At 40.6% G+C, this 71,352-nt stretch overlaps 6 protein-coding genes across 6 annotated transcripts; all 6 read left to right on the top strand.

The window, feature by feature from the left end:
- Window positions 1-11,008: 11,008 nt before the first annotated feature.
- ip6k2b (inositol hexakisphosphate kinase 2b) lies at window positions 11,009-16,691 on the top strand. The gene is made up of 5 exons (XM_080026329.1): window positions 11,009-11,373; window positions 13,945-14,176; window positions 14,517-14,683; window positions 14,819-14,994; window positions 15,098-16,691. Exons 1-5 carry the CDS (start codon window positions 11,160-11,162, stop codon window positions 15,686-15,688), a joined length of 1,380 nt encoding a protein of 459 aa, XP_079882455.1. The 5' UTR covers window positions 11,009-11,159; the 3' UTR covers window positions 15,689-16,691.
- A 17,907-nt stretch (window positions 16,692-34,598) lies between these two features.
- sec61a1a (SEC61 translocon subunit alpha 1a) lies at window positions 34,599-42,028 on the top strand. The gene is made up of 12 exons (XM_080026322.1): window positions 34,599-34,726; window positions 35,369-35,436; window positions 35,554-35,619; window positions 36,321-36,399; window positions 36,491-36,622; window positions 36,709-36,818; window positions 37,221-37,374; window positions 37,468-37,628; window positions 37,752-37,949; window positions 38,110-38,301; window positions 39,793-39,869; window positions 40,756-42,028. Exons 1-12 carry the CDS (start codon window positions 34,720-34,722, stop codon window positions 40,940-40,942), a joined length of 1,431 nt encoding a protein of 476 aa, XP_079882448.1. The 5' UTR covers window positions 34,599-34,719; the 3' UTR covers window positions 40,943-42,028.
- A 1,161-nt stretch (window positions 42,029-43,189) lies between these two features.
- Window positions 43,190-46,337, top strand: chchd4b (coiled-coil-helix-coiled-coil-helix domain containing 4b). Its single transcript, XM_080026331.1, has 3 exons — window positions 43,190-43,366; window positions 44,411-44,509; window positions 44,890-46,337. Exons 1-3 carry the CDS (start codon window positions 43,345-43,347, stop codon window positions 45,249-45,251), a joined length of 483 nt encoding a protein of 160 aa, XP_079882457.1. The 5' UTR covers window positions 43,190-43,344; the 3' UTR covers window positions 45,252-46,337.
- Window positions 46,338-46,884: 547 nt separating this feature from the next.
- Window positions 46,885-55,195, top strand: uroc1 (urocanate hydratase 1; the record flags this gene model as incomplete). Its single annotated transcript, XM_080026321.1, has 19 exons — window positions 46,885-47,010; window positions 47,428-47,558; window positions 49,666-49,759; window positions 49,915-49,974; window positions 50,379-50,507; window positions 50,624-50,685; window positions 50,817-50,883; window positions 51,093-51,236; window positions 51,340-51,428; window positions 51,797-51,859; window positions 52,159-52,338; window positions 52,939-53,036; window positions 53,150-53,222; window positions 53,350-53,539; window positions 53,665-53,763; window positions 53,882-53,981; window positions 54,631-54,712; window positions 54,831-54,930; window positions 55,055-55,195. The coding sequence occupies 19 exons, from the start codon at window positions 46,885-46,887 to the stop codon at window positions 55,193-55,195; spliced, it is 2,028 nt and encodes a 675-aa protein (XP_079882447.1).
- A 1,895-nt stretch (window positions 55,196-57,090) lies between these two features.
- Window positions 57,091-63,498, top strand: LOC307249551 (MAP kinase-activated protein kinase 2-like). Its single transcript, XM_080026330.1, has 10 exons — window positions 57,091-57,714; window positions 59,278-59,417; window positions 60,506-60,570; window positions 60,678-60,757; window positions 60,865-60,991; window positions 61,196-61,271; window positions 61,692-61,816; window positions 62,418-62,503; window positions 62,609-62,689; window positions 63,082-63,498. The coding sequence occupies exons 1-10, from the start codon at window positions 57,466-57,468 to the stop codon at window positions 63,307-63,309; spliced, it is 1,257 nt and encodes a 418-aa protein (XP_079882456.1). The 5' UTR covers window positions 57,091-57,465; the 3' UTR covers window positions 63,310-63,498.
- Window positions 63,499-64,353: 855 nt separating this feature from the next.
- LOC307249793 (actin nucleation-promoting factor WAS) lies at window positions 64,354-69,318 on the top strand (the record flags this gene model as incomplete). Its single annotated transcript, XM_080026645.1, has 5 exons — window positions 64,354-64,464; window positions 67,769-67,915; window positions 68,187-68,273; window positions 68,360-68,444; window positions 69,287-69,318. Exons 1-5 carry the CDS (start codon window positions 64,366-64,368, stop codon window positions 69,316-69,318), a joined length of 450 nt encoding a protein of 149 aa, XP_079882771.1. The 5' UTR covers window positions 64,354-64,365.
- Window positions 69,319-71,352: the final 2,034 nt, after the last annotated feature.

Genomic DNA, 71,352 nt, shown 5'->3' with positions numbered 1-71,352 from the left:
AATCATAACCGTTTTAAACATTTTTGTAAACCTTCACACCCCCTCTCTTCCTGCAAACTCACACCAGAAAACTCTGGGATGGCATTTTTTTGATAGAATGCTGATGTGAGGGATTTTGGCAGTGAGTGTCTCAAAGTCAACAAACCCATGTGAACAGTGTATTAGGCAACTCATTAAGGACTCAGCAAAGGCAATGTATTTATAACATGGGAGCAGGTTTTCCATGCTGCAAGTTGAGAAAAAAAACTATTGACCCCGGTGCTGTAGCATTGACCTGTGTCATGAACACCCATTAGGACAGGAAGGGAATGCAGCTGCAGGGACAACAATGACTGGTCTGTGGTGTGCTACTGACGTGAGTGAGATATTGATGGTTTCTCACCATGATAGCACTAATTAAGGGTATTAGATTATTGACTGTCGAGGGCACTAATTAAAAACAAATGAAACTGGTCGGGCTGGCAGGATCCACATGTCATAGCAGCCCGAGCAAAGTTTAACATTTGGTGAGATTCTCTGAAAGCCGGAGACTGCACTCATTTTCCAAAAAAACAATCCAACAATTTTCCAAAATTCCTAAGTTCCTAATGTTTGTAATGGGCATAGCTAATATGCTTAGATTTTACTTTTCATTGCTTGCATACATCATTCATCACGCACATGGCTTACAATTGTTATTTTCATAAACTGTACTGTGTGTTCTCGGCAGCAGTTTAAAAATAAAAAATAGGAACTACTACGGTCCCCCTTAAGTTGTTGGTCAGTGTGGAAGTGGTTGTGAAAGCATGTTGGTGTGTGTTTTTGCAGGGTCCAGCACCTCTGAACAGCATGTCCTCCATGACAGTATGAAGCCATGTGGTATAGATAAAGTCTGATTGGAGTCACTGGACTGTTACATAACACAGTTGGAACACACAGGACATATATTCCCTCCTTCGTCTCACGGGCATGCACATTTCCCGCCCAGGCCACACAGACACACACACACATGCACACACACGCACATGCACACACACACACACACACACACACACACTGAGACGCTAATGATATGTGAGGGAATTCCGAAAGCCCTCACATCTGCAGACTGAAAACAAAAACACGCTCTCTATGGCCAAGCCAAGTGGGGAGGAGTCTTGAGTCTGACTTGTAACAGATGATGTTTACTCCACTTTTCCTGGAAAAAGAGAACTGGTTTTCAGTTAAATGCAATTAACTGTCAAACTGGGACACGCTGCAGAGGAGAGTTTGTTTATGACGGGTTGCACTTTTCACCAACAGTCAATCAGCAAATTATGTCAGGTAAAAAAAACAAAAACAACAAAAAAAAACAAGACAGCTTGCATCCCTCTCGTTTATTCTGAATTGCAAGGACAAGCATGTGTAGTCTTCAATTTAGTGTTTATTCTTAGTCTTCCCCTAAATTGGGGAATAGCTCCCTGTCAGCAGATGAACATTGGTTTCATGGAAGTCCTTTAATGGTAAATAGGTCCCTGTTTCTCTGTTTGTTTTTGGGCTTAATCTTCAGTGCGCATGACTTTGGAGCTCAGACTGAATGTATATTTTGTGTGCAGCATGTGAATGAAAAAGCTAAATATTATGGTTCTATATTTTGGCGCTCCTATAGGCCACGTGAACTCCCATGCAACACGTGCAGAGCAGGAAGGAGTGGTTTGTTTATATAAATCTGACTCCCTTTTTTTGCTCTCTCTCTCTTGCACGTTTGGGGTCATATGGAACTCATTTTAGTACATTGGTCTGCAGGGAGGATTGAGCTGCAAGGCCTGCACTGCACACACATAGTAAACAACTCGGATCATGTCATTTATCAAAATGTGTTCTATTGGCAAAGCTCACTTAGGTTCACTGTAAACCCAGTGGCATGCATACAACTGGATTTGTGCATCTGAGTTCAAAGCTGACAGCTTCTCCATTTCGGCCTATTAACAGGTTTTTGCAAAAAAGCAGCGGGCAGGATAGCAGAGATAGAGCTACTCGTGTTTCTCTCTGATAAAAAGAGATGAGGTTAGAAAGTGTGTTTTCCATCTCATTTCTGAGTGCCCACCCCACTGTACTGTATGTATGCTCTGTCAGTTTTGGCCTGGATCCAAACTCAAATCCACTGAGTTGCATCTCGTGAAAAGCAAATTTTTCCAATTCATTTGTTAAAAAGCTGAACCAGCGTGTATTAACCACCACATAACCACATTTAGTTTGTAATGTGTTCTGCTGATTTGTTCTGTACGAAGCCTGTTGAGTTTGGCAATGTTGACAGGGTTAAGAGGTTCAGGGGCTGTTGCCACAGAGCTAGTACTGAATGTTAATTTGCATCGTTGATTCCCACATTAATAATGGGGAAAAGACGTTGAATTAGGGAATCGGGGAACTGCACTTTTTTTCATGTGTGAGAAGGATGGAAATCATGAGTTCACGTCTTGCCTTGATTTATCCCTGTGTCTGTATGTGTGTGCATCCCTTAATCTGAAGAAACTATATGAGTGCTGCAGCTGGTTCCTGAATAGTGGAGTTGTTGACAGTTTGTTGGGGTGTGTGCACAGTGAGAAGTCACAGAACAAGAAATACTGGGGTGAAAGCGAACATTGTTAGATCAATTGAAGATCAATGTGTGTGTAGCAAAACCAATGCACAATGGCTATCTTCCACTATGAAATATCCAGGGAAAATCGTTTTAATTGAAAAGTACTTGGGTTATTTAAAAGTTTTTGTAAAAAAATAAATAATAATAATTTAAAAAAAGAAGCAAACAAAGAAATCATAAAACTGCACTTTTCCTTCAGAAAATGCTTTTCCAAGATTGTGTAAGTTATTTGCAGCAAGTTCTATGAAATAAGGGCATATGAAAAACAAGAGTTTTTCCCAAAAAACATGATTTCAGAAAGGCTGTCATTGTAAAAATGGACATTTGCAGCAGCAGCAGTAGACGGCATGTGTGAGTGTGTGAAGGGTGGCACTTGCTATAGATATGCTCTGTAATTCACCTCCACTTGTCAGAGTCATGATATGGAGCCGAAGTGGTCAGTGTCTGTCTGATGTCGCCACCACCTGGACCAGACTTTATGTTTTGACTTTGGAAAGTACCCAAAGGTCACATGCAGACACAACCAGATTTTGGGTAAGGAACATGACCCAATTTTACCTCCAAGTCCAGGTGAAACCAGAGAACGGGTGCCACTATCGTTGCGCAGCACCCTACTTTTAGCATGTAGCCTACTAGACGTCAGGAGTAAAGGGTATGGTCGGGGAGGGGGGGTCGCTAATTTGGCAGGCTGTAGGTGTGTAAAAATGTGTCAGCAGAGCTATAACAGACAACCGGACGGGAGCCAGAGGGAATATATATGAATCAAATCTTTAAGAGGACCTGCAATATGTATCACATTCATGTTTACGATAACAAAAATGCAATAAAGGACGGAGAAGAATTTATAGGCTGCGTTGAATGACTTATTGTTAGGTGGCACACCAACATCTTACAGTTAGGTGCATATTGTATCGAAGCATTGACCCATTTTTTGGGGAAATGTAAACCCTGACTAAGCCTTGAATATCCCATCCCACACTGCTTGTCATGTTCTGTCTTTGTCTTGTCAAGTTTCCCTCCTGTTTGATTACTGCTCCCTTAATGTGTTACACCTGTCCCTCGTTGTCTACCCTGTCTTGTGTGTGTATATAACTCCCTGTGTTTCTCTGTTCCCTGTCCGAGCATTGTTCCTGTTGGTGAGTCTGTCCCTGTATGTTCCTGTTTTCCTGTGCGTTGCCTTTTTGTGCCTTTTTGGACTTACATGTTTGGATAATAAATTACCCTCACTTGAAACTGTCTGCATCTGGGTCCTACTTGCCTGCCTGTCTGCCACTTACCGTAACACTGCTCACATATTAGCTCTCCTCTCTCTCTATGGAGACTGTTCCCATGGTGATGTGCTAGTGCAGAATTGGCATTGATCTTCTGGGTGCAGAAACTGGGCCACGCCAATGAGGCAGTGAAACATGTCTCATTATTTTCAGCACAAGCATCTAAGTTATGGCCCCCACAATACACAGATACATAAACTGTGACACTCCGAGCGATTTGTTTACATACAGTCTACCCTCCCTCAATCATTTCTTGGCTAATAAAATTCCATGTCTCATGTTGTGTTTATGTTTACAAACAATTAAAGGTCCACAACTTGAGCAAGACACACAGGGTCTAGCTGGGGGATTAAAAGTCTGAATGCGTGTGATTGAAGGGTATTATCACCAACAACATAGGAAGGCTGCAGCCATTTCAAACACTGCAGTCATCTGATATCAATGCATCTATTGACTGCACATGTTCATCTAACCTCTTGTTGGGGTTATTCCTGTCAATACTTCTAAGTCTATGATGGCACAATGCCATAACATTATGCGGGTTCTAAACTTTCTCTCGTATCTACATGATATACTTTAGATTTAACAGCTCTTCTCTGCATCACTAAAATGTAATTTGTTTCTAATTGGAAAGTTAATTTCAGCCGGTTTTGGGGGAATAGATTGCCTGGTTTGTGCAACAATTTATTGGGCTGTGGGAATGCACTTGAGGAATGTGTCAATTCCATTTAAAAACGGTTAGTTTGCTTAGGTGCCCCCCCCTCCCCCTCCCCCCCCCCCACACACACACACACACACACACACACACACACACACACACCAAGTATATAAAGTTCTGTGTAAAGTCTATTTAACTCCTTGCCTTTTGCTTTTCATTTTCATTTTGAGAACTCCCTGACTCAATCCATGTGTAAACAATACATAATATGTCACTTTCTTTCTCTTGGCTGTAAGAGGGTTTTGGTGCCAAGCCTCACGTTTGGATATTTATGAGAAAATACAGTATGACGTATCAATAGAGGAACTCTTTTTCCCTGCAGTGGTTAAATGACCTATTGTATATATCGGCCTGACTCACGTTTTATGGTTTTATTTACTCTTCAATCAAACATCCTCCATGACTGTCCAGGAAGTTAGAATCTCTAATGTTTGTCAATACTGATTTGAAAAATAAGCTGTTGATAAAGAAAATGTTCTGTTGAATTTATTGACATGTACAGCAATCTGCCATTTTCTGTCTTTTATTTAAAGAACGTTCAGCAACCAAGTCACATTGCATAGAGAGAGTCTCTCTTCTCTACGTAATTTCACTTGCAAAAAAACAAGTATGGAGGCTCCAGAAAGACTAAATAAGTTGATAATACAAATAGTTTAGCAGGGTATGAATGGTGTGTCTGTATGAGTTCTTCTGAGTATGTTTTTATGTCTTATCAGCCCTTTTTTATTATCAGGCTTAAGTGCCTTGTCATCAGATTAACCTATTTCCATCACAGGATGAGTGTGGGTGAATGCAAGCGTCAACAAGTCCTGTCCTTGAGGTGGCATTGGGAGTCACACAGTGCCAGCAAATATCGTCACTATCAACACACTTTATATTTACAAGAGTGGCATGTCGCCTGTAAATGAAGGAGCATATGGGCCCAGCTCCATGTGACAGGCTCTCATACTAACCCACGTTTAGCGCACGTGTCTGGGATTGAAAGGGGCTGGGCTTAAGGGAACACATGTGCAAAAATGGGATATGAAGTCCGGGGAAAAGCACATGTGAGTACCCCCACACAGGAATTCCAAGGCACTCCTTGCCCCCACAGTACACATTTTACACCAGAATGTCAACTGTGCTTCACTGTGAATGCACTGTGGTCTCCTATACGGTGGAGGGAGCTTGCACAGGAAGAGTATTACAAAAGTACATGATTAAGCTAAATACACCAGTCTGCATCATTGTGTCTTTTCTTTGGCCAAAAAACGAAGAAAAAAGGAGTGGAAATTAGTTTCTGACTATGAAATAGGCTCTTTTGTTGCCATTGGAAAATGAGCCGCAACTGTGGTTCGCACCAAGGTGAAAAGGTGGACGACTTGGATAGAATACAGTAGAAAACTTACTTGGACAAGCAATATAAAGGTGAGAAAGACTTTCAATAAGGATGAAACCTCCCCACTTGATTTGGACCGATGGTGGGACCATGCATTATTTCAATAGGCAAACTGGGACAAACAGCAGACACGTGATTGATCAAATATAGTGATGGTGAAACTCCTGGGGGGTATAGAGGCAGAGCGAGTCACATGCTCTATGGTCACACTAGTACAGTACAGAATCATTTATTCTCTATATGAATGAACAAAAAGCCAAACCAAGCACATACGGGCTTGATTTGTGACACTTCAAGTTTCAAATGTTCATACAGGTGTATCAACCTAAACTCTCTAAAGTTGTGACAGTAGTATTTGATATCAGACAGAAAAAGGCAAGAACAATTAACAGCCGCAGAACTAAACATAAAAACATTTAAATAAATTAAGAAGTAGGGATATACTCATCCAACTTTTTCTTTCTCAGTTCAATGTTATTTCTGTAAATGCTGATTTGTTGGAATTTCTAGAGAGTTTGGCTGCTTCTCTGGTAGGTGGAGTCTTCAAAAGAGACTACTGTGTTTGTAGAAGGCCAAACATTGTACACTGTGCACGGAGGAGGAGGCAGTTGGACGTTGCATCACTGCCCTGTTTCAGAGCTGGATTGAGGCTCCTCTGGCACAGTCTGGTCCTATTGTCCTGGAGCATGGACGCATGACATTAGGGGGAAGCCGTGCGAGGGTTATATAACACTGGCGCACCAGTAAGGCCGGGGTGACTAGGCTAGAAAGACGGTTACTCACACACATGAACACACACTTTCTTGCCTCCTTCATACGGTATATATAACATCAGGAATTTTGTCAGATTTGCCAAGTCATGGTTTGTGCGACTAAACAAAGTTTGATGTTTTATTTCAGTCTCAATATAAGTTAAACAATCAGTGTAAGTGGTATGTTACATTATTTCTAATTCTGAAAATATTGGAGAAAATGTAACAAGAATTAAATCACGTGCTTATTTAAATTTGACTTGAGGGCCCACGTTTTTACGGCACATACACACACACAGAAAAAAACACAAGTTAATCCCTGGCCTACTGTGTTGAGGCCCATTCTTCACCTTTTGCAATCACACAAGTAATCCTTCACACAGTAACACGAGACAGCCCAAGTTCTCTTTACCGAAAGATGGACTGGCGTGATTTAATCAGTATTGTTCTGTTGATCCCAGGATCAGAATGCCGGGAAAGCCCAGTGTGTACCTCATAACACACACACACACACACACACACACACACACACACACACACACACACACTCTGCATATTATTTTCTATTGTCCTTTTATCAACATATCACACCAGACCACCAGGGAGTCCATGTGAGGCAAATGGACAGAGAAGAGTGGGTGCTCTGGTCAAGTATACTGATCATTTAATCCCTTCCCGGAGCTGGGATCCTTTATTTTCCCATTAGTAATCCCAGTATAGAACTGGAACATCTGAGATTAGTGTGTTCTTAGGCTGCAGCCATCCACTGAACTACATTACATCATGGCCCCTGCACACCCAACAGACTTATTAGGTCGAATGCCACTCACAAAGAAATTTTCCCGGTATGTCTGAAGCAAATCAAATCAAATCAGTATTATTTGTATAGCCCAATATCACAAATAGACATTTGCCTCAGTGGGCTTTACATTCCATACAGTACAACACCCTCTGCCCTTAGACCCTTAGCTCGGCTGAGAAAAAACTCCCAGTAAAAAACCCTTCATCAGGATTTTAAAAATTGAGAAACCTCAGGGAGAGTTGACAGAGTAAGGGAAAGTAGATAATCATAAAGGAGTCTTGAGCAAAGATATTTTACTTCACATAAAGCCAAAGTGAAGCCACTAAAGGTGAACACATCAAGCCCCAACCTCAGAGATTTTTACCAGCATCCAATAAGGAAGTGACCACAACTGTAGTAACCGGAAGTGCCACTGGGGGTGGTGCCAAGACCGAGCAGTTTTTCTTTGACTCACTTGTTAGACAGGCCGTTTTCAAAGTCTTATTAAACCTATTTACAGCCTGGGCCACGAAAACATTTTAGTCTGTATGTTTAGGTCATATCTCCATGACAACACTGAGGGGGGTGAATTTTTTTGGACCACGCTAGTTTTTATTCTTTTGGAGGTTAAAATGTATTGGCGCGATCTCTTGAGTGACAGCTCTCCGCCCGTTGTCCCTCACTTTGCCTCGGAGGTATACATCAGCTATCTCCCTCCCCCTCACAAAATGGCGACGCGCACAAACCAGGATTATTGGATGCCGTGTGAATAACTGAGGTCAGCCCGGATGCTACATCCATATTATTTACTATCTATGGTCCCCATACACACTAACCTGCATTTTGACTTGCAGCTTAAATCATTGCTATTCGTACAGTATTTTTGCAGGTATTACCCACAGCCAACACAAGAGATGTCGTCCCCACCCTTAATACAGTAGTGTTATCAGCATTGTTATCTTGCAGTGGCTTCCTTCAAACAAAGTTTGAATCCAAAACAATTCCAACCACTGGAAAGCATTTAAAATAGGGCTGTCGATTGGCTGAAATCATACCTATCCGGTAGAACTCAGTGCGTCCATATTCACTGACGTGAAATACGGAGTACCTCAAGGATCTGTTCTTGGACCTCTGCTTTTCTCTTTGTATATTTCTCCGATTGGTCAAATTATTCGTAGCTTCGGGGTCAATTTTCACTGCTATGCGGGTGATACTCAGCTCTATGTCCCGGTCAAAGTTAATGATGTTACTCAAATCGCTAATTTAGAGGCCTGCCTATCCGCTGTTAAAAGCTGAATGTCGCAAAACTTTCTGCTCTTAAATTCAGAAAAAACGGAATTGTTATTCATCGGTGCCGCACACGTTAGAAATCAGCTTGAGCAACTGACAATTAATTCCGACAATTGCGTTTATGTTCAAAAAACCCATTCGTTTCGCCCATCGCCTTTTCCGTTTCCAACACACCATACAGTTTCACCGTCTGTTTTTCACACAGGGGCTGTCACGGCAGGACTAACGTGAGCTCATAAAAGAGCCAAAGAACAGTCACTGCCAAAGACTCACAGCTCTAACCGTTAGCATAAAGCTAACGGTAAAGCTAGCGGACACTAACGATAGCTACTAAACCCCGCGGCATTCTCTCATTTCAGTCGGTGTTGGTTATTATAGGAGGGATAAAATAAAGCACATTACAGACATTGAACTAATAAACGTCCAGAATTATTTTTTAAATAGGACTACTTACATTTTGGACGGATGGTGTCTCTCAGTCTTCCTGGCACAGTCTCCTCCACACTCCAGTAAAAAGGCTTTGATCACACTAACAGATTGCAAACCTTTGCTGGACATAGCCTAACAAAAAATGAAGTAAATTCATTCAGCCCTAGTGTGCTTCGAGGCTGGGGTGTGATGGTAGCTTGAGGATGAGCTAACACTGCAGCTTGCTTCTTCTCTGTTGTTGCATTAGCGAGTGGCGGCTCAGGTGTGTGTGGTTACCAACGGGGGCGTCTTGATTTGCCAATCAACTGCCGAGTTTAATATGTTAATGAAAACTGACCAATTTCGTCATCAGTCGGTGTATTTTGGAACAGACCATCAAATCCCCCCTTTTTCAAAATAAGCATCCCAGAAGAAACTGACATATTTGTCTTTTTGAAGCTTGTGTGTGCTGGTAGGGACCCCATTAACCTAAAAAGTGTGCCCAAACACCGGAAAACTCAGTTTTTCATAATATGTCCCCTTTAAAAAAATGATAATTCCTTCCTCATAGAAGAATAAACTGTTGTGCAGTCTATTGGCATCAGATAAGTCTTCAAATAATATGCAGGCCCTATAGAGAGTTGGATACTACACGTGAAGTCATCAATGTGGCAAATTCTTGCAACATGGTCACACTACTGTTGTAGCACATGTGTTGTTTTATGGCCGAGCTATTATGAGTCTCAACATGGCCTCATGTCACGTTTCTTAAATGGCAGGTGTCCAACAATGTTCACGTTTATATCCAAGTCGACCCCCAGATTTCATTGGTGCAACCTTTTTTCCACCTTGACATGACTAACCCTGCCTGAGTGGCTGCTGACACGTAGGCTTCCAAGGCGTAAACATGAGAATCTTTCCCATCTCTGCCACCCATCCCAAGTGATGGGAACACAGCATTAGCAGTCTGCCTTTTTGTGCCACTGGAATAAAACAAAGGATAGGCCTTCCTCTTGACCATGTTATTTAAATTATACAAGATGTATTAGGCTAGCCTACATTGATATTTTCTAAACAGGTAATGACACACTTTGATATTGACATCCACTGCAAGCACTCCCCCTTCAGCTTTGTCCCCCTAATTTGAAACCACAAGTCAAAATTGTAGAAGGAAACCGAAATGGCTGGCTAATGTCCCATGTTTGTTTCCTTCTGTTCTTGCCATCATTTTACATTCCCTGTTGCAGTTTGCTTCAATGGGTGACGTTAAAAGATCGTGTTGAAATGCCGCGATAATGTAATAAGTAAACGATGAAACCAGCTGGTAGAATGAAGAAAAATACCGTCAGTGTTGTGTTTTTGTGTCTAGTGTTTTTTTCTTTATATGTCCATGGTTTTTCCTGATCTCCCCTCCCCCCCTGTTTTCTCTCCTTCCTCTTTTGTTTGCTAGATCTGCTTCATCCTCTTCTAGGTGCCTTGTCTCCGCCCAGCGACAGCTCGGGCTCTGTGATTGGCTGCTTGCGGGTATGGGCGGGTTTTAGAGACTGAATCTGCTGTTTTTCTCGCTGGAGGGTCAGCTCTGTCGTCAGTTTCTGTAACAGCCCTACGACGAGGACTACGGAAACGGACGTTGCTTGGAAAGCGTCTTTAAAGGCGTCTTTAAAAGGCTGCTTACGTAGCATTTTATTACACATTCAAAACACGGTGAATATCCAGCCCCCAAGCAGGAGTTTTATCATTTATCCTCCTCACACGGGGGGAATTAAGGATTTAGTCGCCGCTTGTGCCCTTCCTGTTCGGCCCTTTGTTTTTCCACTGCTGTGCTCGCGCAGGCGTTCAGTAGCGCCCCCGTGCGAGCCATCGGAGAACAGCTCAAGGATAGGGAGCATAACCAGCGGGCGAGCTTGGAGCCTTCCGAGCGACTTGGGTCTAACCAACGCAGTTATCCGATGCGGAGTGAGGATGAGTCCCGCTCTGGAAGCCCTCATGCAGGCAGACGGGACTCCATTTCCCGGTAAAGGGGTGATGCTTGAACCCTTCGTGCACCAGGTAGGGGGGCACTCCTGTGTGCTACGGTTTGGGGAACAAACCATCTGCAAGCCCCTGATCCCCCGCGAGCACCAGTTCTACAAGAGCCTCCCTCCAGAGATGAGGAAGTTCACTCCCCAGTATAAAGGTAAGACGACACTTTACAAATGTGGGCTAGGTAGGTAGGTTGCGTGTCAATCTTTGCATGTGTGATGTTGGTTTGGCAGGCTACCTAGCTTTAACCCTTTCTCTCTTTATTTTTCTCTTATCTTTGGGCAAACAGCTTGTATTATGTGATGCTATCTTCGATGCATTTTACATTGCATTGCCAAAAATGCTGTTTAGATCATAAGGACATTATTTTGCCATGGTAAAGTGTGGTTGTAATGAATGGAGGGATTGCAGGGCCTCAAAGAACACGGTGTGCACAACAACACATTGCAAGATGTATTTTCATATGGATAGATTGGACTACATTTGTGATTCTCGTACACACTGTACAGTACCCTACCACTGGTGCTGTAACAATTGGCTGGCACCACATCCAGTTGTCTTGATGTGAGCCCTTATGTTCAAGAGAAGGGGGTGGGGGTTTATTAACATCCAGGCTGATAGCCTTCCTGCCAGGAGGACGTAACAAGATGTATTCTCAGTGCTGTGCTGGCTTGGGATTAGATGGTGTTCTGTGGTGAATAAATAAATGTATCAGGCCACCAGGAGCCTCATTAAGCCAGTTGAGATATCCAGTTCTGGTTTCTAATGTCGCCCAAAGAAGAACCTAGACACAAATACACATCTCCATCCACAAATGATATCATGTTTTCTGGTTTATTAAAGGTCCATGGTTTCTCACGATTTCACTCATACAGACAATGACACCAAGTAGGCCTACATGCTGTCTTAAGGCTCACATGACGGGGGTAAGACACACACGTGGTATAAATACCTCCTCAGTAAGGCAGCGTGGGACTATTAAAATACCCCGGAAGAGACTGTGATATGGAAAGCACTAATAGTAAAGGACTTTGAATGCTGCTCAACATTTATACTAATTTGTCTCCTAGGTTTCACACAGTAGTAAGACAAAAAGGGTTGTTGCTTGGCGATTTAAAGAGCATGTAGTAATTTCCTAGTGGTGATTAACTTTGCTTAGAGCCAAAGAAATCTTAGCTTTTCAGGTCAACCTTCATTCTTGTACAACCAGAACTTTTGACCATAAAACATGTTTTACAAGGGTCATTAGGGCAATTATTCCTACTACCAGAGCAGTATCTTATCATATATTAAAGCTATTGGCCTGGAAAACTCTTACTATATCACCCCGTTTTCAAAAAAATCACTACTACTTGTGTGAGTCCCACTTGTGAAAAAAAGAGTGATTCATTAGTTCCCACACTCACTGAGGTGGTGAGATGACATGGCATTCTTCTGTAAAGACAGACCTAAGAGACTGGTGATGTCACTGTGCACATGGCATGAAGCCAGCCTTGGGCTGCGGAAAGAAACATGGATGCTGGGTCCTTAGTAGGTGTGGGAATCTCTTTGCACCTCACGATCAGAGGTCAACGATTCGATTCATAATCGATTATCAATGCATCTCGATGCAATTTTTTTTGGTCAGGTTTTACCATAAGTCAATTCCTTTTCAGTGTTTGTTTTGTAGTGTGACTACTACTACTTATCTTCAATGCAAAGTGTGGCATGCATTGACTTGAAGGCTGTGTCCATTTCCCGGCCACTTTCTCTTTCTGTCAGTTTTGACCACATCCCTCCTTCCTGTCTGTGTGGTTTATCAGTATCAGCCGTATCAGCTGTGATGTTTATTCTCAGTGTGACACCTCCCCCCACCCTGCGCAGAGACAGGCAGGCCCTTCTAGGGACTGTTGGTGGGAGGGTGGGGGTCTACCAGAGAGTGCCTGCTTGTGGAATATGTCATACACTAGTTATGCATTAAATTACACTTTATCATTAAGATGATTCTAGAAACATCTGTAAACCCCCAGTGTTTGTTTTTGTGGAAAAAAACACACAACACCTATTTAAATGTTGCTTCTTGTTTCATGTAAGGCTTTATTATGAACTGTGTCCAAGGACTGATTGTCACTGAATCATATTATTGTACTGTTTATCTGTTAAGGTGGTTGAAAACCGGGTTTTGCTTTTTTTTAGCAGTTGTTTTTTCATGTATGCAGGAGAAAAGAGAAAACTGTACTTCATTTTCCCATGTCACTGCGGACTTTCTCCAACTCTGTATTATGAGTTTTAATGTGTGTGTGTTTCGTGAAGATGTCTTACATTTGTTTGAATAAATGCTGTGCTTCGGTTTGACACATTTCAGCCTCGTGTGGTATTTTGTTTCTCCTTTCTTGAATATAAAGGCGTTTGAACACGGTTTGTGCTCTGAAATGCTCTTCTCTGCTTCCTATCTACAACTGTCTGTCTGTGAATGTCCTGCTTCCCCTCTTCCTGCCACATCCATAGCCTCAACCTCTCATATAACATGTCTGTGTGTGTTTGCTTGCGAAGATGTGAACATGTAAACGGCTGTATGAATGTGTCAGTATCTTTTTGAATACGTGTGATTTTAAAAGTGAATAAAAAAGGTCTGGTAAGGTGTTTAACTTATTATCTCATCATTCCAATTGTGATGAATTAGTAACACAATTAAAAATGATTGTCCAATAATTATAACCCCCTCTTTTCTTACCCTCTCTCTCAGGAGTAGTCTCGGTCAGTTTCGATGAGGATGATGAAGGCAACCTGTGCCTCCTGGCCTACCCCCTCCACAGTGAAGTGGGGGACCTGGAGAACAAAGATCCCTCCGCGGACTGTGAGCCCAAGAGCAAGATGCTAAAGAGGAGCAACAAGAAGCCGTCCACATTGCTACTGGATAATGACAACTACAGCAAAGACAGAGCGCGACACAGCCGCAAAGAAGACAAGATCATTAGGTGAGGAATGCTCGTCAATGCACCTTTTTATGTTTTCATAACCAGCAAGACACTTCCCCTGTGTTCCAATCCCCATACTTCCATACTATTTAGTGTGCCAGAAAAAGATTTAGGATGTCCCAATACATTCAAGTCAATTGTAGTATGCTGAAATATATAATGCCCCACTAACTCCAGTAGCATTTTGGAGTATTCGTCTTTTATGCTTGACATTTCCCTGTACTTTAGTATGTAGTGTAGTAAAAAGTAAGTGATTAGGAACGCAGGGTAAGAATGACTGAACTTCTGAAACACCTGACAGCTGACATTTTGCCTTTTTGTGTTTTTACCTTTTTTGCAGTTATAATCGTGATGACTTGCAGCAGCAGAATCAGGCAGAGGTTCTGTACTTGAGCCTGGACAAAGGCAACAGGAAGCCACAGATCAAACACAACCCCTGGAGCCTCAAATGCCACCAGCAGCACTTACAGAGGATGAAAGAGAACGCAAAGCACCGCAACCAATACAGTATCCTTTTCATGAATGAACAGCATACTACTGGATGTCCCAGTGAAGTAGAGGGATGGGTCTCATGTTTGTATATATGTTGCATTAGTCTATACGTGCTTCTGTTGCCGTTGGATCCTTGACCCACTTTCACAGAATTCATCCTTTTGGAGAACCTGACATGGCGCTACACAGTACCATGTGTCTTAGACCTGAAGATGGGAACTCGCCAACATGGGGACGATGCGTCGGAGGAGAAGAAAGCCAATCAGATTCGCAAGTGTCAACAGAGCACGTCTGCCTCCATCGGAGTGCGACTTTGTGGCATGCAGGTACGACAGCGATGAAACACAACTCCTCTGCACTGCACTCAAGGTCTTTCTGTATCTGTTTCATGTGGTTGCTGTAGCGCTCATGTTTCTGTGTGACCCGCAGGTGTACCAGTCGGACTCAGGCCAGCTGATGTTCATGAATAAGTACCACGGCCGCAAGCTGACCCTGGCCGGCTTCAAGGAGGCCCTCTACCAGTTCTTCCATGACGGCCGTCGTCTGCGGCGAGAGCTGCTGTCCCCGGTGCTGCGCAGACTGCGCGAGATGCAGGCTGCACTGGAGAGCTGCGAGTCCTACCGCTTCTACTCCAGCTCCCTGCTCATCATCTACGATGGAGACCCTCCCAGAGCGCCCAGCAGACCCCGACACCGCGGGGGGGAAGAGGGGGATGAGGACGAGCCCTCTGATGAAGAGGAGGAGGAAGGGGCCTTTGGTTTCCCTCGTTCCTCCTCAGCGGGCGGCGGTGCCGGTGTGGCCGGAGGCAGCAGCAACAGTGGCGGCGGTCGCTCGTCACACAGCACAGGAGAGGCCAGCAGCCCAGAGGTGGACGTGCGCATGATTGACTTTGCTCACACCACCTGTCGGCACTACGGGGAGGACAGTGTGGTGCACGAGGGCCAGGACAGTGGCTTCATATTCGGCCTGCAGAACTTGATCACCATCATCTCCCAGCTGGAGGATCACAGCACTGACTGAGGCTGCAGAGGAGCCGCTATGGTGCTACATTTTTACGCATGGGAAGAAGCTCTCTGAGCCCCAACCCTGCTACTCCAAGGTGCATCGTCGTCATGCCAACATGGGGGTCTGTCTGTCTGACCCTCCTCTGCTTGGAGGGAACCCTCAGACACCTCGGGGCCAGGGGAGAGTGTGTGGTGGCTACTGTGCTCTCCCCTGCCTGCAAGAGGACAGGGCTGCCTGGGCCCGCCCTGGCACTTTCCTCTATCTGAGACTGCTCCTTTTATTTGTTCTACGTGGTAGGAGAAATGTTTCTCAGAAAACACAGGGACTTTTGTAGCGTCCTCCTCCCCCCTCATGTCAGATGGATTTCTTTATTGTTAAGTTCTCTCTGAGAGAGAGAGAGTGAGGCAGAGAAACTTTAAGCTCAATTGTAGTTCTAGGAGCCTGCAGTTTGGACTGCTGGTCTCCAACAGCACAGCACATTATTAGTGGGGAAAGTTGACTGTACAAGCTGACCTTGGCTGGCTAGGTCAGCAGCCTTGTAAGCAATTGAGAAAGTTGAGCTTCTGAGAAAGACATTTTGTGTTTTTACATTGATGTGGATTGTCTATCCACTGGGCACTCACCGGGTTGAAGAACAAGATTATTTAGGTGTTGTTTTCCCCTGTACATTTTTTTTTTGCCTATAAACAAAATACTTTTTGCAAAGGGGATAATATCATTGTTTTGTCACTGTCTTTGTTTCTTATATTCTACTTTTCATTCCTGCAACTTTTACTAAACAGAGAGAATATATTGTTTAAAAACACTAGCTATAAAGACTATTTAGAGACTATTTATTTAAAAGGATTGTTTAAAAAAAAATGGAAAAAAGCTACATTCCGTATTACCACTCTAAATGTTCTGTTCTGATAACGTCTTTGATTTATTTTATTATTATTGCTAGAGCCGATACCTCTCTTGTATACGTGTGTTAACAGTGTCTTGGAAAATAAAGGCATTCATTTGTGTTTAAAAGCTACTGTCTGTCTTGTATTACTTTACAGAATATAGTGTTCTGTGAATGATTGTGCATTCACATGACAGGAACAAACTGATAACAATTCTGTGGAATACATCATGGTCATCATTTAGGTTGAACACTATAGAATATACCGACTTATAGCCATGATCTCATCCTCCTTCACCTTTTACACAGTGCAATTACCAACGTGTCAGACTGATAACCACTGTGATGTCACTTATACCACCCACTTAAAGGAATGCATGACCTATACCAGAGCCGGCCCAAGCCTTCAGGGGGCCCTAAGGGAAATATGATTAGGGGGCCCCTCTCCAATGTTAGCGCTTCTGAAACTATAGATCTTTGTTAAATATCATTCACACACCCAGTGTTTTCCGCTAGTGCCTCCACTGTGCAGCTGTGCGAAAATATTAGACAACTGAGATTCAGACCCTCCTAAGGGGGTCCGGGAGATTTGTTTTTAACCTTTTTAAAGTGAAATGCATGAATCTGGTGCCCTTTGAGAGGAAAAATTAAGAGGCTAAATCTGAGAAATTGTGTGAACAAATAATTTGGAGACACTGGGTCAGATGAATTAGAAGCTATTGAAGAAGGACACATGGATTTTCCATAAAAATATTAATATAAAATAAAATATTATGGAGGGTCCTCTGGGTTGGGCTTGGAGCTCTTTTTCTTTTACCATTTCCAATTGTTTTTAAATAAACTCAATACACACTGTGCATGGATGTGAACGTGACATGATCAGATAATTTTGGATTACCTCCCAGATGAACTGATTACATTTTTAGGCTATTAATTATCTAGACCAAAACATTGTATTCCTTTTTTTGTATGATAACTCACATTTGCATAATATGATGTTAATATCAAACACACAAACTAAAAAAAATTGAGGGGGCCCCCCTGGCGGTCGGGGGCCCTAATCGACCGCTTAGTTCGCGTATGCCTCGGGCCGGCTCTGACCTATACAGTCACCAAATGAAGGATTAGATGCTTGAAGTACTTGTCAATGGAGGCAAACAAATGTTAAGAACTTCCCCCTTTACATTTCTAGTTAACTTGTGTGCCTGCCAATGGATCAGATTAGATTAGGATATTTGTTTTTTCTCTGCAGTGAGCTAGATTCGGAAGGTTGAGATTTTGAATGCAGTTTACTTGCTGCAAAATATATCCTTTTTATTTTCATTAAAAGTCGTAAAACAGCAAAGTACTATAGCAACCCTCAGTTTGTATGCATCATCTTAGTTATAGTTTCTAAGCAGTTTTGGTTGATCTTTTTGGACTGGTCGTCACATTTCAAGGGGCGACATCGGCGACTGATCTGCACAGGGCTCAGATTATACACTTCAAACCAGAAACAACTTCTAAAGGAGCTTTTAAAGCTGAGCTGAGGAAGTATTACAAAGTGTTAGCCAGGAACCACATGGGACAAATAACCTATTTCTTTGACCATACTGCGCCCACACTGAACTCTATTGTGAAAGTTCATGCCAAAAACAGCGGCTTTGTAGTCAGGCCTATTCAGCTTTTTCCAGCACCGGAAAACACCTTGAGCTAAGGAGGGTAAGCCCACGGAAAGACTGACTGTGTGGAAGGAATGCTTACAATGCTATGCTGCGTCACATCCCCTCAGCAACTTGGCTCAGCTGGCCTCACATAAGAGGGAGGGGTCGTAGATACACATTAGCTAATGTTAATGTGATCTTAGGTGGTGTATTTAGTCTCTTAAGCTGTGTGTGCATGTGCATAGAACCATATTTGTCCACATTAGCAAACAAGACACGCCAGTCCGTCACAGATCATCACAGCCACACAATTCACGTAAACTAACTGGATCAAAATGACTCGGTATACCCTCAGATGACCCACATACCCACACTGTTATATTGAATTAGTTGATTCGTGCATAAACAGCTCTGGAAAAAATTAAGAGACCACTCCAAATGTTCAGTGTCTCCTGTTTTACTCTTTCGGGGCATATGTTGGAGTAAAATGAACATTTTGATTTCATAACATAAACAACTTACAACATTTCTACCAAATTCACAATAAAAAATATTGCAATTTAGAGCCTTTTTCATTAATAATGTAGAGATGAAGATTGAAGAAAAATACTGAATGGTCTCTTAATTTTTTACCGGGGCTGTATATATTTTCAAAAAAATAAGTGAACAAAAATGCAATGCCAAACACCTAGACATGCATGATGGATAAAGCAAAATGAAATCCAGCTACGGTTGCACAGGTTTATTGACAACATTATTTTGATATGTGTGACGCTTTATGTCAAATCAAATCAAATCAGTTGCATTTGTATAGCCCAATATCACAAAATAGACATTTGCCTCAGTGGGCTTCACATTCCATACAGAATTACACCCTCTGCCCTTAGACCCTTAGCTCAGCTGAGAAAAAAACTCCCAGTAAAAACCCTTTATCGGGATTAAAAAATTGAGAAACATCAGGGAGAGTTGACAGAGTAAGGGATCCCTCTCCCAGGACAGACATCATGCAATAGATGTCGTAAGTAGAGAAACAACTCAGTCTCCTATCTGTTGGGCTGTCCAGTAGCCTATGTCATGGGAGGCAATGTAGATGGAGGGGAGGGGGGGGCATCAGCATGAGGCATGGGACGGGAGGTATCATTTCCTCTTTTCAGATCTAAAAATAACCAAACATTCTCAGCTTATCTGCCGCTTGCGACAAAACAGATTTAGATGAGAGATGTGTTGCTCCACTGTGGCACAGACTCAAGCTTGTTCATGTGGTTTTAATGATGAAGACCCTAAATATATATTTGATTAACGACCGAGGTGTTCTTTTCAACCTGTGTACTGAGATACTTCTTCACTTGATTTGCACTGCTTCAAGTGGGCTTGTTTGTCTGTGTTGTGTCTGTGTTGTATAGGCTACGTGGGCGTGCTCAATGTGGGTCATTGATGGTTGCCTTGGTGACTGAACTGACTTCTTCTCTCTCTTTTTTTCCTCTTTTTTTTTATAAAAAAATAATGTTATACAATACAACGCTACAGAGATACATTACTAGTGGAGCTTTGCACCACAAGCCTGCAGAGGCGGCTTAGGCTTTCACTGATTGCTTCATACCAAAATATTCACATAATCTGAATAAATAAGACCTGGGATTGAATTTAATGTTTGGTCATATCAACAACAATCGATCAGTTTGCACAGCATTGCACCCACAGGTTCACTGATAAGACTGAATGATAGTCGGGTCACTGAGGTGGTGTTGCAATGTCCTGAAAGAATAATAAAACCTGATTGACCCCCGTGTGAGGAACGTGTGAATCGTTATGTAAGAGCCGATGTGATAATTTGTTCTCTGATGATAACAATTCAATTAACAAGTCTTACGTGGAGTAACGCAGGCAGGTATAGTGCATACATGGTGCTGTCTGAACACATGGTATGGTACAGTGATCGTAGTCCAAAGGTTGTTGGAATTCTTATCTGATTGTTTGATGGCCATTCTAGACTACTTGAGCCTCTCTGCCTGCATGGCTTTAAAAGGAAATCTGTGTAGCAGACATGATCTGAGAAAACATTGTGTGAAACCAACCACTGAAATAGGATGTGGGAAAAAAAACCTGTTTGAATCTGCAGGCCATCACATGCACTCTCACTGTCATCGTAGCAACAATAGAGGATTGAATGCGAGAAAAAAACTAGAGATTAATGAGTTTGTAAAATTGTTTTGACCAGGGCTACTGTATGTAAAGGCACAGTTATCCATGCTTTATGTATCATGTTTATGGTTTGGGTTTAACAAAGATGTCTTAGGTGACTTACAGAAGTTATCCAACATATACAGTGTATTGATGGTACTATTCAAATTATTGGGGCAAACTTCTGTCTTCTATGCCTTTTGTCTCAGCCAGGGCAAAGTGGTGAGAGCTCAACGCTGTACCGAACACTGCCCGTGCACCCAACGACCATATTGGAGGTTCTTCTGTTGCAGCCTGGAGGTCAACCAAACCCAAACCTTTCCTGGACGTGGCAGCCTGTTATATAATTTTCCTTGGACCCTGATCAGCAACTTTTATGAGTTAGCAACACAAGGCCGACTGGAGGAATGAAAATGACAGTTTGATCAGAGACAGAATTTATGACACAATAAATCTGAACACCCTGTACTCTGTCGTTAGAGCTGCTGGCCTATTTTAATGTCCCATCAGTTGTGTCCCAGCTTTACCTCCATATCAGTAGTAACCATGTTGGCACTGTCCTAATGTAGAGGAGTATGACCTCTTTAACTTTGTCCCTGAGATAGATAGATGGATGGATGGATGGATGGATGGATGGATGGATAGATACAGTCCCCTCCATAAATATCGGAACAGTGAGGCCAATTCCTTTATTTTTGCTGTAGACTGGAAACATTTGGGTTTGACACCAAAAGATGAATATGAGACAATAGCTCAACATTTCAGCTTTCATTTCCAGGTATTCACATCTGGATTTGATACACAATTGAGAAGATATCCTTATTTGTAAAGGAACACCACATTTTAGGCGAGCAGAAGTATTGGAACAGATAGACTTTAAATAAATTAAAGTGAATAAAACATACTATTTTGTTGCAAATACTTTGCTTTCAATAACCGCATCAAGCCTGTGACCCATTGACATCACCAAACGTTTGCATTCTTCTTTTGTGATGCTTTTACAGGCTTTCAACGCAGCCTCATTCAGTTGTTGTTTGTGTTAGGGGGTTACTCTCTTAAGTCTCCTCTTTAGCAGGTAAAATGCATGCTATATAGCGTTTAAGTCTGGAGATTGACTTGGCCAGTCTAAAACCTTCCACTTATTGCCCCTGATTAACTCCTTCGTTGTGTTTTGGGTCATTATCTTGCTGCATGATGGAGGATCTTCCAATCAGTTTGGTTGCATCTTTCCTTAAATTGTCAGACAAAATGTTTCTGTAAACTTCTGAGTTCATTTTGCTGTTGCCATCATGTGTTACATCATCAATGAAGAATAATGAGCCCGTCCCAGAAGAAGCCATGCAAGCCCAAGTCATGACATTGCCTCCAACGTGTTTCACAGATGAGCCTGTATGTTTGGGATCATGAGTAGATCCTTTCTTTCTCCAAACTTTAGCCTTTCCATCACTTTGGTAAAGGTTCATCTTGACAACAACACAGTAACACATGATGGCAACAGCAAAATGAACTTAGAAGTCTACAGAAACATTCGGTCTGCCAATTTAAAGAAAGATGCAACCAAACTGATTGGAAGATGCTCCATCATGCAGCAAGATAATGATCCAAAAAAACTGCAAAAACAACAAAGGAGTTCATCAGGGGCAAGAAATGGAAGGTTTTAGACTGGCCAAGTCAATCTCCAGACTTAAACGCTATAGAGCATGCATTTTACCTGCTAAAGAGGAGACCGAAGGGAGTAACCCCCCAAAACAAACAGCAACTGAATGAGGCTGCGGTGAAAGCCTGGAAAAGCATCACAAAAGAAGAATGCAAATGTTTGGTGATGTCAATGGGTCACAGGCTTGATGCAGTTATTGCAAGCAAAGTATTTGCGACAAAATATTACGGTTTATTCACTTTAATTTATTTAAAGTCTATCTGTTCCAATACTTTTGCTTGCCTAAAAATGTGGTGTTCCTTTTCAAATAATGATATCTTCTCAGTTGTGTATCAAATCCAGATGTGAATACCTGGAAATGAAAGCTGAAATGTTGAGCTATTGTCTCATATTCATATTTTGGTGTCAAACCCAAATGTTTCCAGTCTACAGCAAAAATAAAGGAATTGGCCTCACTGTTCCGATACTATTGGAGGGGACTGTAGATAGATAGATAGATAGATAGATAGATAGATAGATAGATAGATAGATAGATAGATAGATAGATAGATAGATAGATAGATAGATAGATAGATAGATAGATAGATAGATAGATAGATAGATAGATAGATAGATAGATAGATAGATAGATAGATAGATAGATAGATAGATAGATAGATAGATAGATAGATAGATAGATAGATAGATAGATAGATAGATAGATAGATAGATAGATAGATAGATAGATAGATAGATAGATAGATAGATAGATGGATAGATGGATAGATGGATGGATGGATGGATGGATGGATGGATGGATATAGATGAATGGATGGATGGATGGATGGATGGATGGATGGATGGATGGATGGATGGATGGATGGATGGATGGATGGATGGATGGATGGATGGATGGATGGATGGATGGATAGATAGATAGATAGATAGATAGATAGATAGATAGATAGATAGATAGATAGATAGATAGATAGATAGATAGATAGATAGATAGATAGATAGATAGATAGATAGATAGATAGATAGATAGATAGATAGATAGATAGATAGATAGATAGATAGATAGATAGATAGATAGATAGATAGATAGATAGATAGATAGATAGATAGATAGATAGGATAGGTGGTTGTGTAAGACTCAAAGTGTCATGCGCCCTCTCTTTATTTTGGGGTCAGCATTTGAGCTGAGGTGAGCCAAAGCCACACAACAACAGTATATCTTACTGACCTATCATATGACACGGGGTGAACAACATCAATAAGCCCTGCACGTTGAGGTTAGAGACAGGTCAGTGGATTTGCTTATTCTCAGTTTTCCAAACGAGGGCCCATGATTATATAACGTACCAGAGGTGACACAGACCCTTTTGCAGTGTTTGGGAAGCTATACTTTGAAATGAAGAAGTTGAACCACAGCAATGCTACCTTAGCAAAAAACTGTTTGGCAAAAAAAAGACAAAATTGCCAGCAAAAAATGCCACTGAGTTTATTACAAAAACTGAAAAGTGCCTATTTTGTTCATCAGAGGTCATACATAAACCAAAAAGAAAACATTAAAAACAATCGTGGTGTAGTGGTTAGAGCCCCAATGATGCTCAGTCCTCTTCGCAGAAGACCCCTGGTCGTTCTCTGCATGTCCTCCCCTCTTCGCCCAATAATCCTCAAAAAACTAATACATTACTACATTTTTCCACAGGTGAGCTGAGCAAACCAGCTTCCTGGAAGGTGAATAGCCAATGGGCATGCCTTCACAGCAGCTAGTATGGAAGAAAACGGGGAAAGGGCTTGTCAATTGGGGTATAAGAGAAGCAGTGGTAAAATTAAGTTTAAAAAAAAAGTAATTTAACTACATGAATCACTATGCAAATATGAATAGTTGAACTACAAGCTATTACAAGTTATTGCAAAAACTACTACACTACAAGTTTAATTGCATGCCCTTCTGTTTTATTTCCCAGCAGCTGCCATCAGGGCTTGTGTCTGGTCATAGACAGCTGTTATGAAAGTGTATTTATATTTATATTGGCAAATCCAAAATAGTCTGTTGTCTGTTGCCACATAGTCTATATCACATATGTATGCAGATGGGTCATACATTTAAAATAAGAAGGCAACATAAAGTGTAGAATTAATGTGTCATGTGCAACGCCTTCAATGCATCTCGGCTCTTTCTCCAATATCAAACTCAGCTCAGTCATTAGTGGAGAGCTGTTTTGGACCAAAATCTATTTCTTTCAAGGGAGAATTGGGCAAGTAAGTCCAAGTTCTTCATCATCAATGGTAAATCAAAATTTGGAGCACAAATGTGGCGGTAATAATAATAATAATGGATTGGATTTATATAGCGCTTTTCAAGGCACTCAAAGACGCTTTACAGGGTAGATCACTCCCACCCACCAGAGCTTTTGCTGTGGCTGCTCCCAGTCTCTGGAACAGTCTTCCCCTGAGTCTGAGAACCGCCCAGTCTATTGACCAGTTTAAAACGTTACTAAAGACACACTTTTTTGCTTTGGCTTTTAACACAAATTTATTTTTATTTAAATGTTTTTGCTCTGTTTCTTAGGCCTATTTGTTTAGTGTTGTATTTTTGTACAGCACTTTGGTCAACTTATGTTGTTTTTTAAATGGGCTATATAAATAAATCTGACTTTGACTTTGACCCACCAGCAAACCGAAACATTTCTTCATAGGGATCATATTCATATTTCTAAAGCGCTTCACATAATGAGAGTGAGTAAGCATGAGAGCATGAGAGCATGTGAAGTTTGTGCTGTGCTGTGACAAAGTGACTCCTGGTGCGCGTGGTTTCACCACAAGCCTGCAACCTGGAACAAGCTCCAGCAGAGGCTGAAGCTGTCCAGTTTTATTTCTTTAGGGGATGTTAGACTGCTAGTAGGAAGGCTGTTGAGACAGTCCGTGGGGGTCTGCACTTGTACATAACTTAACTTGTACTTAACTTGTTCTTTGCCCTTTGTACTGCGTTATTTTACCGTTTGTGTTCTGTGTTGTGTCTCCTGTATGTTTAGTTAGTCTGTAACTTTGTGTTGCTGCTGATGCCTACCTGAACAGGTCTCTCTTGTAAATGAGACCCTGGGTCTCAATGAGATTTTACCTGTATAAATAAAGGTTAATAAAATAATAAAAAATTGAGAAGCCCTTTCTCAGCCAAACCACTGAGTCAAAAGGCCTACACACCATCATTCTTCCTGCAGCTACCACAGTGAATTGTATGTGTGCTTTTTTACCCAGAAAGGACACAACAGAACCATGAATAATCTGGATGAAGTCAAATGACTAGAGTCTAGATAACTAGATAACTAAAGAAAAAAAATTAAAAAAAATGCACTTGTTACATCTCCATGTAGCACTTACGTGTGGCACCTTGTAGTTTAGTTTATCAGAAGCTATAGTACTTACGTGATTCTTGTTGCTCTGAGTTTGTACCTTCATTGTTGAATGCACCTAATGGAAGTCGCTTTGGATAAAAGTGTCAGCTAAATAAAATGTAATGTAATGTTATAAAACTTGCAGGGTTATGTTGTGGCTTGTCATTGGGATTGTTGTGGTTCCCAGCTTCTTAAAACATGACTATCCTTTTCATGTACATTTGTTCCACTCCATACATGCCTTGACATCAAACTCCTTATCCCAGAAGTAATTGCAGTGCCCATACATGGATTATAATGAGTGAGTGTCTGTGCATGTGGGCGCTGGAGTAGTGTTCCAATGAGATGTCCTCGGTAACTTTACAACACACTCTCACATTCATCTGCAGCACATTGATGTCACTGGAAACCATTTGATTACTGTAATAAAGATGAAATACAGTGAACACGGACAACGGTTTAATGTCAGGCTGGTTGGTTCATTTAGCTTGAATTAATGATTCAGTGGCTTGTCTTGCTTTTTAAAGACAAAGCGGGTCTTCTTTAGTGTGTTTAGTATTGTTTCTAGTGATGTGATGAGAAATATTTAAGCTTTTCTGTTCAGATAAAGTTCAACACCAATCGTCTTTACTAATATGTATGTATTTTTAGCTTCGGTAATAATTAAGAGATTAAGCTGTTGTCTCATATTCTAAACCTTAATGTTATCATGGACCAACAGCTGTTCTTTTTAGACATTTAATGATTTATTTGGTTGACAACAAGAGGCAACACATCTCCCCTGGGGGTCATTTGGCTGTCATGGCTGTGTTTGTGTTAAGAGCATAGATGTCAGGGAACCTTTCAACCGGTTACATAAGATGGCTACAGTCAAGCTGCACGCTCAGTGCAGCTGTTAGAGTGAGATTAGCTAAACGACAAAAGCAAAAATAGCAAAACGTCTTCCCCACTCTGCAGCGCTGGGATTTGAATGTGCTATCATTTCCTTTTTTTCTGTAAACCCCCCTCAATCCTTCCAACCTGTCTTTGTATACTGTGTACATTTAACAGGATTTAAGATGTATAGTTACTTACCATTGTTTAGGTCTCTAGTGATGGCATCACTTTGTCATGTTTCCCATATAGTGTTACTTTGGTGCTCCCCTGACTTTCCCTCTAGCGCCACCAGCAGGTTGACATTTGTAATTACTTAGTAGTGAGATATCTTAATTATTGAATCGAATTGTAATACGTTAAGTGATTGACTTTTCACCTATATCAACCATTTCTTTGTCAAATACTTTGGTTAATGGTAAACTAAAGACACTCCCCTGCTGTGCTTCTTTCTAATTGTGAATGAGTCAATGTTAGCATGCTGACCTACAAAACTAAAAAGGCAAACATGGGAAAATAGTATAGGCCTACCTGATAAACAACATGCTAAGGTTGTCATTGTGTGGGGGTCATCCCATTGTGTGCATGTAAACATGGAAATGTAAGCGTTTCGATCAAAGGACCACTGTGTCTACGTAAATACAGCCAACATAGCCGCTAGCATGGCTGCAGGTTTATTTTGTGTGTGTGTGTGTGTGTTTGTGTGTGTGTGTGTGTGTGTGTGTTTTGGTTCTTAAGATCCCAATGTTTTCAAAATCAATGACATAACTGTATGGGTATAGGTCATCAGACTGCAGGCATCTTGCCTTTGAGAAACTTTAACTCCATATTTTATGCAAGTACCCTAACTTTGCCGTCATGTTTATTTAAAGCTGTTGAGACAATATGTTTAGTTTAGTAACCCACTACAATTGTGTGAGAAAATGTCAGTTTGAGGGAGGAGGAGTAAGGCGTCTTTCATCTGTAAATATTTGTGTAACGAGGTTGTGTAAGAGGTTGAGGACACAGTGTTCTTTTCCTGCTGGATCACTAGTCTGTATGGATTACTGGGGGAGAATTAAATGCACCAGTTAAATCCGACCTTAACCCGTGACCCTGTAGTACAGCATAGACTATACTGGATGACTGCCATGGGTCACCAAGAGATCAGAGCGCTGAAGGCTGCTCAGTTGATTGCATATTGCACATTTTACTTTCTATTCTATTTTAAATATATACTGTTTTATATTGCACAGAAAGTCCTTTGCACTACTCAGTATTTCGAATTTATCTTATGGAAAAATTGTTTATGTTTATCTTGTTTATCTTATTTAACTCTGTATTTATTTTATTTTATCGTTCCTACTGCACTGTGGGTCAGAGATAAACGCCATTTTGATTCTGATGTATGTCTTGCATATATCAGAACTGACAGTAAAAGACTTTGACTTTGACTTGACATCATACTGAAGTCCTGGTTAACAATGAGCTATCGTTGAATATTAAAAAATATATAAAAGCAAGGGAACTGAGAGGGACCTGCAGATATAGAGACATAAAGGTCTGAACAATGTTTTTTTTCCAGAGTTTGTCAGAGCTGATAGAAAAAAAGAGAAGCTAGGCAGAAGATAGGACACCTTAGCATCAAGAGACTTACCCTGCTCTGTCTCATGGTGATCTTGTGCGTCTATACTGCCATCCATTTTCTTGTGTTGTCGATCCACTGTTCCCCCCATCCCCATGGAGGTATAGTATTATCTTGTCATTGTCAACACCAGAGTGTGGCCTTTCCTAAGGCCCTGACATCTGCTTTCACCTCCCTGCTTCAGATTCCCCTGTCCTAGCAATCTGCCAGTGAGATAATCTCCTTCGCACACTCATTGATGTGCAGTAATTGAAGAAGGACAAACACAAACAAGACTATTCAAAAACACACCAAATGAATTAAAAATAGAGTTGTTTAATAAGTCACTTATGGAGACAGAGAGGGATTATGTGCAGGTTGGAGACCTAGTCTGGATCAAGGGTGTTAGCTGGTTGACAGAACACTGAAATGTTTCTTACATTTCCGTTGTTGTACAGATTAAACAAACAAGATATGACTTTAGACGGGATTGGTGGTTGGATTTTGTAACCATTGGACAGAATCAGTTTTATCATTTCCCTGTGTTCCCAGTCATTATAATGTAAAGCTAAGCGTATACCTACTGGCAGTATCTTTACATTTACATCAACTACATTCTAAGAATCTTTGAGTCTGTCATGACTCATGAGACCTGCTCATATTGCCGATTCAATATTTTCACTGTATGTTTGTTGTGCTGTATTTACCATCTGTGTGCCCTGGGGCTGTCTCTCTTTGCAATACATGTCTGTTTCTGGAGTTGACATCCTAAGAAAACAGAGAACTTCATGTCTTCAGGATATGAAACGCCTTTGTCCTATGTGAACTAGCCTGCCTGTCAATAGACAAAACCTTAGATAAGGCTAAATTCTGCTGGAGCAGCCTCTGGGTTATCTGTTCCCTCGTGCCACACACACTCTATGGACACTCTGTTATCAGGGAGTTCTCCGAAAGACTGGACTCTTTCTCTGCAGCGCTGTGTGTGTGTGTGTGTGTGCCGTCCTCACATTTTAACTATGTGATGCATCACCGTCTTTTTACAACACCCTGTTGAATGATTCCCTGTCATCATGTCATGCATCCTGCAAGAAAGAAAGAAAGAAAGAAAGAAAGAAAGAAAGAAAGAAAGAAAGAAAGAAAGAAAGAAAGAAAGAAAGAAAGAAAGAAAGAAAGAAAGAAAGAAAGAAAGAAACTTCAAGCACTGGATACATCATTTGTGGTGATACAACTGTGGTTTGCCTCATTCAGACCACAAATAACGCCATATATTAATTTAAACCGTCAACTCAATAATATTAGGAAAATTGGACCTCGAAATCAAATACCATGAAAAATGTTCTATCAGTATTCTTAGTCAACCGTTTTGCCATGTGCTTACCATACTGCTGTCTGCGGTGCTTTTTGGTTGTTGGTGCCAGTTTTATTGAGCTGCATTTAGCCTACCAAGATCATTCCATTTCATGGCGTACATAGACATTATGAAGAGCTTGTGTTCTTTTTTCGAACCCCTTTGTGCATGTGCAGCTCTGCCTTTGTTGACAGGCAGACTGTCTTGAGAGGCTCTGTCTGAAACTGTCTTCACCAGTCTGCAATTCCTGCTCTGGATACATTTTCAGGTCATTGCTGCTCTCTGGTGGATAAAGGCAAAAGTGTAACCTCCTAGAATGATGATGATTACTCAGGGAAATTTTAAATAACTTTGGCAGCTATTTGTTCCTTTCTCCTTATCCATAATTCAGCAGTGGCATGTCCTTCTCAAAAGCAAAAGTTGTGTAAAACTTTTAGTTCCTCCATTTAAAGTTGAATTAAGTAAAAGTCAGTAAAATAAACAGCAAAATAAACTCAAGATAAAGAAGACTATACTCAATAAATTTAAAATGTGCATTATTTGCCTCTAAGATGTAATACAAAGTAGCAGATAATGAATACCAACTCAAATTGTAGCATATATGGAGAGTATTTGAGGCACTTTCAGTACATTCACTCTAATTGCATTCCAACACTATACAACACTGTGACTCAATGCAAAAGTAGATGCTTCAAACACAAAGAGATAAATAATAATTATAATTAATAATATTCATTTAAAAAAAGAAGCCTGCCTGTGATTATTTTCATCATTCAGAAACTTTCCATTTTGTCTTGTAATACAAAGATACAACTATCTTGTAATTGATGTCCGAAGTAATTGTCTTTAATGCCAAAGAGGACAAATTAAAAGTCAGTGCCCAGTTTAAAGCCGTTATGTTAGAAACCACACACCAAGCCAGACACCTTGGTGTAATCATACAGCTACTCAGACCTGAATTTCCAAAAACACATTTAATTTTATTTACTCAGTCAGCCTACTACCACCTTAAAACATATGAAGAATGAAAGGGCTTATGTATGAGCAGGATTTAGAAAAACGTGTCCATGCATTCATTTTTAGCAGACTTGACTACTGTAACAGTGTCTTTGCAGGCCTGCCTTCCTAAAAAATCAATCAGACAGCTAATTCAGAATGCTGCAGCTCGAGTCCTCACTAGGACCAAAAAAGTGGATCACATCACCCCTATTCTGAGATCTTTAATCTGGCTTCCTGTCAATCAAATAATTGATTTTAACCCTTTAACTCCCGAACCAAGAAAAAAGCAATGAAAAAATGTTTTTTTGGCATTTTGTTTCCCCTTGGGTAAATAATAAACACAATCAGATATTTTTTTTTTTGCTTGGACCCCATAGTTTTTTAAATATTAACCTCTAACAAACGGTTGAGATGGCGATTCATGGTTAAAGTACCAAAATTCCTAAAAATACCAAAAACAGTAGAAAAGTTAAATATAACGCCAATGTATAATGAAATAAACAACAAAATATGTTTTGTGGGTATTGGATCAAGTTTTTTTCTTGTAGTATGCCACAAAAAATTGCTGTTTTTTATTTCAACAGACGAAAATGTTGAATCGAGCAAGAAAACTTTGCATTTCCAACTTTCATCGTGACCTCATCTGTGTTGAGGTGTAACAGCCCAATATACTCAACTTGAATTCACTTTTGATTGTATGCTAGCTGTCTTGTCGTCAAAATACTGCAGTATAGCGACTGCCATAGTGCCACGGCTACTCCGATTTTCCAGGCAGTCTCATGTTCCATTGCCTGCTCACTTGCAAACAAGGCCCAGAGGTTCTTGAATTCCTGACTTATTCTAATACTTAAAAAAAACATTGCATAACACAGGAAAAAATTGCATCAATGACTTATGTCTTATCAACATTAGTCATTTGGTTGAAATCGGATTATGTTTGATAGTTATGATTTCCACATATGTAGTTACGATTTCCACATATTAATTTAAGATATTTACCAAATTCAATCGGAAAACATCATGTTTGTTATATTCTTGGACAGGATATCAAGGCGTAGTCATGGTGGGGAGGGGTTGCAGTTCAGTGGACTGAGGATCTCATCTCTGCTGTTTGCAGATGATGTGGTAATGATGGCATCATCGGTCTTTGACCTTCAGCTCTCACTGGATCGGTTCGCAGCCGAGTGTGAAGCGGTTGGCATGAGGATCAGCACCTCAAAATCTGAGGCCATGATGCTCAGCAGGAACCTGATGGTTCAACTCCAGATATGGAATGAGTCCTTACCCCATAGTGAAGGAGTTCAAGTAGCCTACTTTTGGGTCTTGTTTGCGAGTGAGGGAACAATGGGAGTGAGATGGCCAGAGAATCGGAGCAGAGGGGCGGTTTTGCACTCGCTTTACCGCAACGTTGTGACGAAAAGAGAGCTGAGTCAGAAGGCAAAGCTCTTGATCTACCGATCGATCTTCATTCCTACTCTCACCTATGGTCATAAAGGCTGGGTAATGACCGAAAGAACGAGATACGAGTGCCCAAAATGGGTTTCTTCAGGAGTGTGGCTGGTTGCTCCCTTAGAGATAGGGGGAAAAGCTCAGTCACCCTGAGAGATTTGGAGTAGAGATGCTGCTCCTTTTGCAAAGAAAGTACTAGTTGAGATGGTTGGGGCATCTGGTAAGGATGCCCCCTGGGCGCCTATAGGGAGATGTTCCAGGCACGACCAAGACCCAGGACTAGATTGCGAGATTACATCTCTAAGCTTGCCTCTGAACACCTCAGGGTCCCCCAGTTAGAACTGGTTAATGTGGCTAAGGAAAGGGAAATTTGAGGTCCGATGGAGCCGTTGGCCCACCGACCCGACCCAACCCTGGATAAGTGGATGGGCAACGTATAAATGGCTGAATTTTGAAAAAATCGCAGAAAGTGACAAAAACGACGTAAATAAGAATTTATTTTAGCATATTTATGATGAAATAGCATTACATGTTTCATATTTACAGCAATGAATGATCAGAAGTATTGATTTGTATTGCACATATTAAATTATAATGGCATTAGATGCACTTTGCTACATTAACCATAAAGTGCTAAATCAACCGTTTGGTTGAGGTATAGTTTTCAAAAAATGATTACACGTTTATTTAAGTCTTTTTTGTGGTATCAATTTACATAATTCTGTTCATTAGGGCGTTGGACAATATGACTTGTTGAAAAAATATACTTACCTTTAAAAATTTCACCCAAAAACTGTCAACATGTTTGGAGTGATTTTCCTGTTTACGATTTTCAGGTTTAAGGGGCCACTCACACTAGGGCCGCGGCCCCGTGCCAAAGCTCATTAGCATACTAAAGTCTAGAACGTTTGGCTAGTGTGACCACGCCATCCGTATTCCAGCACGGAACAGCCCCTTGGCCACGGCACACCTGGGAGAGGTGTGCCGTGGCCAAAGTACAGATGCTAATGAGATGACACGCGCACAAGCAAGCGCACAGGCGGAGTTCCTGACGTGAATTTATTAAGGATGCATATAGTCCTTTAACGCCCGCTGCCTTACTAGTCGGCACCAGAATTGCCCACCACTTGGACTTGTAGCTAGGCTACATAAAATGTGTGATAATTAACGTGTGTGTAGGCCTAGGTGTGGGCTAATAAAAGAGGGAGATAGCTAAATAGGTGAGCGCAGAAAGCAAAGCAAAAAGGTTTTTGTGTTTACTCACGTTCGTCAGATGATTTTTTTCTTTTTCCTCCCGTCAGCTGTCATAATACTGCCTTTACGCATGGCGGTGGAGACGAACACAAAACAACACACAACGGGACTCCGCGGCCCGGTGATAAGGAAACAGTAGCCTACACTAAGGTTTAACAAGAAACTTTATAAAGACACTTAAAAAAACAATCTCTGCCCATACAAAAAGTTCTGACTTGGATTTGATGGAGCGATCGATGTGTATAAAACCATCCGGTACGTATGGTCTGATGACGGGCCGTTATATTAATAATAAACAGCGTGCTGCACAAATATGAGACTGTCCACCACGACCTATTACGTCAAGGCTACATTTTTAAAAAAACAATAGCTTAAGGATTCTCGTTGCTCTAATATGGAAGTGGAATATATGATGCAAATTTGGCCGGATGAAAATATTCGATAGACGTTGGCCAGGTGCAATCGTGCCCAGGCCACAAGCAGTGTGAGCACGGGCCTGCGGGGGGAGTGAGGAGGAGGGGAATCGTGCTGAATCTTCCTGCAGCACGGAACAGGCCAACGGCACTAGTGTGAGTGGGCCCTTAGGGGACCAAAGAGGCATACCATTTAAAGACACAGTGACATCTAGTGTTTTTTTTTAGGATAACATACATTAGCCGAATGGTAGAGATGGCCCAATCAGGTTTAGTTAAATTGAGCACCCCCCTCAATAAAATATAGTGACTCAAAATGTGCTCTACCAAACGGTTGAGCAGGGAGTTAAAGGGTTAAAGTTGTAATGTTGCTTTATAAAGCCCCAAATGGTTTAGAGCAAAAATACATTTCTGACCTGCTGAAACGTTATGAACCGTCCAGAGCTCTCAGGTCGTCTGGGACAGGTCTGCTCTCTTTCCCCAGAGTTAGGACTAAACAAGGAGAGGCAGCTTTTAGTTTTTATGCACCAAATATCTGGAACAAACTCCAAGAGGGCTTGAGGTCTGCTGCAACTCTCAGCTCTTTAAAGTCAAATCTGAAGACTTTTCTGTTTCCCTTTTAACATGTGACTTTTTATTTTATTTTATTTGCAATGGCAATTTGTCTGCCTGTATAGGCTATATGTGTTTGTGTTCATTTTGTGCCCTTGAGCACTTTGAATTGCCTTGTATCTGAATTGTGCTATATAAATAAACTTCCCTTGCCTTATCTTTAGCCATGTTATCTTTCATTATGTAAAACTGTCGGGTTCTTGTTTTTTTCTCACTTCACTGAAGCCAACATCTTAACAAACAAAAAAACAATGAAAAGATGATGACATGAAATAGAAATTATAGTATGAATATCATACATATGGTTATACTCAATAAGAAATATGTGTACAAATAGCACATAGACTATTTAATAGCCTAATTAAAAGAAGAAAGGGGAGATGCATAGGCCTAAGGGTTGGTTATCTCTGTAGCATAGAAAATGTATTTTCTAGTTTTGAATTTGCACTTTGCAGAAAATAAAGATTCATGTTTAAAGGATGAGAAATCGGTAGTTGTCAAATTGAATGTAAACTGATGTGGACATTGTGTTCAATGACACGTGATGTTAGGTATACTCAGCCTTAAGAGAGAGTGAGGGTGTGTCTCTTTAAATCGCTCGTGCTCGTGTCAGTGTAGTGGTGACGTGTCTCTACACAGTTTCTCCCAGGTTTCTCCTCCCGGCGTCTCGGTAGTGTCAGTGCTGAGGTTGACTCCGAAGAGATTCACACAGCAAAGGTGCACATAGGAGCACAGTTGGGACATCATGGGCAGTGAGTATGACTTTTGTTACACACGAGCGGTACGAGAGATATATCTAGGGCGCGTTTAGCGAGAGCCTTAGGGCTGTTTGATCTGTTTAAGACCACTTAAGTGAGTTAGCTCGCGGTTTTAGCGCTGGCATTGATAGCAGGCTAGCTAACGTTGCTAGCAGAAGCTTCCGTACTATATTGTGAGCCTTTTATGGTGATACGTTTTTAGTTGTTTTAGTTGAACAGGTAAGCAGTGTTTCTGTTAGTTGTGTTACTTGCTCGTAATGAGCTTTTAGGAGCTCCACGTTGGTGCCTTGTTGGCAGGAAAACGTTTTAGTATGCTAACTGGTTAGCCACTCATTCAAAGCCATTGACAGTCTAGTGATGACGACGCTTAACATAACCGGCGTTATCCTGAGCTTGCTCTTCTTAAATCCTCCTCCTAATGTTAACAAGAAACGAGTGATGACTGACAATGTAGCGGTTTAACAAAATACATATGAAAATACGTGATTTGAACAATCCTTATTTGACAGATAACGTGATAGTAAGCTCAAAACTACGTGGAGACCGCCCACCATTCACTGCCACGTCCCACTGATGACCAGCTTTTATTTCAAGTTAACTCAGAATAAAAACACTCGTTTTTTTGCTTTTTTCCAGTCAAATTCTTGGAGGTGATTAAGCCATTCTGTGCAGTGCTGCCAGAGATCCAAAAGCCTGAGAGAAAGGTGTGTATTACGCTCGTTTTATTTGTAAATGTGCACTTGGTTATAACGGATAACATACCACAACGGCGTCGCTTCACTTATTGTTCATCACATCTTTAATATGTGATTGTCCAACAGATCCAGTTCAGAGAGAAGGTATTATGGACTGCCATCACTCTGTTCATCTTCCTGGTGTGTTGTCAGGTAAGTGTCACTATTAAGTAATGTATTTCATTTATTTCACATAATAGGTGGAAACTGCTCTGAATACCAGTGCAAATCCATATGATTTCTATGTCCAACAACAATTGTGTACACTACAATCTCTACTTAATGACAATCTGGTCCTCAAATCTTTGTCAGATAAAATTCCTTAATGACCTTCCAACAAAGTTGTGTGTTAATAAGGCTTTTTGGATGTGAAATAACTTTATAATAAATATTTTGCACTTACAAGACTACTGTATATATATAACCTTTTAATGCAGTTTTTTTTTCGCTTTGAAGTTGAGATAATAATTATTTACCCATCTATTAATTGATTTTGATTATTTTGTTTAGAAATATGTATAAAAAAATCAGAGTGCAAAGTTATATCTTACGTTTGCATTTTACGTCCTATCATCCTGCAAACATTTAGATTTATATGAAATGAAATAAGACCTTGCTGCTTATTAAACCTAAAAACATTGATTAATGTTCTGACAAACAAACTGCCCAAACTGGAATCCTTTAGATTTGAACATAGTGTTGCACTGATATGGTTTTATTAACACTAATAATTTGATTACATTTTGGGTAGAGAGACTTCATTTAGGAAAACACGTTCAGGTTCATCTAGAATAAACCTTGTGCATAACTGAAAAGGTCTATTCTCTTACTCTGTGAAAACTATTTCCCTCCAGATCCCCCTCTTTGGCATCATGTCCTCGGACTCCGCAGATCCATTCTACTGGATGAGAGTCATTCTGGCCTCAAACAGAGGTATGTGTCTCGCTATCTCATATTTAGATATACGTTTCAATGCCCATGTCCCCTCCTGCTGGTATTTCATAACTGTGATATCTCCCTCCAGGTACCCTGATGGAGCTGGGTATCTCGCCCATCGTCACCTCAGGCCTGATCATGCAGCTGCTCGCCGGAGCTAAGATCATTGAGGTTGGAGACACACCCAAGGACAGGGCGCTCTTCAATGGAGCCCAGAAATGTAAGAAATCTCATATATATCACATATGGTAAAAATGTATCGATGTGTACACAGATCTGTCCTAACCTTTTGTCAATGTTTTTCAGTGTTTGGAATGATCATAACCATTGGCCAGGCCATCGTATATGTGATGACCGGCATGTATGGAGATCCCTCAGAGATGGGTGCCGGAATCTGTCTGCTCATTATCATTCAGGTGAGAACAGAAATTTTGCGTCTGTCTCTTGTTTTTCCCCCGGCGACTGTGTTTACAGACCACAGCAGCCACACCACTTCACCTCTCCGCTTTAACTGATACAGAAATACTCTGTTGACAGTCATATTGACTTCATACCAGCAGCTTTAGCTGTAGTTTCACCATTTCCTGGTGTGTCTCTTTTCAAAATAAAACTTCCCACAAGCGCAAATGTAGAGGGAAAAAAAGGCACGGGGTACAGAGATTACTGTCGAAACTCAATATTAATCATATGTATCATAAAAATGACATGAAACAACTTCATATTAATGGGAATTATCTATGAAAAAAGTAGAATGATACACCCAACAGGTTTGTTTGGATGTTTTCAGCTGATAGCATCTGTTGTGTTTTCTGTTGCAGCTGTTTGTGGCTGGAATGATTGTGCTGCTGCTGGATGAGTTGCTCCAGAAGGGCTACGGTCTTGGCTCGGGGATCTCACTGTTCATTGCGACCAACATCTGTGAGACCATCGTCTGGAAGGCATTCAGCCCCACCACTGTGAACACTGGAAGAGGTAAGAAGGGTTTTCTCATTAATACCATCCTATTGTTCATCTGCTACCCCACAGAGCTGCGCCTCATCCTTGTGACTTTCTTGGCTTTTCTAGGTACGGAGTTTGAGGGAGCAATCATTGCTCTCTTCCACCTGATAGCCACTCGCACGGACAAAGTGCGTGCGCTGAGAGAGGCCTTCTACAGACAGAACCTGCCCAACCTCTTGAACCTCATCGCCACAGTCTTTGTCTTCGCTGTAGTGATATACTTTCAGGTGAGCTGATTTTCTCAACGTTTTTTGCGAAAGCTAAATAGTTAATGGACAAAGATAAAATGAGCAAATGTAAAGGGTTACATTTACTCACCGATGTGCTGCATGTTCACCTCTTTCTCACAGGGATTCAGGGTCGATCTGCCCATCAAGTCCGCTCGCTATCGTGGCCAATACAACACCTACCCCATCAAGCTCTTCTACACCTCCAACATTCCCATCATCCTGCAGTCCGCCTTGGTCTCCAACTTGTACGTCATCTCCCAGATGCTCTCCACACGCTTCAGTGGCAACTTCCTGGTTAATCTGCTCGGTACCTGGTCTGTAAGTATACACTAAATAACACCTGTCTCTCCCCTTCATTTTCTTAAGCTTTATTCTAAGACTCCAGAAATGACTGACAATTTGTTTTGTTTTTGTTAACCCCACTGTTAAAAGACATTCCCTCTCATTCAAGCATGTCTTCTTTTCTCATGTTTTAAAGGACTCAACGACCAGTGGTCCAGCCCGTGCCTACCCCGTAGGTGGACTCTGTTACTATTTCTCTCCCCCTGAGTCGTTTGGCTCTGTCCTGGATGACCCAGTCCACGCAGCCATTTACATTTGCTTCATGCTCGGGTCATGTGCCTTTTTCTCTAAAACCTGGATTGAAGTCTCAGGCTCCTCTGCTAAAGATGTAAGTTTTTTTTAATCCAGTTTTAAACCATGTAGTGTTAAAGCTCCCATATTATGCAGAATGCACTTTTTCAATGTTTTTTAACATATCCATGGGTCCACGGTGTGCCTAGAGACTGCCAAAGTATCAAAAAAAAGAAAACTCTCTCCTTTTCTCACTCTCCCCCTTTCTGAAACCCTCCACCCAATATACTCCAGTCAGAAATCTCCCCGTTTGACGTCAAAAAACGGGAAAAGCCACCTCCCCCCACATTAGTAACCAGAAACTTCCACCGTGCAGTAGTCTATGATAACCCCACCCCCCTATTTCTTATTGGTCCACGGCCCCGAGATCCTCTGGAAAAATATTCCTTCACCTCCATCTTGTTTTCCCCACTAAGCGACAAGAGTACAGCAAAGCTTGCTGAATGTTGCATACATCAACACAGAATGCTTTTGCTCATAATCCACTAATTTATCTTAACCACAGCAGTCTATTAATGCCTCGTTTTTAATAACACAACGGATAGGAAGCTACTTGAGCTTTTTTTCAAACGGTGAAACTAAAATAAATGTTTTTATTGGTATTTTTGTCTGACTGGTGTATAGCTATTAGCTTTGGGACAAGCATCCAACTTTTGCTCATAATAACCCATTTAGATTCCCCACAGCAGTCTGGCAATGCCTCGTTTTTAGCAAGACAAAGCATAGGAAGGTAATAGTGTAGAAGTCTAACTTTGAAGCAAATTTTTTCACTGATTTTAGTGATATTTTTAGCCGCTAGCTTCGGGAAAAGCATCGACCTTTTGCTCATAATAATCTATTTAGATTCCACACAGCAGTCTGGCAATGCCTCGTTTTTAGCAAGACAAAGCATTGGAAGGTAATAGAGTAGAAGTCTAACTATGAAGCTAATTTATTCACTGATTTTAGTGTTATTTTTAACCGATAGCCCCCGAGTAGCTTCGCAGTAGCCTCCATCTTTTCTGCATTTTTATTGTGAACATGCCGTTTCCATTAGCTTGTGGCTGTCAGTGCATCTGTATGAACATAGTCTTTCATGTAGACAAGGATCGGTCAGGTCAAACTGTTCAAAGTGCAGCTGAGCTCCTGCGTTACTAGCACTAGACATGGTTCTTCTCATGGGTAAACCTAACCGTGGTAACAGCATAGGGTAACAGGCACTGCAAGCTATGGACCTATGGGCAGACGCCAATGGCTTCGCTTCCGGACAGGGGCGGGGGGAGCTCATAGATTGTATATAAAACGAGGGGAGCTGCAGCTCGGTTTCAAAAATAGGCCATCGTGAGATTAGCTGAAAATCAGGGTATAGAGGCATACTACAATAAATGATCTGAATGGTTTTTTCCAGCAAACAACTAAAGAAAAACGTATTAGAGACCTCTAAGACCATATAATATTGACAGAAAAGTGTATAATATGAGACCTTTTTTAAGGGTTGTATTTGAAATGGACCATTTTATTTATAGCTCTGTTCCTCCCATTCATCTAGGTTGCAAAACAGCTGAAGGAGCAGCAGATGGTGATGAGGGGACACAGAGAAACCTCCATGGTGCACGAGCTCAACAGGTAAAAATCACTTGGACATAGTGTGAGATATGTAAAGAAATCCAGCCTTACACATCAAGACTTCATGTACTCTCTTTTAAACACAGTTTTTTACAAAAAGCACAATCTGGATAGCAACAGGCCTTTTTTTCTGTACAGCACAGGTGTAAATAATGACATTTATTATGGCTGGATTCCATTTAGCTGCTTCAGTTTCAGGGTGTGCCTGCTTGTCCGACTGTTTCACTGTCGTAGTTTACCAGGAGACTAAAACAGAACTGAGCCATCCTTAATGTTGTTAGTAATGTATGTGCTTTTCACAGTATGGCCAGTGGACATGACAGTTTATTGGACTACTGAAAAAAAACTTTAATTATATAAAATACTTTATATACTTTAAATAGTAAATAAATAATCTCACTTTCACATGTCACTGCTCAGGTGTCATTAGGATGCCATCATTTTCAGTTGAGATTATTTTCTCAATCATGATGAACTAAAAGTAAACCTCCATACTCAAGTGTATCTCCATTTTTCTTCTTACAGACAGATTGAATGAACTCTTTCTTTTAAATTTTTCTATGATATTCTTTTCCTTTTCTTATTCCACCCAAAGTAACGTTTGGTGCCTTTTTATGAAGGCACAAATATCATGTAGATAGATATGCTAAGCTCTGGCCGTGCATATATAATGAGCAGACTTGAGTGATATTTTGATCTCAATTAAGTCTGGACAGTAAAAGTGATAAGTGTATTTCCCTAAAAACCCCAAACTGTTCCATTAATCACTGCAAAATCATGACCAATGTGTTTGAATAACTGCCATTCTTGCTACTTATAAGTTCTGCTGTAAAGTGAAATTCTTTGTATTAATATTCATCTCAATCGCCCTTTGTTTGTGTCCCAGGTACATTCCTACTGCTGCTGCCTTTGGCGGACTGTGTATCGGTGGTCTATCAGTAATGGCCGACTTCCTCGGAGCCATTGGCTCTGGCACCGGTATCCTGCTAGCCGTCACCATCATCTATCAGTACTTTGAGATCTTTGTGAAAGAACAGAGCGAAGTAGGCAGCATGGGGGCGCTGCTCTTCTAAAAAAAAAAAAAAAAAAAAATGCCAGTGTCCCCCTGCCCTCCACCTTCCACCAACTTTTATTAGGATCACCAACCTTTGCATTTTATTTTACATCCATGTAAAGCCCCTGGGGTCGTCAGCATTCGACTTTCAGGATGTTTTGAGGAATCTTCAGGAATCTCAGCTGAAATGGGACCTTGAAGTGGGTGGGGGCTACACAGCTTGTTGCTCCCTTCCACCTATTTTCCAAAGTAATACAAAGAACAACATTTCAGTGGCACATCATCAGAATTGTTCTAACTGACTGGAGATCATAGCTCCCAAAGGTTCATTTTAAAGGCTTCCTTTGTGTACAAGATGAAGTCCTGAGGGAGTTTGGTCCTATTTTTCTCCCAGACTGACAATGGAGTGCTTCAGTATGCAGGCATACTCGACACGGATGACGGTCGCATGCCTGCTCTGTGCATTAAAAACACTCGATGTTCTGCTTGGTGTTATCTTAGTTTATGCTTTAACTTTAAGCTTTGTTTTTTTGTTTTCCTGTTAATCTGCCAATCATGCAAAGGTGTGGACCAGAAGCTTAACTGTTTAATTGCTGAGTCAAGTACTGTCATGTTCCTGATCGGTGACCCTGTGTTATAGCTTTTAATTTGAACAGGCTCTTGTAAGTAGAGGATGTGGAACTCACATTGGGGTCCAACTGTTAAAAGAAATTGTTCAGTTTTAGTTTAGATTTTTGTGAACGGTCATCTGATGTTTCAACACGCCAGGCTCCTCCCACCAAAAAAAAAAGGGGAAAAAAGGGGTAAAAGGGGTCCTTATTGTATGGCATTCCCAGGGAGCTGCAGTATTAACTCACACCACACATTCGTTTTGTTACCCACTTTAAGATAATTTGTTTTTAATTATCTGCTCTAAGCAAACTGACATTGATCGCTTTTCCACACCTGACAAATTATGATTTTCTTTCTGTACATAGGTCATGCATTAAATAACTTTGAATTTGTCCTAAGTGTAATATAAAAGTCTTTTGAATATGAAAATGAATGCATTTCAGAACAAACTTATTGAAAAAACGTTCTCAATAAAAACTTTTGTGGAAAAAGGCTTGACGTCTTTTGACTGTTCTACATCTCTGAAGTGTCCTAGTTAAATGGTGGTATTAATATTATAAGCAATATTTATTTTTCTTTCTCAATATTTTTCTGCTGCTATCTGTTTTTTTTTTATATAAGTTAACAGCAGTCAAACCTTAACCCATGATATATAGGAAGGAAATAAACAGTACATTTGCTAAAACAGTGTAATGTAGCTGTAAGCAACTGTATAACAAGTGATTTTTTACTCAAGTTTTTCTCAATAACCACCTCCTATGAAGACACTTTATATTATTATTATTGTGATGTCATTCATTGTCTGTTTAGTCACAGCCTCCACGTATGGATGTCTACAGGAGAAGCTTCAGTAACAAACACATTTGCTTACAACTACATTGTACTGTAGAATAACAGTTTATTACATATTCATTTAATTCTTATTCTATAATAATTTTAAGGTAAAATGTTAAGGCAAATAGAAAATATTTTCAGTGCAAACATAATCTTTTAAAATATTAAAGAGCCATATGATTACATATATCCTAGTTGTACTATGGGATTGTATGTCAAACAGCTTTGCAACATGTATAAAAATAGAATTTGTTGATAGCATGATTTATTTTTACTCTAATCGTCCACCACTAAAATAAATATATTCACCTAGAATAAAAGTACACTTTTTTTTAAAGGTTCAGTAAGTGATTTGGTCCTTTTAGCTAACTTACTGTCAGTGACTGCAGTTAACAGTCCCCTCCCTCGTCACTACGTCACCACCAAATGAACACACAGCAGTCTTTGTCAGAAAGTGCACATCGTTCACGGGCACAGAGACCCGTCTCTTTATAGCACTCTGTCTCCTGATTGGCTAAAACGAGCGGGATACTCAAAATGTTATTTGGCAATTACTGCAAAGCTGAATGACTGGGAGACCTGTGTTATGAACTGCATACTTTTTTCTTACGATTGCTGTATGAACATAGAGAGGTTTAACATGTATATTAAAGAAAAAAATATCTCTTACTTCACCTTTAATTCGGAAAGGCTGGTTTGCCATTTTTGCATGCAATGCTGCAATACCATGTTTCGAGCTGTTGGGGGCAGCAATGCGCTCCGTCTAATCTACAGGAAACAGAAAACGAGAAGAAGAAGAAGACTACACGCTCACCAAGGATAGTTGTGAAACAAGCTAGCCGTCGCTTGGGCTTCACCAGAACCACTGACATCTCCATGAACGGTCCTGTGTGCCAGTAAGAGCCGCCGTATGCCCCGGAGCTGCTGCAGGAAATCACAAAGAAAAACCGAGTCTGTCCCAGCAGCGCAGGAGAAATGAGCTCGATCAGAGAGCAAGGTAACCATGCTCTACTACTGTACATGTCGGCTAACTTATCTGGAAAGCTAACCATGAAGTAGACTGAATTAGTCTGAATGAAAAATGAATAATGATATAATAATAATAAGTTGATAATGTGTATTAACAAGCGGCCTCTTGTTAACATGAGGCTGTTTAAACCAAACCCGTACATGTTTCATCCTCTGTCAACTGTCATCTGGCATCACAGTGTTTAACCTTGACCAGTAGATACAGTGCAGGATGTCACGTCACAATGAATCACCTCCAGTGTGTTTCTCATAGAAGCTCACCTCGAGTCCAGTCAATGACCGGTGGTCTCTGTCATCACTAGAAGTCAATGTTTGACATCTTGAAGCCTTCTCCACTGACCATGGCTCTGAATGAAACTGCTCCAGTGATGCAGTTTTACTCAGTTCCTTTGGTGAAATACTTTTATGCTGTATATAGTTGTACATGTGGAACTTGTACTTTATTTGAGTATTTAAAAACTAAAACTCATCATCATTTCTGCTCTACATACCTCCATACCACCCCACAACATATGGAGATATGTGTTTAAATGTGCGCTCCAGAAATGTAGGCCTACAACCTGTTTTGCCCAAGTAATATCTACACACAGTTGAAATACATGTGGCCAGATGGTGCAAAAGCAGACCAATGTCTGATCTCCCAACCAGAAATTGTGTTTAATTTAGAATTTTTACTATGACATTTTAAGAGGCATCAGACAGTTGAAAACAAACTTGTTTAATATGAACAAACTATGCAATGTCTGTCTATATTGTTTTAACCTTTCTTTCTTTGGCCAATCTAATATATGGAACAAAAATCCCCTTGATGATTTATCAGTAGGGCTGTTGTCAGGAATGTGCTGTGCACTGTTCAAACAAAGAATTTCAGCTGCTGTATGCCCAGATTCAAACCGTGTGTCAATACTTTGTTAGCTTCAGAATATTGAGGTAAGTAGAGGCTGTAGTAGGATAAGCTGCCACAGTACTTATCACTGATAGTTATTTTGTCCTTCCACATTTCACACAACAGGTAAAGACACAATCATCTTTGTCACCAAAGAGGACCATGCAACACCCAGCAGTGCTGAGCTGGTGGAGGAAGACCCCAACGACCCATACGAGGAGTCAGGTGAGAGGCTCAAACTAGCAGGAGGAAGCTGTCGTCTGTAGCTCAGGGGCTCATACTAACTTACCCTGTGTTCCAATCCCCATACTTCCATACTATTTAGTATGCCAGAAAAAGATTTAGGATGTACCAATACATGCACGTCAATTGTAGTATGCTGAAAATACATAAACGCCCCGCTAACTCCAATAGCATTTTGGAGTATTCGTCTTTATTCTTGAAATTTCTCGACATAAGGAAAAAAATAAAATCTGATTTGATTTTTTTGTTCTCTCCTGTGTCCCTAAAACACTTCTTTACTTTAGTGTGTAGTGTAGTAAAAAGAAAGAGTATGCGATTTGGAACGCACTAACGCAGGGTTAATCCTCCTCTGTCATCCATAGGTCTGATTCTTCCCAGTGGAGAGATCAACTGGAACTGCCCGTGCCTGGGTGGGATGGCCAGTGGACCGTGTGGGACCGACTTTAAGGAGGCCTTCTCCTGTTTCCACTACAGCAAGGAGGAGATGAAGGGTTCTGAATGCATGGAGCAGTTCAGATCCATGCAGGAGTGTATGCAGCGTTACCCAGAGCTCTATCCACAAGATGATGACAAGCAGCCACAAGAACAATCATTAGAAACAGATCAGGCCCCCTCCTCACAAGACTCTGAACCTGCAGATACGATGGCTGCAGACTCAACCTCTGCCACTGACCAAGACTCTAACACCTCAGCACCCATCACAGAGGGCTCAGTAGAAAGCTAATGGTTAGCCTCAGTGGTGACGTAAGCCACAAGCCTTCTAGTCATCCCATTTTGCATCCAAAAAATTTAAAAATAAATTCTTAAAGGTGCTACGAGGAACTTTTTAATATATTTCTGAAACAGTCTCATCTTTCCTCCTGATAATCGTAAATTACATGTGACGGCAAACGACACCATCAGTGCAAAGAAATGCTATTTTTCTATAGTTTTTTCTTAATGCCTTTTTCGTGGGTATGCTCACCCAGGAACTACAGCTGGCGTAGTGAAAACACTACCGCTTTTGTCCAAAGGGGGTACAAGAATGAGCACAGACTAAAAGTTCCTCGGAGCACCTTTTTAAATGTACTCTTAAAATGAAGGGGCGAATGCTGTATCAGAAAATAGGAAATATCAGTTGGACACTCAAAAACATTTTATTATATATAAGATGGGCTTTTACTTTTTCTAAAACTATTAGGCCTATAATGTGATTATGAAAAACAAACTACTATTTTGAGTGTTTTAATTCAAGTTGTTCAATCCTGCCTTTTGGTTTACACAAGACAAAGGAATCTTTAGATCAGTGAAGAGCTTAGAGGACCAAGCTAAGCAGCATACACACCCCTGATGTGTAAAGTGTACATTTCTTGTTTAACGTTCTTTGTCTAAAGATAGACACTTTTATTTGTCCATGATGTGACTTACCAAACAAACGTCTGAAACCTTCTAAGATTACAGTAAAAACATGCTCTGTACTCATACATCCTTTTTTTTCTATTTTCTTGCCTATTGTATGTGTGCTATTTTCTTATGAAATATTGCGTATTATACTTCATGTATGATAGAGAGTTAATATTCATCTTAAACTTTGACTCAACGTTTATTAGTCATGATGGTGATAAATGATGATAATAAAGTTGCAACATTAACATAGAAGTGAAGAATATACCTGGGAACGTTCTCCTGCAGAGTGGTGTGTTTCAGCTGTTACCCTCTTCCCTGTGGAACTACATTTTCCTTTCTAATTTAAAATAAGACTTCAAACTTAAACCATATCTGTGCAACACATGACTGAAATGACGCAAAGTGAATATTGTCGAAAGCTTTATAATAAAATGTGTGATACCTCTTCTGGTTCTTGTTGTGAAGAATTTGCATTTTTACAGCAGATTTGATCAGATAAAGATTGATGGATCTGCAGGTGATGTTTGGATATGATTGTACTCAGTCAGCATTACAAAACCCAGTGAAAAAAAAAAAATGGCGACACAATTCTACATAATACTTGTTGACTGTTCCAAAGGTTCTGACAAACACTTTTTGTTTAACCGAGTAAAGCATCAGGGGTCAGAGGTCTGTGCTACTGTTTGTTCACTGAAGCATGTACCGCTCCAAACTCCCTCAGCGATCAATAATTACCAAACACCCATTTCTATCCGAGGCGTACCATTGGTCGTTTGGAAAAGGGCAAAAAACAACCAAAAAAAGACATCAAGGGGAAGAGAGATCACCCTCATAAGGACTCTGCTGCTCTCTCCGACAGGACTACACTCCCAGTGAGTGTCAGAGCTGCCTTCAATCTCCACAGTCGTAACTGTCTCCAGGTTTCTGCATAAGTGTGTGTGAAAGAAAAAATACTGTCATACAAAGAAAGGATGTCTTCTTTAAAGGATGTATGCAGTGGTTTACCCCTGGACCCTTTGCCCCCTAACCGCGGGAGAGACCCCAATGTGCCACATGCACCTTTGCGGACCCCCAACCTCACAGCAGAGGAAGAGCGGGTGAGTTAACGCACACAAAAAAAATGCAATTTCTTTGCAATTAAACTTTTCTTAATCAAGTTTGGCACTCAATTGTTTTTTTACAGCTGTACTCCAGTTTAATTTTAAACATGGTTAAGTTGTCTATCAAAATAAAAAAGGAGGGTAAATTTGGACTTCATATAATGAAACAATGTGAGAGTGATCCCTACTGTGTACTCTTGACTTATTGCATCATCTTTGTTGGCTCATGTGGTGCTCTAAAAAAAATTGATTTTTCTGTTTGGTCAAACTCAGACCAAAGGGCTTCAGTCAATAATTACAACAGTGAGGTCTGTTAAATAAGGAGGGAGAAGTGTAAACCATCTACTCGTCTAAATCAGTCCCTTGTGCTTTGCCTTTACCTTAACTAACTGCAAGTCTGTTTCTGCCCTCTAGTTGGCGCTGAGGAATGCCTTGCGTTACTTCCCCCAGTCCCACCATGCGACTCTTGCGCCGGAATTTGCTCAAGAGCTGCGGCAGTACGGGCACATCTACATGTACCGCTTCTGCCCTATACTACGTATGAGGTGAGGCAACCTGGCATTTTTTTTTTTTTTTGTGCAAAAAATATTATGACCATAATCTCTTAAATTGGGTTATTAGGTTAAAAGATATGTGCTGAGACAGAATTTGTTGCTGTTGACCTGAATTTTTTTTATATATATATATATATATATATATATATATATATATATATATATATATATATATATATATATATATATATATATAGGGGAGAACGTAGCAAATGTTCTCCCCTATATATATATAGGGGAGAACATTTGCTCCCCTCTAAGCGAGCTAAAATTATTCATCACTGAAATTTACACATTTCGCATTAATTCAGGATGTTTCCTAGAAATGGGCATTAGCAGAATTTTTTCAAGACAAAGGGCAGTGAAAATATGATTGTTTTAAAAAAAGTTGTCATGTGGCTCACTTTACCCCAGCTGTGGGGTAAACTGATCCACTTACTATATCCACTCTGAAACTACCATAACAACACATATTGTAACAGTAAGAATCCTGAAAGCTAGCCACACATTCCAGAACTAATGTCAGACTAGTAAAAGAATGATGGGGTTTGGTCAATTAAGCAAAGCAAATTTTCTAAACACTTGAAAGTAACTCTGAACAAAATCAAATACAACATATTATAATTCAAAGGGTTTTAATAAGATTCAAATGAAAGATAGAACCAGTTAGATTAGAACACAGTCTGGGGGTCAGAACACAGGACCCTTAGAGCCAGCTAGTGTCTGGGGGTCAAAGCATAGGAAAATCAGAACCAGCGAGAACAGCCTGGGACTCAGAACACAGGAGAAGACCCAACTGGATTATAACAGCAGCCTGTCATACTCTACAACTAGGCCTACTCTACATTCCAGCCCTGAAGGTTACAGGGAAAGATGAGAAGGTGCTCTTTCCGTGTGGTTGCCCTGGGTCGTCTTCCTGGTGTATTTCCTTGGCATGATGGCTTTTCTACAATGTGTATGACATTAAAATAAAACATATGTTATGTAATATTACATTAAAATATGTTTAAGACTAAACTTAACTTGTGCCTCATGGTGGGGGAAAGTGAGACAGTGGCTCACTTTCCCCCACAGCATTGGGCTCACTTTCCCCTACCACCACAATTTGAGAAAAAAACTAGCATTTCAGAAAATGCTACCACCACAATTTGAGAAAAAACTAGCATTTCAGGCTAATCTTCAGTTATCAGCATCACATGGTTTTATATGTTGGTAGTTCATCAACACGTATGATAGAAGTTTTTCTACGTGAATACATTTGCTTTGGCACAAAAGATGATTAAGTTGACAGCAAGAAAATGTACTTTTACATGCAAAATACCTCTTTTGGTGAAAAAAAAACATGCTTACCACAGCACCATGAGGTCCTCTCTTTCAGGGCCATGGGGAAATGAATGAGAGGGGCTTGAAAACATATATCACACATGACCACAAATGTTTTCCGTTGCCTAGATACAGGGGGTGGCTCACATTACCCGATGCGCCTCAGATTCCCCCGTTCTCCCCTATATATATATATATATATATATATATATATATATATATATATATATATATATATATATATATATATATATATGTATATGTGTATATATATATATATATATATATATATATATATATATATATATAGTGAAATTTAAGTCCTTCTAAATAACATTAAATAACATAAGCCAGAAGAGAGACTGATGTGTCTGTCTTAGTACCATATTATCAGTCTGCAGATGTAACTGTCAGAAATTCCATAATCTTATATCATAAATAAAACGTTGAAAACACACCCTGATTCAATTTAATAATTGAGCTGATAGGACCAGAAACCTATATGGTGGCTAATGAAAGGTATATAATGTTAGCAGACTTAGGATAAAAATTGCTGTATAACCAGTACACAGTCAGCAAGACTTCAGCTAAACAGCCAAAGTCCAAAAGCACCTCCAGAAAGAGATAGAAAATCATTGTCATCCCGTACTTCAATTCGTAGCCTTCAGTGAACTACTGTCTAGAAATGAGTCTTGTTTGTTCTAAGATGGTATTGTCTAGTTTGTCTTTTGTTTTCATCACAACTGTGCTGTAAGATTTCCTTGTGTTTGCTCAGAGCTTACCCCATAGATCAGTACCCATGCCGCACACGTCAAGCAGCGTCTATCATGCTAATGATTATGAACAACCTGGACCCAGCAGTGGCTCAGGTGAGCCTCTAAACTCAACTGATATCACCTAGAAACTAACTCAGCTATGGCTTAATCTATGTGTAAAGTGTTGTGTTTGAATTTGTATCCTTAAATAAAAAAATTTTGAAATGAAAATGAAATGAATATATTCTCTCGTTTCCTTTATCCTTCAGTTCCCCCAGGAGCTCGTCACCTACGGAGGGAATGGCCAGGTGTTTAGTAACTGGGCGCAGGTAAGCCGTGAGTTAGCTCTTCTTAGGTCTAGTGGGTTTTTGTGTAATAATGTATATGGAGTCTGAATGGGTGAATTGTCAACGTTTGTATTGTCAAAGTCAAAGTCTTTCATTGTCAGTTCTGATATATGCAAGACAAACATCAGAATCAAAATGGCGTTTATCTCTGACCCACAGTGCAGTTGGAACGATAAAATAAAAACTATATAGAGTTAAATAAGATAAACATAAACAATATCTACATAAGATCAATTCTAAATTCTAAGTAGTGGAAAGGAATTTTCTGTGCAATATAAAACAGTATATATATATATATATATATATATATATAGAATAGAATAGAAAGTAAGAAGTAGATAAGTTCAATTGAAATGTGCAATGTGATGAATATTGTCTTGATGCAGTTTCGCCTGGTGATGCATTACCTGAGCGAGATGACAGAGGAACAAACGCTGGTCATGTACAGCGGCCATCCCATGGGCCTGTTCCCCAGCCTGCCTTCCTCACCGCGCGCCATCATCACCAACGGCATGGTAACGGCCCCACACACACCTCCGCATTTAATGAGCATTAATGACACGTTTAAGCCCACACGCATCCCCGCAGTACTACTGACATCACTCACACATGTTTTTGCTTCACTTTGCAGGTCATTCCAAACTACTCCTCCAAAGTGCAGTATGAAAAGATGTTTGCCCTCGGTGTGTCAATGTAAGTATTTTAGGCTCTTGTTCATACGCTCATCTGGTGTCTATGTTATTTTTGAAGGAAGGGATGCTATGTTAAGCCTCCTAGGTGGACACCGATGTGTTGATCTTTTTTTTTTGTTGGTCCAATTTCAGGTATGGTCAAATGACCGCAGGCAGCTACTGCTACATTGGACCTCAAGGGATTGTTCACGGCACTATGGTTTGTCTGTTATTTAGAAAAATGAAATATAAATGAAGACGAACACAGCATTTTCCTCATGCAAATGATCATTTTAATCAGCGGTTTCCAATCTGATGGCCAGAGCCTTGCCCCCCAAGAGGTCATAATATTAGTGTAGTGAGATGATTTCATTGTCATTGTTTTAATTGTAACACTTTCACTAATGACCTCATGTGTTTTCTGTGCAGTTGACTGTGCTGAATGCTGGACGGAGGTACCTGGGCACTGATGACTTGAGGGGGCGTGTTTTTCTCACCTCCGGCCTGGGGGGCATGAGTGGAGCTCAGGCCAAAGCTGCCGTCATCTCCGGTTGTGTTGGCGTGATAGCAGAGGTCAGTCGGCTGGTATCCTCCTGTCATTTTCTTGTCAATGCACACTGCGTGACCGAGAAAGAATGAATGTCAAAGTCATTGAGTGCATTTGATGTCTATGTAGGTGGATGAGGCTCCTCTCAGAAAGAGACATGAGCAGGGCTGGCTGATGGAAGTCACCAGCAGCATAGACCAGTGCATTAAACGCATCAGGTAACAAAGAGAAAAACTTAATTATAAATGTCCAAATCATTATTGAAATAATCATTGCTGCATACTTACTATTGTGTGTGTGTGTGTGTGTGTTTGGAGGGGGGATGGGGGGGGTTCTCTGCATGAGTGTGAAACTTATGGTCAATTCCATCGAGTTGAAATCAAGACTTGTAATACTTTTCGATTTGATTAATATTAATTACCAACCCTGTTAGCTAAGAAAAAAACCTACCTTACCTCAAGTTGGATGGAAAACTCTTTAAAGATGTTACTTAGGGGAAAGAGCACGTGTCCGTATCCCATGATAGAAGCACTCTGCTGTGTAACTCGAGATGCTGTTGTGATTCTCATTTGTTTTTGTCTTTCAGAGAAGCCAAGCACTCCAAGACTGCCCTCAGTCTGGGTTACCATGGCAACATTGTCGACTTGTGGTGAGTGACAGGTTGTAAAAACTGTCTGTGATCTGGTCAAAGTCAAAGTTATTCCTATAGCACATTTAAAAACAACATCAGTGCTGTACAAGATACAATACAAAATAACATATAAGATACATGAAAAAAAAGTTAGGAGTGTCAAAGTCTCAACTTGTGTTAAAGGCCAATGCAACAAAAGTGAGTCTTCAGCAACATATTAAACTGTTCAACTTTACAGGGATCCAGGTTTTATTCTGTAGCTACAGTGAAAGCGTTTTGCTACAGCCTCTTGAAATGACTTTGACTTTTACCACCAGGGAGAGGCTTCTGTTGGAGTACGAGAGGACGGGGGAGCTTCTGGTGGATTTGGGTTCAGACCAGACCTCCCTGCACAACCCCTATAACGGAGGCTACTACCCAGTCCAGCTCAGCTTCCGCCAGGCCAACCAGCTCATGTCGACTGATCCTAATCGCTTCAAGACCATGGTCCAAGAGAGGTCAAATCCATACACAGATGTTTTAGTTTAGTTTAGTTTATTTATTTCACATACAATCGCTATAAAAAACATGTTGTAGAAAAAAAAAATACATGTGTGTGTGTGTGTGTGTGTGTGTGTGTGTGTGTGTGTGTGTGTGTGTGTGTGTGTGTGTGTGTGTGTGTGTGTGTGTGTGTGTGTGTGTGTGTGTGTGTGTGTGTGTGTGTGTGTGTGTGTGTGTGTGTGTGTGTGTGTGTGTGTGTGTGTGGCATGTAGAAACCACATCCAACATACATTTACATATTAGTGTTGTTGCTCATATGCTTACATACACACAGCATAGCATAAGAGCAGATGAGCATATAAGCGCGCAAACACACACACACACACAAAATATATGTACAAATGAAAAAAAGCTATGCAAAACAATCAGAGAAATTCAGTCAAAATATAAGACAGTAATAAAAAATAATTAAAAAAAAATAGAAAAAATAAATCAGTTTCAATCAGTTACAACAAATCAAAGTGTAGTGATAAATATGAATGGGTTTGGACTTTGTTGTGCTACATATTGAGCAGACATAACTTATTGTTTCCCCCCTCCCCCATACCATCACACAGCCTCCGAAGACAAATTGCGGCCATCAACAAGCTGTCTGAAGCTGGTTTGTTCTTCTGGGACTATGGCAATGCCTTTCTCCTGGAGGCCCAGAGAGCTGGTCAGTCATTTAACGCTCACACAGACACAGTCAGAATACAGTTTACTGTATCATCATTAAGAAGAGTCCATGTCAGAATGATAAAGAGTCTTGTTTCTTCTTTGTTTTAACAGGAGCAGAGGTAGAAAAGGTTGGTGGAGGAGCGACAGAATTCCGTTACCCCTCTTATGTCCAGCACATTATGGGGTAGGACATGTTCTATATTTACTCAATCTAGCATTAATCCTATCAAGATCAAAGGACAATAAACTATTGACTATATCAAATCTTTCCTTGTTGCCTTGGGATAAATAGTTTATTATCTATGTCACAGGGACATTTTCTCTCTGGGTTTTGGTCCCTTCCGCTGGGTGTGCACGTCTGGCGACCCTCAGGACCTGGCTGTAACTGACGGTATTGCTGCCACCGTCCTGGAGGAGATCAGTGCCAATGTGAGCGATCGCGTCAGACAGCAGTACAATGACAACATCCGCTGGATCAGAGAGGCTGGGAAGCACAACATGGTCAGTAACTTTTTTGGTGCAACCAATGCCTACATTTAGTCCCTTTTTCAATCGCCCATTCTGTTGAAGAGAAACGTAGCATGTAGCGAGCCAATGTCCTCTGTGTATTCTTCTCTCTGTTTCAGGTTGTGGGATCCCAAGCCAGAATCCTCTACTCTGACCAGAAAGGACGCGTCTGCATTGCTCTGGCTATCAACCAGGCCATTGCTGATGGAACAGTTTCAGTAAGAGAATACGTAGTCTGTGAATAAGATATATTACTTGATGTTTCACGTGCTATCTGATCTGCATGATATCTCTCATGTCACTGGAGTCTCATCAGTGTCCTCTTCTGCTCCTCAGGCTCCTGTGGTGATCAGCAGAGACCATCATGATGTCAGTGGCACAGACAGCCCCTTCAGAGAAACCTCCAATGTGTATGATGGATCTGCCTTCTGTGCTGGTATGTTTACTGCAGCCATGCACACGTACAACTTCCTCGGAAGAAACAGCATCACCAAACAAAATAGACGACAATAAATGAAAGAAAAAAGCCACTCATACATAACACAAAATCAATTCCATGTTTTAAGCCTCTGCTAATTGGTTTTGTATCATTCCGACAGCTGTCTGGAAAGTAGGAACACCTTAGAAACCAGAGAGAGAGATGTAACACAGGACAAAAACACTTCTATATTTTGTCAGGGGTCAGTGTTGTGCTTTGTTCTGTTGACAATGATGCAGGGGGGAGGGGGAGGGGACACTGCAGGCAGACTCTGACAGATGATAAAAACATAAGGCAACATCACTTCAGCTCAAACAGTATCTGTTCCAAGTTACTGCGCACATACAAATACAGTAGTTATTGTACAAGCCTACAGTACAGCCTTGTTTCCCCAGCTGTCCTGTCTCCCATCATCTTCACTGACCAGTGACACAGCAGGAACCATTTTCATATTTTTTTTTACTGTTTAAAAATGTAGCTTTAGTAACTAAATACTCTTTTTTAACTAAACATTTATAGTTTTTCAAAAATAAATTGTGTTTGTATATTTGTGTAATTTTTTTTTAAGAATATTTCTGGTTTCTAACAATGTCTTCATGTTTCACAGACATGGCGGTCCAGAACTTTGTTGGTGATGCGTTCAGGGGCGCCACATGGGTTTCCCTTCACAACGGTGGTGGTGTTGGCTGGTAAGGCTGGCTGGTCATCGCATAGGAAAACAAATCTATGTGAATATGGTTCTTGTGATCCATCATGGGCATTTGATTAGAGTGTTTAATGACTTTATGTCCTGTGTGTTACCTGCAGGGGCGAGGTGATGAACGGAGGGTTTGGTTTGCTGTTGGATGGCTCAGAGGAGGCCGCACAGCGCGCCAGACTGATGCTCAACTGGGACGTATCCAATGGGGTGAGTGTGCAGACAAGAAGGGCGGCGTGGTGGATTCCAGCTTCACTTCATGTTTACAGTGTGCTCATACTGCAGATGGTTGCTGGCCCTGGTTCTTCTAACCCTGGTTTTCTGTGCGCCACAGGTTGCTCGTCGCTGCTGGTCTGGAAACTCAAACGCTTACGAAACCATCCAGCGCACCATGGAGGAGAACGGCCAGCTGCGTGTCACCATGCCCTTTCCTGTGGAAGATGAGCATGTGCTGGACCGCGCCCTGCAGGGCTAGCTAACACTTTATAGCATAGGTTAACTGTCAGCTGCATACAGCCTCACAGCAGAGGGTTAGGTATCCGTCTGTTTAAAGTCATACACTGAAGACTACACACATGCTAAACGTTTCATCAACACACTGAAAAACCAGCAAAACTTTTTGTCAGAACAAGATAATGAATCAGGGGCAATGTTGTTACATCATTTGTTAGTCATGAATACACAGAATGCAAACTTCTATTGTGCAAGGCTGTTCTACTCATTTGATCTATATACATTATACAATATACACTCACCGGCCACTTTATTTAGTACAGCGGTTAAATTTCTTGTTTACACATATAACTTATCAGCCAATCACATGGCAGCAACTCAATGCATTTAGGCATGTAGACCTGGACAGGACAACTTGTTGGAGTTCAAACCGAGCAACAGAATGGGGAAGAGAGGGGTTTTAAGTGACTTTGAACATGGCAATGTTGAGGGTGCCAGACGGGCTGGTCTGACTATTTCAGAAACTGTTGATCTCCCGCGATTTTCACGGCAGCCATCTCTAGGGTTTACAGAGAATGGTCCGAAAAAGAAAAAATATCCAGTGAGCGGCAATTGTGTGGATGAAAATGCCTTGTTGAAGTTAGAGGTCAGAGGAGAATGGGCAGATTGGTTCGAGATGATAGAAAAGGCAACAGTAATTCAAATAACCACTTGTTACAACCAAGGTATGCAGAAAACGCACAACATCTCCAACCTTGAAGCAGATGGGCTACAGCAGCAGAAGACCCCCCCCCCCCTCCCCCCCACCCCCGGGTGCCACTCCTGTCAGCTAAGAACAGGAAAATTAGGCTACAATTCGCACAGGCTCACCAAAATTGGACAATAGAAGATTGGAAAAATCTTCCCTGGTCTGATGAGTCTGGATTTCAGTTGCGAAGTTCAGATGGTAGGGTCAGAAATTGGCGTAAACAACATGAACGCATGGATCCATCCAACATCAACCATGCAGCGTTCAAAGTCACTTAAACCCCCTTTCTTCCCCATTCTGATGCTCGGTTTGTACTTCAGCAAATTCTCTTGACCACGTCTAAATGTCTGAATGCATTGAGTGGCTGCCATGTGATTGGGTGATTAGCTATTTGTTTTTACAAGAAATTGACCAGGTGGTCGGTGAGTGTAGATTAAATTATATTTTCCTTTTTTTTCATTAAACTGCAACTATGTACAAATAAAAAGAAATGTCCATATAAATCATGTATACGTCAATAATCTCCTTCAAATTATTTGTCCAATGATGTCAGTCAAAATAAAGTGAAAATCTAGCTATTCTAATTATTATATATTTATATATCATATGTATCAGGAGTAAAAAAGCAGGAGGCTGAGATCTGCTCACAGCTAGCGGGACCAAAGCAACAGGTGTGTGTATGTCTTCAACTACACATATTCTGCTTTGACGCTGCTCTATCCAAAATGTTGGTGAAGAAATAAACAAACATCGCATGTCAAGCAGGGACAGATAGCTGGAACAATCACACAGCATTCACTTTGAATGAACAACATTTGGTGCAGTTACGGTCACAACCTGGGTAAAAAGTGTGATATAAGGGAAACCATATAGTCTATAGTCCAAAAAAAGCAAAGTAATCAATAACATAGCCTACAAATTGGGTGGGATTGTTGTAAGCATATCATCAGTAGTCCCGGAAGGAAAGAAAAGAGCCAACCAAATGCATCACACTGTTAACGTTCATTTCTGGTCCTAGCTGTTGGTCTTCTGCTCTCTCCAATGCTAGGCTACCCTGTCGTGCGTATTTACGCGTGGCTGTTCCTTTAAGAAAATGAATTTTGAGCCGCACCGCGCTGACGTAGGGGGAATTGGAGAGATTGGTGTTCTCTGCAGGAGGAGGAGGAGGAGGAGGCCGATAAACGTGATGAGGACCAGGCAGGGCAGTGGTACCAGATTTTCTTGTGACATTTTCTTTTTTCTCTCAGTGTGTTTTGGTATCTCTACGCATAGCCTACAACTAGAAGTCAAGTGGCATCTTTTAAACTTCTCTGTAGCAATGTAACGGTGCGATTTCAGACCTCCGCCCTTCTTTGTATACAGGAGGTTTTTATAGATTTGCAATCCTATTTTGCTCCTACATAGTTCCAAGTGGACCGAGATGTTCTGGCGTTGAAGTTAACAACCCCTCGGGCCCGTGGATGAACTAGGATGACACTGGATATTTTCTGTGGCAGACACTGATAGGATTTGTTCCGCAACAGCTGTTTTTCCAAACAAAAATAATGCATCATAATAACCAGGGGGAGCAGTCGGTCACTCCAACTACTGCGCAGTACGGGACAGCGCACCACAATGACTCGGGTAGCTGCGGCCTCACTGACCCGCCGCCACCTGCCTACTCTAAAGTGGAGTTTAGGAGAAACGCAGTGACGGACGACTACAAAATCACCGCTCAAGTTCTTGGCCTGGGGATCAATGGCAAAGTGCTGGAATGTTATTGCAAGGAAACGGGAGAGAAATGTGCCTTGAAGGTGTGTGTGTGTGTGTGTGTGTGTGTGTGTGTGTGTGTGTGTGTGTGTGTGTGTGTGTGTGTGTGTGTGTGTGTGTGTGTGTGTGTGTGTGTGTGTGTGTGTGTGTGTGTGTGTCTGCTGGCTGCTGTCACTGGAAAGAAAGAAAGAGAGCACTTATCCATTATTAATTTTCCTCCCTGTGATATTAATGGTGCCAGCCTCAAACTGGAAATCAGTCCAGAATTTAAATTCTGTAATGCTTGTGTGGTGTTGTGTTGAGTTTGGTTTGTTTGTTTTTATTGTGATGCACACAAATGATCAACTCAAAGATGGCAGCAGTAATGTGACGGAAGCAAACTTACCCTGCGTTCCAAATCACATACTTTTTCTTTTTACTACACTACATACTAGTATATAAGTACAGAAGAGTTTTAGTGCCAAGGGAGCGAAAAAAAATCAAATAAGGAAGATTTTTTTTTCATAATGTCAAGAATAAAGACGAATACTGCAAAATGCTATTGGAATTAGTGGGGGCATTTCTGTATTTTCAGCATACTATAATTGATGTGCATGTATGGGGACATCCTAAATCTTTTTCTGGCATACTAAATAGTAGGGAAGTATGGGGATTGGAACGCACGGTCAGTCACCGGGCTGGCCAGACAGTGGATGTGTCTGCTAGACATAGTGATGTGCTGTCTGGCATGCTCGTGTGGACAATGATCTGCTCTGTCAATCCTTCAACACAATCAACTGTGCCTTTGACATTTGAAAACAGAAAAAAAACATGTGTATTTTATTTTTTCTAATGATCTCAAGTTAGAATTATCCACCCTATTGAATGTTTACAAGGATTTTTCCATTAGCCAACTTGGAAAATATTACTTACGAGAAATATTAGAGTTTAATAAAGCTGTCGGTAGGCAGCCTTAAGACAAACACAAACAGGAAGAGCAGCAGCCCCATGAGTGCCCTTCCCATTTTTTCTTTGGTGGTATACGCCACAACAGAGAAGGTATGATAGCCAGCTCTCACTGGTAAATCTTAAATTCTCTGAGTGATGATATTTTGATGTGTGCGTATAGAGGCTTTGGAGGAAAATGTACACCTTCATACATTCATTATCGGAGCCTTTTCTTCCTCCTCCGGTGCTTAGAGTTCATTCTTATGTCCACAAGGGATTGAGCCGGGGTCTGTATGTCTGGGAAAATAGGATATCCTCCTCCCCCTGTCTGCGAGACCACAGCTGCAGCCCTGTGTCTTTAAAGAGCTAGGGAGAAGAGCATGTCGCCAGGCTAAGGCTTCAATCTTAATGCCCTCTCCAGAACTGACTGCTTGGCTAACAAACCGCTCTAAATGAACAGCTTTAATAGAGGCCACTATACTAATGATGAGCGAGTGCCTCTGTTTGTGTTTATTGATTCCTTGACAAAGATCTCAGTCAGACTTGTATTTTATTCTTTAAATTTAATAAGCATAAAGGGACTGTGGTTTTGCAAAGAGGTGTACAATGATGCTTGTGTACGCCACAGAAGTCTTGTATTGATATATGTGTGTTTGTTTTGTTTTTGTGCCATGGAGCAGATCCTTTATGATACACCTAAAGCCAGACGGGAGGTGGAGCTGCACTGGCGAGTTTCCAGAGGCCCCCACATCGTCCAAATCCTCAGCCTGTACGAGAACATGCACCAGGGGAAGAAATGTCTCCTCATCATCATGGAGTGGTGAGCAAATGTACTGTCTGCTTATGTGTTAGGCTTTCAAACAAGAATTTTTTTTTCTTCTACAATATAACTTTTACGGTGTTCGTTTGTGAATCTGAAAACTGTCTTTTAGCTGAATAACAGAGACAAAAAGTCATACATTAAGTTAAGTTACTTTATTAGTCAATGGTTACATTGGAATGTATTCAATTTCATACATCCTTTGACAGCCTGTTTTTACACCAGTTCCCACTAGTATTTTTTTGTATATAGAAATGACTGCATCAAAATCGATTTATTTCGGACATAATCTCCACATATTATTAACGTTTCATATTGTTTGGATAGAAATAACAAATACTTATAGTTTTGAGCTTTTCTCCTGTGGATATACTTTACTTCCCATTCGTAATTTGTTGAAGTAAAACTCAGACTCAACGTGAAAACAAAAGTGACACCAGTTGGTAATGATCGCGTACAGACTGTTTGCCTGTGTCGTTTTGCTGTTTGTTTACCACACAATAGACTTGTCGGGATTCATTTACATCCCCGACCACCACATGGATGTGTAATGTCTTAACATAAAAAAAAAATAAAATAATTGTAAACTTATATTCGTGTTACTTTATTGTGCACATTAAACACAACGGTTTGCTGTATAAATTCAGTTTTTTTGGAGGGTGTTTCTTTCCCCCTTTATTGCAGCCTCATTGCTTGAGTCATCTGAGTCTACCAGAAGACTGGGCTCATCTGAGCAGTAAATTGTGTGGCACAATGACTCACTTTGTTGTCAAACCATGGTTGGTGTGTGGAGAACTGTGGTTCCCTGTCGCTGCCCCACTTCTCATGTCTTTGTGTTATCCACTTATTTTCCTCTGATTTTATCTCTAGTTGAGAGCGTCCTACTGTATATCCCAGCAGTGTCTACTAGAACTTTTTACTATTGTTTTGTCTTTTAATTTAGTTTGAATGTTTTGCTTTTTATGTGTCGAATTGATGTTTTGGACGTAATGTATTTTATTTTACTGTACAGCACTTTGGTCCGCCTCGGCTGTTATAAATGTGCTATATAAATAAAGTTGACTTGACTTGTGTTGATGTGGATTCAGCATGGAGGGAGGGGAGCTGTTCAGCCGCATTCAGGCCAGAGGGGACCAGGCCTTCACAGAGAGAGGTGAGTGGGTAGAGTTCACTTTCAGCACGTTTACATTTCAGGCTTTTCTACGTCGTCTTCTTCTTCTTTCCATGTTTTCATGTGTTGCCATGTCTTGTCCGCGTCAGAGGCGTCACAGATCATGCATGACATCGGCACGGCCATTGAGTACCTTCACCACATGGACATTGCTCATAGGGATGTAAAGGTATTGTGTTTCTGCTGCTGGCACATTCATTATTTACAGAGAATGTAGGAAGGTTTTGTGTATAGCTGTTATAATATCTAAGGTGTTTCTCTCATGCTCATACACAGCCTGAAAACCTGCTCTATACCACCAAGGAGAGCAACGCTACTCTCAAACTGACTGACTTTGGCTTCGCTAAGGAGACGGAGCTGCACAACTCCCTCCAGACTCCCTGTTACACTCCATACTATGTCGGTGAGTTGGTTGCCGTCATGCGTTTTAGTGAAATAAGCAGATGTGAGTATTTTGCTATAAATGTAATATTTACACAGGCATAGTTGTCTGATATGGTTGCTGTCATTGCACGCTCATGTTGTCTGTGTGTGTGGCTGCAGTGAGTGTCTGTCATCTCCACATTATTGTATGCGTTTTGTCTTCTCTGTCTATTTGTCCATTCAGCCCCGGAGGTGCTCGGGCCAGAGAAATATGACAAGTCATGTGACATGTGGTCGCTGGGAGTCATCATGTACATTCTGTGAGTATCATCGTGTGCGTCCGCGGCTGATTTAAACTTAATGTAACATTTGTATTTATCCTGGTCAAGTCAAAGTCAACGTCAAAGTCTTTTATTGTCAGTTCTGATATATGCAAGACATACATCAGAATCAAAATGGCGTTTATCTCTGACCCACAGTGCAGTAGGAACGATAAAATAAAATAAAATAGAGTTAAATAAGATAAACATAAACAATATTTACATAATATACATTCTAAATACTAAGTAGTGCAAAGGAATTTCCCGTGCAATATAAACCAGTATATATAAAATAAAATAGAAAGTAAAAAGTACATAAGTTAATTTGAAATGTGCTATGTGATGAAAAATATTTACAATGTGCAATAAACTGTGCAATGTGGTGTCTTGTCCTCTCCTCTCTTCTGTCCTGTTTTCTAGTTTGTGTGGCTTTCCTCCGTTCTACTCAAACACAGGTCAGGCCATCTCTCCGGGCATGAAGCAGAGGATCAGGTTGGGCCAGTATGAGTTCCCCAACCCTGAGTGGGCTGATGTTTCAGAGGAAGGTGGGGCTCCAGTTCAGACGTAAAATTCATAAATAAGGGTGGGGGGGGAGAATCCACATTCAGTATCCACACTCTAACGTGGTAGTGCACATTTCTACTTTGTAAAATGAGCAGAAAGAGGAAGCCATGAATACATATGGAAAACAAATAAATAAATTCCAATATAAAGCCGTACATCAATAGTATTATTTTAATTATCAACGCAATGTGAAAGCTCTGGCTTGTTTATGCCAAAAGTGAATATGGAACCGGAAAAACATGACTGAAAAACAAATGAATGAAAGTGTTTCTGGGTAACTGCTGGATCTGTAAATTATCAACCTGTTGCTATAAGTTCACCATAAGAACTAATGTCGATAGGTTTTACAACTTGTTTCCAATGTGCCAAGTTCTGTGGCAAATAAAAGCCGATTAATGCAGGTCTTAATGTAGCATGCTGCACTGTCCCAAACATGCTTGACATTTGCTGCTGAACAACAAGCGCAACATCCAGTTTTCAGAAGAGACAACACCATCATAAAGTAGGTCCCTATTGCGCTAAAGACTTATTGGGTTCAATAATTAGTTTTGTTTGATTGTGTTGTGTTTTACGTCCCTGTAGCCAAACAGCTCATCATTCAGTTACTGAAGACGGAACCCAATGAGAGGATGACCATTGGACAGTTTGTGAACCATCCCTGGATCAGTGTAAGTTATCACTCTGTAGGCAGTTACTGAGTCTAAAGACCTGTATGTTATCCCCCTTTTTATTCATAACATTGTCGTGGGTCTTGTGTGTGTCTTGCACTGCAGCAGTCGATGGTGGTCCCTCCAACACCCCTCCACACCTCTCGTGTTCTGACAGAGGACAAGGAGCTGTGGGACGATGTGAAGGTGGGACCCTCTCTAACCATAGAGCTGTTTAATGTCACCATACGACCACGAGGGGGCAGTATAGCACCAGCATTATGACACAAACCCTGCCTTCCAAATCACATACTCTTTCTTTTTTACTACACTACATACTAAAGTACAGAATAGTTTTAGAGGCCACAGGAGAGAAAAAAATCAAATAAGGAAGATTTGTTTTCATGAAAGTTGAGAAATGTCAAGAATAAAGACAAATACTGCAAAATGCTATTGGAGTTAGTGGGGCATTTATGTATTTTCATCTTAATACAATTGACATGCATGTATTGGGACATCCTAAATCTTTTTATGGCATACTAAATAGTAGGGAAGTATGGGTATTGGAACACAGCCAAAATGTCTCCTTCTCCCAACAGGAGGAAATGACCAGTGCCCTGGCCACCATGCGTGTGGACTACGACCAGGTGAAGATCAAAGACCTGGACATGTCCAACAACCCTCTGCTCAACAAGAGGCGGATGAAGCCGGCGGCAGGAGGGGCAGACACAGGGGGAGAGGGTGATGGCGGAGAAGGAGGAGTGGTGTGTAATAACAGTCAAAAAGAAGTCACATTTTCTGAAGAGCACGCGAAAATGATTATTTGACAAAAATCAGTTTAAAACAATGAAAGCCAAAAATGAGCAGTATTTTCCCATTTAAATGTCACTTATTGTATTTTACTTACTTTTATCTCATTTTTGTATCACAGCACTCAAAACAATCTAATAGATTTAATTTTTTTTTGGAATGGTACTTCTCTGACCTTTTAAAATAAAAATTTGTTTTTTTATGTTTTACAAGCGTGTTTTGTCACTTTTGTACAGGGAACCTCATTTTACACCGTTTGTTTGATACTGGCAGCATTATAAAACCTCTTGGACTACTCATGTTATTGCCAGTGAAAAACAGAGAGGAAGTTTTATGCTGAGATGTTGTTTGCAGTATATGAGACAAAAAATAGACCCTGTGTGGAAATAATAAAATATAATCAGACAAACCACAAAGTAGCTTTAAAGGCTGACCATGCAACATTTTCATTACAAATTAAATTAATGAGTCATACAAAAATAATCCCTCTTTATGATCACTTCAGCCTCACTAAAATGTGTGGTGGAGAGGGGGGGGGGGGTGACTATTCAGATAAACAACCTACCATTCTAGTGGGGCAGAAGAGATAATTCATTTAGAGCAGTTATTGTTGTGTGACTATTATTTTTTCATTCAAATGTTTCCTAGTATTCCTTTAAAGTAAACTAATTAGTTGTAGTAGATTATGAGAGAGAGAAGTATGTGTTTAACATGTCCCTTAAGAACACATTTATAAAGAACACACATCATCTAAACTGGGCTATTCCATATAAACCTTTCCATAAACTAAATGTTTGAACCCGCAAACTAGAAAGAGACACTTTGTACTTTTAACATTGTAAATGTGTAAAAATGATCAACACACACACACACACACACACACACACACACACACACAGAGAGAGAGCACAAATATGTCAAATTAATTTGCATGATTACCAGCTATACTGGACACACTGCAATTCAAAGCAGTTACGGTGAGGGACAAACACTGTACGTATTATGCTGAGTGGGTTCAGTGGATGAGGCAGGGACAGTCGTGGTGAGCAGAAGGGGAAAAAACAAGTCGTGTGATGGCTTTGAGTCTGACTCCTGGATGTCATGTATTGAGTGATCTCCTGACAATGCGTGAGAAAGGTCTTCTCTTCACTATGCTCCAACCTCACTGTAAGGTCAGTTCACGTCCTTACTGTCACTTCAGATTAATACAGTCATATGAAAAAGTTTGGGAACCCCTCTCAGCCGGCATTATAATTGACTCTGCTTTCACAAAAAAAATATAAAAGTGGTATGTCTTTAATTTACCAGGAACAGCTAAGTACTGGGATGTTTTCCAAACAAAGATTTTTTGAAAAGCAGTATTTGGTTGTATGAAATAAAATAAAATGTGAAAAACTGGCTGTGCAAAAATATGGGAACCCTTGTGGTTTTGTTGATTTTAATGCCTGTAACAGCATGTAAAACTGATGATTTTAAACACAAAGTTGGTTGGATTATGTTGTTAAGCCTTGAACCTCATAGAATTGCCTGTTTAATCATGAGAACATTTATTTTAGGTGCCTAAATGCAAGTTGCACTTCTCTTTGACTCTCTGCTGAAGTGAGACAGAATGGGATCATCAAAACAGCTCCCAAAAGATCTTAAAAACAAAGATTATTCATTGCCATGGTTTAGGGGAAGGCTACAAGAAGCTTTCCCAAAGGTTTCAATTGTCAATTTCTACTGTAAGGAACTTTGTCAGGGAATGGAAGGACCCAGGCACAGTTGCAGTTAAACCCAGGTCTAGCAGACCAAGAAAAGTACAAGAGCGCCATATGCGGCGGATTGTGAGAATGGTTGCACACAACCCAAAGATCACCTCCAAAGACCTGCAAGAACATCTGGCTGCAGATTGTGTATCTGTACATGGTTCTACAATTCAGTGCAATTTGCACCAAAACATCTGTATGGCCGGGTGATGAGAAGGAAGGCCTTTCTGCGCCCACGCCACAGATACAGTTGCATGGAGTATGCAAAAGCTAATTTAGACAAACCAGCTTCATATTGGAAGAAAATGCTTTGGACTGATGAGACAAAATTTAAGTTATTTGGTCTTTATAAAAAGCAGATGTTTTGGTGCAAATTGCGCTGAATTGTTGAACGATGTACAGATGCACCATCTGCAGCCAGATGTTCTTGCAGGTCTTTGGAGGTGATCTGTGGGTTGTGTGCAACCATTCTCACAATCCTCCACCTATGCCGCTCCTGTTTTTTTCTTGGTCTGCCATGCCTGGGTTTAACTGCCACTATGCCTGTGTCCTTCCATTTCCTGACAACGTTCCCTACAGTCGAAATTGACAATTGAAACCTTTGGGAAAGCTTCTTGTAGCCTTCCCCTAAACCATGACAACGAACAATCTTTGTTTTTCAGATCTTTTGGGAGCTGTTTTGATGATCCCATTCTGTCTCACTTCAGCAGAGAGTCAAAGAGAAGTGCAACTTGCATTTAGGCACCTAAAATACATTTTCTCATGATTAAACAGACAATTATATGAGGTTCAAGGCTTAACAACATAATCCAACCAACTTTGTGTTTAAAATCATCAGTTTTACATGCTGTTACAGGCATTAAAATCAACAAAACTACAAGGGTACCCATATTTTTGCACAGCCAGTTTTTCACATTTTATTTTATTTCATACAACCAAATACTGCTTTTCAAAAAATCTTTGTTTGGAAAACATCCCAGTACTTAACTGTTCCTGGTAAATTAAAGACATACCACTTTTATATATTTTTTGTGAAAGCAGAGTAAATTATAATGCCGGCTGAGAGGGGTTCCCAAACTTTTTCATATGACTGTATCTGTAAAACACACATTTCCCTGAGACTTCCCTGCATGTCTTGAACTGGTATTTACTGGTTACATATCGTTAGCCTCATAGCATAATTGCCTAAATCATATTTACTCTACTCTACTTTTACTCTACATCTACTCTATTCTACATCTACTCTACTCTACATCTACTTTACCCTACTCTATAACCCTTAAAATATGACTTAGGCAATTATGCTATTAGGCTAACGAAAAGTAGATGTAGAGAAGAGTAGATGTAGAATAGAGTAGCTGTAGAGTAAATGTAGATTATAGAGTAAATATGATTTAGGCAATTGTGCTATGAGGCTAACGATATTTCATAATGAATACTTGATAAGTGGATGTTTTTAATGTAGTTTTGTTGGATAGGATCTCTTCTATAATATGATGTCCGTCTCTTTGAAACATTATCCACTGCACTTGTTTTTTTTTATATATTAAATGTGGTTGTTGTTCATGTAATCAGTAACATCCATCAGAGGAAGCCTGTTGTATGAATGGGCTTTCTGTGAGGGCTGTTTGCAGTTAGTATCTCCTGTTTGTGTTTTCCACGCTACACCAGGTTACCAGGGCAGATACCTGAAAGATGTTTGCATGTAGGCCTACATCCTTTTCCATGAGATGTACACCTTCTTTATTGCAGGAAATAGGAAATAGGTCAATTATGAATATGAAATAAGAGACAATTGAAAATGAGCCCACTGTCAAAATATAAAGGAGATGTCAATGATCCAATGGAAGGATAGAATTGATTTGAATTATAGAGGTATAGCTGCTGTTTTTGATGACGGTTGCAGATGACACAGAAAAGTTGATTGTCATTCACAACAGAGATTGACTGTTTTTTGATGAGATAAAAACATTTATTTTATCACTGTAAACCAAAAAAATACCTGATAATGCTCCAAAATGATAGAAGAGATTGCGGTTGGTTTCGTAGACAGGTATAGCTGTGTGTCACCGATATAACAGTGAATCATTATTCAAAAAACAATGAGATTTTAATCCTGTGACCCCATAATCTCCTTCAGCCCACATCAGATATCTGTGTCTCACAGGATACACTCATCCTGCGTTCCAATCCCCATACTTCCCTACTATTTAGTATGCCAGAAAAAGATTTAGGGTGTCCCAAATACATGCAAGTCAATTGTGTTAACTGTTTTTTTTCTTCTCTCCGGTGGCCCTAAAACTCTTCTGTTCTTTAGTATGTAGTATAGTAAAAAGAAAAAGTATGTGATTTGGAACACAGGGTAAGTCAAAAAATATATAAGATGGAGACGGAACAACAGTTGCAAAAAAAATTTGTATTGTAAGGGGAAATGTGCATCACTGGCTCAACCACAAAGCCAGAAAGCTTTTCGGATATGAAAGTCGTACCTTGGAGATTGGATAATGGTGAATTAAATTAAATGTATTCAACCACTGTATTAATCAATCAATGTCTTTCCATTCTTATAATGAAAAATAGGAAGTGGGAGTCAACTTCCTTCACATTTCTGTGCTTCTCCTAAACCTATTTGTAAGCTGCTCTGCTGATACACTTTGCTTTACACATAAGAGTTTGATAAGGGCATTCCATTATCATGACTTGTATAACAACTAATGGTGTATTTCAGCTGATCAAAACTACAGTAGCACAAGTACTAGTGGCCAAAGAGACCCAGGGTGAGCGACCGGGCTGGGGTGCTTTGGGTTGTGGTGTGGTGTGTCTGATTGAAGACGAGTCCATTCCCTCCTACTTCCTGCATCTATACTGTGTCAAGGTAAGATGCAAGGCGCACAACTGATGGGGAGACACTACTTACATCGAATACACCTTTTTAGCCCATTTGGCATTTGAGTACAGTTATCTGCAATGGACAGCTTGTATTAATTCCTTTCATTGACAATTTCCTTTAGTAACAACATGGAGACATATACCTTGATGGGAGTGTCTGTAATTGTTCTAATGCTACTACTGTAATAGCTGTTCATGACCCCCTTTCATTTCTTCCTTTCCATTTATCCTTGCCTTATATCTGTCCTTGAACAAAGCGTGCAAAGTTACTGTGGGAGCAGGAGCTGTATGTCCCATTCAAGTACACTGCAACTCGCTCCTTCTTCCACACATTCCCTGCAGATGTAAGTGACCCTGTTTGTAAAGTGTCAGTGAATGCAACACGCTCATATCAACTGGTTCAAGGTGGATTTCTCTGTGTTGAACACAGGGCCACCAGGTAGGCTTCAACTTTGCAAACGAAAACGAGGCAGAGGAATTTCATCATGTAGTGGCGGCTGTCCGTAAAAACCAAGGTGAGAATTTAAAAAGAAATAGGTCAATGTAATAATAATACATTTCAAACATGTGTTTCCTCATCACGTGAAAGCACCTCTCTCATTCTGTTTTTGCAAAAGAGATGACCAGGATGAATTTTACAACAAATGTGGAAAAAGAGGAGAGCTCCACAACTCACCCACCCTATTCAGGGTGAGAAAAAATAATACAATTGAACTAGATTTGAAACTGTTGAAGAAAGTGTAGTGTAAACAATGTGTTGTCATCGTGGCCGAGGGGGCCAATTGTTTACCTACATTTGATATTACTTGAGAGAGAAGGAGACATCTCACAGGCTTCGAGATAGACACGGAGGAGAGGGAGATCGGTCTAACGGGTTCTTTATTGAAGGGTTGACATAACAGGATATCAGCTTAGTAGACAACTTCTACTATGAACACAAAGGTACTTATTCATTACAATAGTTCAGATCTCATCCTACCCTGTCCTAGTTATCTAGCCTCAACTCTGGGGGTAAGGAGTACCCCCCTCAGCAGTCCTCATTCCTCGGGCGTAGGCAAAGGCCAAGGCCACGATCTAGTGCAGGCGGTTGGTTAAATACACTATCTGTCTGGGTGTGTGTGTGTGTCTGTGTACGTGTGCATGTGTGTGTGTGTCTGTGTGAATGTGTGTGTGTGTGTGCAAGTGTGTGTGTGTGTGTCTGTGTGTGCATGTGTGTGTATGTGTGTGTGTGTGTGTATGGGGTGGGGGTGTGTGTGTGTGTGACAGATCTTATATCAAGCCTTATTAGCAATAGTGTGCTTTTAATAGAGGCCAGGTCTCGCAATCGTGTTCCTATATTCTGCTGTGTCTGCAACAGTTGTTGTTGCCGTCTGTAAGGTCACTGTGTGACCTGTGTGTGTTGTGGTGCAGTTATTGCTTTTCTGTATTACCTCAAACCTTACTAACCTATTTTAATATAACATAAATGTTGCAGAACACTACATATCCCTCCTTGCACCGTAAATACGGTGCACCAAAGAATCTCAACATTTATCCCTTGAAGCCTGAAAAATGCACAACCCTTAAACTCTACAAAATCAAACATCAAACCAAAAATGATAAACTTTGACAAAATAAAACGACAGTGGCCACTGTTTACTATATAGTATGAAACTTAATAAAACCCTATTAGACCCTCTTAAAATTCAACAACAATAACAATAACTGAACAGCATATAATGACTTTCATAATTCTTTCAGTCTTTGTTCTTCGGACCATTGTCCAGTCCCGCAAATACCCGCGCACTTGCGAGAAACGACACGAGCATACTTTTAGAATTGCTTAAACAGGCAATTCTTTCTGTGCGAAAAGCACAACACAACAGCCCCCCCCTATTTCTGGGGAGCTGTGGGGAAGCCCAGTGCACCCATGCATTGGTGCCTTAGCTGGGTATTGATGACTGGTGCATGACTCGAACGTCTTGAAGGGGAGACGAGAGCGACCCCTCTCGAATTTCCAGATGACGACATTGACGACTGCATCTCGATTCTCTGTTGTTGGCGACGCTGGCGGTGGAAAGGACTTCTCGTCGACCAGTGTCGAGTTGCTCCTCCAAGCGACAGGTGGCACCCTTCTCGCTGGTTGTGAAGATGTCTGCACAGCTGGATGAGACGAGTTGGCGACCCCTGGTTTCTGGCTGGGATTGGGTTGGGCTGTGTAGTTGCGAAAGCGACCCCCTCTCGGTTTCGGCTGTCAGTTGTCCTGTGACATCACGACTTGGACACGGCAGTGACATCACGCTGATAGCACGAGTTGAGAGCGTAGCTTAGCATCAGATTTCAGCACGACATCTCTCCCAATCTGCACAGCAGGATTCTGTACCTAGTTCTTTCATCGAGGCCATCAGAAAAGATATAGACAGAGAGAAAGACAGATAGGGAAAAGAATCCTACCTGACACACTTCTAAATAACTTCTGGGGAGTTTGTGTTTGTCTTTCTTAATTTTGTAACCTAGGTTTACTGTATCACTGCAAACACTTGTAATGTAATCACACTTGATACAAAGCTTTTTTGGAAAAGCTAACTGTGCAGTAATACTTTTTGGAACAGCTATGGATTATGACATTAACAACAACACTACAAGTATGTTTTGTTCTTACTTTATTTAATGGAGTGTTGATCCTGAACCCTAAATAAATTACTTATAACTTACTTATTAACTTAAATGGATATTAAGTATTTTGATCATCCTCTCTTTTTAAACTTACTTTGCTTGTGTAGTGTTTTCTCTATTTTAATTAACGTGCTTTCTTAAACTCTTTAACATGTACTTTTATTATTTTTAAATTAATGTGCTCTCTCAACCTCTCCCTCCTTTTTCAAATTTCTATTTGAAACACAAAAAGGAGCATATTAAGTTAAAAACTCAGCTAAAAATAAGATGCTCACTTTGTGTGAGCAATTGTATTCAAACAGGAACAAACAAACATGTGGCTTTCTCCCAGCCCTCTTATCAACAAAACCCCAAAACGGTTAATAAATTTAGAATGCTAACCCTTTTTTCAAAAAATCCAATTTCTTGAATCGGTAAAATGTACAGAGCAACCCTTAAAAAAACTCAGGTATTCTGAAAGTGTGAGAATAAGATTGGTTCAAAATCCTACTTAATCAACAATTATTTCATCAATATTTTTAATACCTCTTCACTTGGGAATATCTATTCTTTATTAACTTTATTAACTTTGTTATCTTTAACCTTCTTTACTTGGGAATATCTAAAACACTAAATCTCTGTCTGAAAAATCATTAAAGTGATAATTCTCAGTCATGCTTGCTTTCCTTTTGGCTGAGAAAGCAACAACACAATCTTTTATTGATTTGAAACCGGTAAACACTAGTTGTATTTTTTATTTGGAAATAACCCTAAACATACTTTTTTTCA

Source organism: Ammodytes marinus, assembly GCF_949987685.1.
Source record: "Ammodytes marinus genome assembly, chromosome: 4".
NCBI lineage: Eukaryota > Metazoa > Chordata > Actinopteri > Uranoscopiformes > Ammodytidae > Ammodytes > Ammodytes marinus.
This window is presented reverse-complemented; position numbering and strand designations above follow the sequence as displayed.

Coding starts and splice junctions, on each gene's coding strand:
- ip6k2b (XM_080026329.1), top strand. CDS start 11,160: ATGAGTCCCGCTCTGGAAGCCCTCATGCAGGCAGACGGGACTCCATTT. Junction 14,177..14,516: donor AAAGAAGACAAGATCATTAG/GTGAGGAATGCT, acceptor CCTTTTTTGCAG/TTATAATCGTGATGACTTGC. Junction 14,684..14,818: donor AAAGCACCGCAACCAATACA/GTATCCTTTTCA, acceptor CCACTTTCACAG/AATTCATCCTTTTGGAGAAC.
- sec61a1a (XM_080026322.1), top strand. Junction 35,620..36,320: donor TCTTCCTGGTGTGTTGTCAG/GTAAGTGTCACT, acceptor ATTTCCCTCCAG/ATCCCCCTCTTTGGCATCAT. Junction 36,819..37,220: donor GTCTGCTCATTATCATTCAG/GTGAGAACAGAA, acceptor TTTCTGTTGCAG/CTGTTTGTGGCTGGAATGAT.
- chchd4b (XM_080026331.1), top strand. CDS start 43,345: ATGAGCTCGATCAGAGAGCAAG. Junction 43,367..44,410: donor GAGCTCGATCAGAGAGCAAG/GTAACCATGCTC, acceptor TTCACACAACAG/GTAAAGACACAATCATCTTT. Junction 44,510..44,889: donor CGACCCATACGAGGAGTCAG/GTGAGAGGCTCA, acceptor TGTCATCCATAG/GTCTGATTCTTCCCAGTGGA.
- LOC307249551 (XM_080026330.1), top strand. CDS start 57,466: ATGCATCATAATAACCAGGGGGAGCAGTCGGTCACTCCAACTACTGCG. Junction 61,272..61,691: donor GGAGTCATCATGTACATTCT/GTGAGTATCATC, acceptor CCTGTTTTCTAG/TTTGTGTGGCTTTCCTCCGT. Junction 62,504..62,608: donor TGAACCATCCCTGGATCAGT/GTAAGTTATCAC, acceptor CTTGCACTGCAG/CAGTCGATGGTGGTCCCTCC.